Source organism: Hibiscus syriacus, unplaced genomic scaffold (assembly GCF_006381635.1).
Source record: "Hibiscus syriacus cultivar Baekdansim isolate YM2019G1 unplaced genomic scaffold, ASM638163v2 tig00111311_pilon, whole genome shotgun sequence".
Lineage (NCBI taxonomy): Eukaryota > Viridiplantae > Streptophyta > Magnoliopsida > Malvales > Malvaceae > Hibiscus > Hibiscus syriacus.
In genome coordinates, this window is record NW_024063054.1 from 624673 (window position 1) to 696761 (window position 72089).

Sequence of the window (72089 nt, forward strand, 5' to 3'; positions counted from 1 at the left end):
AATTACCTCTTTTGTTTCATTAAAAAAATAACTTTTAGAAAAGAATTTATAAAAATAATATTTTTAAAAACTGAATATTTTATAATGTTTGGATGGTTGTAAAATATTTCCTGTTAATAAATTTCCTTTTAAAATATTTTCAAAAGTTGCTTTTAGTGAAATAAATACACATTAATAATTTTTATTTAGTTAATTTTATTATTACAAAATAGTATTTAACAAAGTTTTTTTAATATATACTATAACATCTTATTTTTTATAACGAGCGGCGATGAGCACCACTAGTAAAATTCTAAAGGACTCAATGTATAATTATAAATTAGTTAAAAATTTAAAAGTAAATTATTTAAAATAAAAGGTAAAGTATACCGATGATCACCTAACTATTGCCCATTTTTATTTTGACCATCATTTTTGAAATTTTGTCAATCATGTCACTCAATTACTATTTAAATGCATTTAATAAAATCACTGTTGCCAACTCTAAATCTTCAAGTCAAAAATTATTGCTGCCAACTCTAAATCGTGAGTATGATAGTTACACTCATGCGGTCGCAGCTGACGGGATGCATAAGCCACCACCTTACTTCTTGCATTAAAAAACAACCAAGTCCTGAATGTGAAGCATCACTATACACTGTAAAATCCTTCCCGGACTCTGGTTGAATCAACACCGGTGCTTGAGTCAAAACCGCCTTTAATTTCTCAAAGCTCTCCTATTGTGCCTCACCCCAGTCAAACGGCACATTCTTCCTTAACAACTTTGTCAAAGGAGAAGTAATGATCGAGAAGCCCTCAACAAAACGTCGATAATAACCAGCCAAGCCCAAGAAACTGCGGATCTCAGATACGTTCTTAGGTCGTTTCCAATTTATAATAGCCTCTATCTTGCTGGGATCGACCTGAACACCTCGCGCAGAAATAATATGCCCCAGAAACGACACTTCTTGAAGCCAAAACTCACACTTGCTTAGTTTGGCATATAGACGATGCTCTCTCAAGGTCCGCAGAATGATCTTCAAATGCTCATCATGCTCTGCCTCAGTACGAGAATAGATCAGAATATCGTCAATGAATACCACCACAAATTGATCCAAATATGGTCGGAACACCCGATTCATCAAATCCATGAAAGCTGCAGGAGCGTTCGTCAAACCAAAAGGCATCACTAAAAATTCATAATGACCATATATAGTGCGAATGGCCATTTTTGCAACATCAAATCCTTTAACTTTCAATTGATAATACCCCGAACGAAGATCAATCTTAGAGAATACAGTAGCTCCTCGCAATTGATCAAATAAGTCATCAATCCTGGGTGGTGGGTATTTATTCTTGACCGTCATCTTGTTCAATTTCCGATAGTCAATACATAATCTTAGCGACCCATCCTTCTTTTTCACGAACAGAACTGGAGCTCCCTATGGTGAAGTACTATGTCGGATAAATCCTCGATCGAATAATTCTTGCAATTGGACTTTCAACTCCTTAAGTTCCTTTGGAGCCATACGATAAGGTGCCATAGAAATAGGTGACATAGAAATAGGTGAAGATCCCGGATAAGTCTCAATCTCGAACTCTACATCTCTATCAGGAGGTAACCCATGCAACTCCTCCGGAAAAACATCAGGAAACTCGCTAACTGTACGAATCTCCTTGATCATGGACAATGCACCTTTGGTGTTCAAAATACAAGCAATGAAGGTATCATATCCCTTCCGGATCATACGATCAATTTCCATCGCTGAAACTATATTGGAGAGATAGCCACGCCGTTCACCAATTAACACAACAGTCCGACCATCTGAAGTCTTCAGAGTAGCCCGCTTGTATTCGCAATCCAGCTTTACCTTGTGTTTATTCAACCAATCCATTCCAAGAATTAGATCGAACTCCTCTAAAGGAAGCTCCATAAGATCAGCGAGATAAATTTCTCCCTGAACCTCGAGAGGACAACGCCGAAATACTTTATTCACTAATACCGCTTGCCCTACTGGACTTGTAAATGTAACAGTATTTTCAGTGCTCTCGATCGGAATCTGAAAGTTTCGAGATATTGAGCTCGAAACATAGGAGTGAGTTGAGCCATTGTCCAATAATACAAATTATGGAGTAGAATAAATAGTAAATGTACCTGCAATAACCTCAGGCTCATCTCTGTCATCACGACGTCTAGTGGCATAAACCAAAGCTGGCTGTCTAGCCTCAGAAGCTGTTGGCCCTCTATTTTGCTGAGGTCAGGATCTACTGTCTGTCCTGGACGCTGATCCTCGAGTCTTTCCTTAACTACGATCTCTAATTGGGGTCTGTACTGTAGTCTGCGAATGCACAGGAGTTTGGGTAGTGGTCTGCTCAAACGAAGCTAGCTGAGGACAATCCCTCCGATAATGACCACTAGATCCACACTGATAGCAAAGACCCATCTTCTTACGACACTGTCCTGAGTGCTGTTTACCACAATACTCACAAAGGGGCCCATTATAATACGATGAGGAACCGCCTCGACTGCCAACTAACGGTGAGGATATTGTAGGCCTGAAACATGTATTGCTTCTCTGAGGGGCTGAAGTACAATTCCTCTTCCCGGACTGTGCTGATGACTCCATCGGGCCTGAAAATTTCTTAGATCGTTCCTGGTCAACACGTTCTCTACCAGAAGCTAAAACCTCCACCTCTTCAGCATCTTTGGCTCAACCACCAGCACATCAAATATTTCATCCTGATGGGTTAACTCTTGCCTACGCAGCTCGTATCTGAGTCCAAGGGCAAATTTACGACATCGATCTCTCTCAGTAAGTACAATACTGAATCCATACTTCAGCAACTTCAAGAACTCGATCTCATACTCAGAAACAGTCATGTCTCACTGAACCAAGTCTTGAAACTGTTGTCGTCTCTGAGCTAAGTAGTACTCTCCCAGAAAACGACTCCGAAAGCGATCCTTAAAGAAATTCCAGGTCAAACAATCGGTAGGAACACTACTGGTCACTGACTCCCACCAAGTATAGGCATTACCATCTAATATTGCTACAACACCCAGATATCTCTTAGTTGAGTCCAAACCCAACTGATCCATGCGTCTCTCTGTATCCTGGAGCCAATCCTCAGCTTCAGTAGGAGCTCCACCAATCTGTCCCCCAAAAGTTCTAACTCCATTGGCAATCAACGTCTGTGAAATAGGAACCTCAGTAGCTCTGACTGCTCCCTGTATTAACTGCAGAAATTGTCTACCAAAATTCACATCCAAAGCAACTCCGGTAGACTCTGACTCAATATCGGTCGCTCCTATGATCGGTGTAGTCATGCCAATATCAGCGGCAGGAGGCAGATTCGTTGGGGTCGTAGGAGTAGGATCACCTATCGGAGGTGGGGGATCTACTCGTATCTCATCAATCAGATCTGCAAATCTAGCCACTCGACCTCGTCCACGGCTAGTTCGACGACCACGTCTAGCACTCATTTTGGTGGATCTTGAGATTATTACAGAAGATAAACTTAAGGTTAGACAAGCACTTGGAGTCTCGAACATAGTTAAAATCTTAATAACTTTGTGACATGGCCTTAGTAACTCGTTTTGTAAAATATTTCAAAATCGTATTTTCAATGTGGACTCATACACAGTCCGATGGTTAAAAACCTGGCTCTGATACCAATAAATGTAACCCCCTAGACCCGGCCTATGCGTTTCGACTAAGTCTAGTGGATCACATTATGATTATTAAAGACATTTTTCGAAACCGTTATTCCATCAATATAAAATCACATTATAAATAACATGAAATTATAAACAAATTATACTATCAAAATCCAACTCGTAAATATAGTACCAATAAGTAATAAATTAATTTAAAACATGTCTTCAAATTCAAAATCACAATAAACCGAACAGTAATAGCAAAATAGTCATCATTATAAAATCCGATATTTTAAAATAAGGTCCATGTCACCAAAATAAAGTCAACTTGCAAAATAAAAACATTACAATCTGATTTACTTCAGGAGATATGTTGATCCTCCAAGTGCTCGAACCGAGATATCTAACCAACAGTATCTGTAAGGGGGAAAACATTTTCGAAAGGTGAGCTAGGCTCAGTGTGTCCCAACATTTCTATAAAATCACAATAGGTACAAATCATAGTCCAGTAAATCTCACAAATTCGTGAAAGAGTTCAACTTTTGAAAATCATAGTTTAAACCCTTTTCTGGTACACCATCAGTAGTTCCCAAAATTATTTTCCATATAACTTACTTTATGCACATAGCAAAAAGAAAGCCGACTTAAGGATAGGCTATGAAGCTTGTATCCTTAAGCCCAAGTCAATAAGTCCATATAGCTTACCTTAAGCACACAGCAAAGGAAAGCCGACCTAATGAAACATCTTGGGCCCCTCAAGAGTCACATTAGGCCCATTTAGCTTGATCAGAGCTATTCCATCGTAATTCAATTCCAAAATTCAATTGCACCGTGACATAAATTCAATAAATCCAAAAACATGGTAATCATATACCATTTCAAAACAAAAATTAGATAGCAGCCATATTCCATAAATTGTCACATTAAATTGGTGCATCCATAAAACAATAACCAATGAATTCGGTGTACCACATATTAAAACCAATAAAACAGTTCAGTAATAAGTAGGGAACACACATCGATAATAGGTTCAATAATAGATCTACTGATTGCTGGTTTCACCACGCTCTGCTATAGTTTTCGAACCTATTTTATAGTAACACTATATTACTTATGGGTAACATAAATAAATCTCTAAAATCATAAAATTTACGGGTCTTACGGGTGAATACTGACACACGTGTTTTAACTGATCTAGAAGAGTTAGGTCGAGCTGTCGAACGATCCGGATAGTCTCTTGTACCTTCAAACAATAATAATTTATCAGCCCCAAATCTTACTTAATTGTTCAAAGCAAAAATTCTTAAGTATATAAGCATTTTCAAGGTTTGACTATCAATTTGGGTATTTCGAGTCTGAATTTGGCCAAACGAATTACGGAATCGGAATCAGAACGTCGAAAAACATAAAGTATGACTTTCCGAAAATTCATATTCTTGGTCAAAGTCAAAGTCAACCACTTTGACCATCGATTTGGAGGCCTTTGGGTTCGAATTTGACAAAACGGACCACGGAAATAGATTCGGCACGTCGAAAACTATCAGGATAGGTATACTCGAAAAAGATTAATGATCGTTTAATAGCCGGTCAAAGCCGGTCAAAGTTTTGGTCAAAGGAGGTCAAAAAACTGTTGAACATTTTACATAAATAGTACCTTTTTTTTAAATAATTACCAAAATAGCACCCATTTTGAATTAATTACTAGAATAGCACCAAAACCAAATTATTTACCAGAATAGCACCAAAACCGAATTATTTACCAGAATAGCACCGGTCAACGGTCAATGGGTCGGGTCAACGGGTTAGGTCGGGTCAACGGGTCGGGTCGTGACCGGTTGAACCGGTCACTCACTCGCCCTACGGCGGCGCGTGAGGTGTCCTCCGGGGCTCTAAATATTACGGAAAAATTTCTAAAAATTAATTTGAGCGTTTTCGAGATACTTACAAAGCTCGGTTCAAATTTTTGAACGGCGGAGAGCTCGAATTCATCAAATCGGGAAGTTTGACCGGTTCACCTCCCCACGTGCCACCGCCGCTAGAGAAAAAGGAGAACACTGGTGGACTCGGAACGGCACAAGGAACACGATGGTGCGGGAGGTGTCGTAAACGGAGCAACGATCAGCGGTGAATTTAAGATTTTCTCAGCGATAGAGCTAACAAAAACGTCGCTACTTTGACTGTAAATTCCCGACGTTTGGCCGCGTTTCGCTTCAATTAATTTGAAGAGTTTGTTCCTCGCTCGATGATGAACACAACGGTGGTTTCAAAACAACGATTGGAATTCGGACGGCGTCGGGATCGAGTTTGGAAGTTGTGTGCTTGAGGAAGAATTTGTGAAATTGATTTATGTTTTTCAAAACAGAAATCACGCATAAATAACAAATGTCTGCCGACACTCCAAGGATAAATTCAGGGCTTGGTCCCTGAATTTTCTTTAACTCTAAAACAAGCTCCCAGTTTTAAAATCTTTCAATTTAGTCCCAATTTTCGCCAATTTTCACAATTAAACCCTCCAATTTCAATTAAATATTATTTTGAAAACCGGGTTGTTACAGTTTCGAGTTAATTTACATCACCTGTTCATTTTAAATTAGTCTTTAAATTTTTAAATGTTTTTAATTTCATCTCCAAACTATGAATGACATTCTAAACTAATCCCTAAACTTTTACATCTTCCAATTTTATCCCCAAATTCATCCAAATATATAATCTATTTCAACCATAGTTTAACCTAAATTTTATTATTTTAAGCATATGATAATATAACTTAGTCTAACAATTTTATTAACAAGAGATGTGATTAGTATATGTATATAACTTAGAATTAAATTGAAATGTCCAAAAAGTCTGAGGATCAATTTAGAATGAAGGTCATAGTTTGGGGACGAAAATGAAATGTTAAAAGTTTGAGGACTAATTTAGAATGATAGTCATAGTTTATAGATGAAATTGAAATGTTTAGAAGTTTTGGGACTAATTTAAAATGAGTATCATAGATTAGGGACATATGATGTAATTACCTCTTTTGTTTAATTAAAAAAATAACTTTTAGAAAAGAATTTATAAAAATAATATTTTTAAAAACTAAATATTTTATAATGTTTGGATGGTTGTAAAATATTTCCTGTTAATAAATTTCCTTTTAAAATATTTTCAAAAGTTGCTTTTAGTGAAATAAATACACATTAATAATTTTTATTTAGTTAATTTTATTATTACAAAATAGTATTTAACAAAGTTTTTTTAATATATACTATAACATCTTATTTTTTATAACGAGCGGCGATGAGCACCACTAGTAAAATTCTAAAGGACTCAATGTATAATTATAAATTAGTTAAAAATTTAAAAGTAAATTATTTAAAATAAAAGGTAAAGTATACCGATGACCACCTAACTATTGCCCATTTTTATTTTGACCATCATTTTTGAAATTTTGTCAATCATGTCACTCAATTACTATTTAAATGCATTTAATAAAATCACTGTTGCCAACTCTAAATCTTCAAGTCAAAAATTATTGCTGCCAACTCTAAATCGTGAGTAGGATAGTTACACTCATGCGGTCGCAGCTGACGGGATGCATAAGCCACCACCTTACTTCCTGTATTAAAAAACAACCAAGTCCTGAATGTGAAGCATCACTATACACTGTAAAATCCTTCCCGGACTCTGGTTGAATCAACACCGGTGCTTGAGTCAAAACCGCCTTTAATTTCTCAAAGCTCTCCTGTTGTGCCTCGCCCCAGTCAAACGGCACATTCTTCCTTAACAACTTTGTCAAAGGAGAAGCAATGATCGAGAAGCCCTCAACAAAACGTCGATAATAACCAGCCAAGCCCAAGAAACTGCGGATCTCAGATACGTTCTTAGGTCGTTTCCAATTTATAATAGCCTCTATCTTGCTGGGATCGACCTGAACACCTCGCGCAGAAATAATATGCCCTAGAAACGAAACTTCTTGAAGCCAAAACTCACACTTGCTTAGTTTGGCATATAGACGATGCTCTCTCAAGGTCCGCAGAATGATCTTCAAATGCTCATCATGCTCTGCCTCAGTACGAGAATAGATCAGAATATCGTCAATGAATACCACCACAAATTGATCCAAATATGGTCGGAACACTCGATTCATCAAATCCATGAAAGCTGCAGGAGCGTTCGTCAAACCAAAAGGCATCACTAAAAATTCATAATGACCATATATAGTGCGAATGACCGTTTTTGCAACATCAAATCCTTTAACTTTCAATTGATAATACCCCGAACGAAGATCAATCTTAGAGAATACAATAGCTCCTCGCAATTGATCAAATAAGTCATCAATCCTGGGTAGTGGGTATTTATTCTTGACCGTCATCTTGTTCAATTTCCGATAGTCAATACATAATCTTAGCGACCCATCCTTCTTTTTCACGAACAGAACTGGAGCTCCCTATGGTGAAGTACTATGTCGGATAAATCCTCGATCGAATAATTCTTGCAATTGGACTTTCAACTCCTTAAGTTCCTTTGGAGCCATACGCTAAGGTGCCATAGAAATAGGTGAAGATCCCGGATAAGTCTCAATCTCGAATTCTACCTCTCTATCAGGAGGTAACCCATGCAACTCCTCCGGAAAAACATCAGGAAACTCGCTAACTGTACGAATCTCCTCGATCGTGGACAATGCACTTTTGGTGTTCAAAATACAAGCAATGAAGGTCTCATATCCCTTCTAGATCATACGATCAATTTCCATCGCTGAAACTATATTGGAGAGATAGCCACGCCGTTCACCAATTTCACAACAGTCCGACCATCTGAAGTCTTCAGAGTAGCCCGCTTGTATTCGCAATCCAGCTTTACCTTGTGTTTATTCAACCAATCCATTCCAAGAATTAGATCGAACTCCTCTAAAGGAAGCTCCATAAGATCAGCGAGATAAATTTCTCCCTGAACCTCAAGAGGACAACGCCAGAATACTTTATTCACTAATACCGCTTACCCTACTGGACTTGTAACTGTAACAGTATTTTAGTGTTCTCTATCGGAATCTGAAGGTTTCGAGATACTGAGCTCGATACATAGAAGTGAGTTGAGCCATTGTCCAATAATGCAAAGTATGGAGTAGAATAAATAGTAAATGTACCTGCAATAACCTCAGGCTTATCTCTATCATCACGACGTCTAGTGGCATAAACCAAAGCTGGCTGTCTAGCCTCAGAAGCTGTTGGCCCTCTATTTTGCTAAGGTCGGGCTCTACTGTCTGTCCTGGACGCTGATCCTCGAGTCTTTCCTTGACTACGATCTCTAATTGGGGTCTATACTGTAGTCTGCGAATGCACAGGAGTCTGCTCAAACGAAGCTAGCTGAGGACAATCCCTCCGATAATGACCACTAGATCCACACTGATAGCAAAGACCCATCTTCTTACGACACTGTCCTGAGTGCTGTTTACCACAATACTCACAAAGAGGCCCATTATAATACGATGAGGAACCGCCTCGACTGCCAACTAACGGTGAGGATACTGTAGGCCTGAAACGTGTATTGCTTCTTTGAGGGGCTGAAGTACGAGTCCTCTTCCCGGACTGTGCTGATGACTCCATCGGGCCTGAAAATTTCTTAGATCGTTCCTGATCAACACGTTCTCTACCAGAAGCTAAAACCTCCACCTCTTCAGCATCTTTGGCTCTGCCCACCAGCACATCAAATATTTCATCCTCATGGGTTACAACTTGCCTACGCAGCTCGTATCTGAGTCCAAGGGCAAATTTACGACATCGATCTCTCTCAGTAGGTACCATACTGAATCCATACTTCAGCAACTTCAAGAACTCGATCTCATACTAAGAAACGATCATGTCTCCCTGAACTAAGTCTTGAAACTGTTGTCATCTCTGAGCTAAGTAGCGCTCTCCCAGAAAACGACTCCGAAAGCGATCCTTAAAGAAATTCCAGGTCAAACGATCGGTAGAAACACTACTGGTCACTGACTCCCACCAAGTGTAGGCATTACCATCTAACATTGCTACAGCACCCAGATATCTCTTAGTTGAGTCCAAACCCAACTGATCCATGCATCTCTCTGTATCCTGGAGCCAATCCTCAGCTTCAGTAGGAGCTCCACCAATCTGTCCCCCAAAAGTTCTAACTCCATTGGCAATCAACGTCTGTGAAATAGGAACCTCAGATACAACACCAGTAGCTCTGACTGCTCCCTGTATTAACTGCAGAAATTGTCTACCAAAATTCTCATCCAAAGCAACTCCGGTAGACTCTGACTCAATATCGGTCGCTCCTATGATCGGTGTAGTCATGCCAATATCAGCGGCAGGAGGTAGATTCGTTGGGGTCGTAGGAGCAGGATCACCTATCGGAGGTGGGGGATCTACTCGTATCTCATCAATCGGATCTGCAAATCTAGCCACTCGACCTCGTCCACGGCTAGTTCGACGACCACGTCTAGAACTCATTTTGGTGGATCTCGAGATTACTACAGAAGATAAACTTAAGGTTAGATAAGCACTTGGAGTCTCGAATATAGTTAAAATCTTAATAACTTTGTGACATGGCCTTAGTAACTCGTTTTGTAAAATATTTCAAAACCGTATTTTCAATGTGGACTCATACACAGTCCGAGGGTTAAAAACCTGGCTCTGATACCAATAAATGTAACCCCCTAGACTCGGCCTATGCGTTTCGACTAAGTCTAGTGGATCACATTATGATTATTAAAGACATTTTCCGAAACCGTTATTCCATCAATATAAAATCACATTATAAATAACATGAAATTATAAACAAATTATACTATCAAAATCCAACTCTTAAATATAGTACCAATAAGTAATAAATTAATTTAAAACATGTCTTCAAATTCAAAATCACAATAAACCGAACAGTAATAGCAAAAGAGTCATCATTATAAAATCTGATATTTTAAAATAAGGTCCATGTCACCAAAATAAAGTCAACTTGCAAAATAAAAATATTACAATCTGATTTACTTCAGGAGATATGTTGATCCTCCAAGTGCTCGAACCGAGATATCTAACCAACAGTATCTGTAAGGGGGAAAACATTTTCGAAAGGTGAGCTAGGCTCAGTGTGTCCCAATATTTCTATAAAATCACAATAGGTACAAATCATAGTCCAGTAAATCTCACAAATTCGTGAAAGAGTTCAACTTTTGAAAATCATAGTTTAAACCCTTTTCTGGTACACCATCAGTAGTTCCCAAAATTATTTTCCATATAGCTTACTTTATGCACATAGCAAAAAGAAAGCCGACTTAAGGATAGGCTATGAAGCTTGTATCCTTAAGCCCAAGTCAATAAGTCCATATAGCTTACCCTAAGCACACAGCAAAGGAAAGCCGACCTAATGAAACATCTTGGGGCCCTCAAGAGTCACATTAGGCCTATTTAGCTTGATCAGAGCTATTCCATCGTAATTCAATTTCAAAATTCAATTGCACCGTGACATAAATTCCATAAATCCAAAAACATGGCAATCATATACCATTTCAAAACAAAAATTAGATAGCAGCCATATTCCATAAATTGTCACATTAAATTGGTGCATCCATAAAACAATAACCAATGAATTCGGTGTACCACATATTAAAACCAATAAAACAGTTCAGTAATAAGTAGGAAACACACCTCGATAATAGGTTCAATAATAGATCTACTGATTGCTGGTTTCATCACGCTCTGCTATAGTTTTCGAACCTATTTTATAGTAACACTATATTACTTATGGGTAACATAAATAAACCTCTAAAATCATAAAATTTACGGGTCTTACGGGTGAATACTGGCACACGTGGTTTAACTGATCTAGAAGAGCTAGGTCGAGCTGTCGAACGATCCAGATAGTCTCTTGTACCTTCAAATAATAATAATTTATCAGCCCCAAATCTTACTTAATTGTTCAAAGCAAAAATTCTTAAGTATATAAGCATTTTCAGGGTTTGACTATCAATTTGGGTATTTCGAGTCTGAATTTAGCCAAACGGATTGCGGAATCAGAATCAGGACGTCGAAAAATAATAAAGTATGACTTTCCGAAAATTCAAATTCTTGGTCAAAGTCAAAGTCAACCACTTTGACCATCGATTTGAAGACCTTCGGGTTCGAATTTGATGAAACAGACCACGAAAATGGATTCGGCACGTCGAAAACTATCAGGATAGGTATACTCAAAAAAGATTAACGATCGTTTAATAGCCGGTCAAAGCCGGTCAAAGTTCTGGTCAAAGGAGGTCAACAAACTATTGAACATTTTACACAAATAGTACCCTTTTTTAAAATAATTACCAAAATAGCACCCATTTCGAATTAATTACCAGAATAGTACCAAAACCGAATTATTTACCAGAATAACACAAAACTGAATTATTTACCAGAATAGCACCAGTCAACGGTCAACGATCGGGTCGGGTCAACGGGTCAGGTCGGGTCAACGGGTCGGGTCGTGACCGGTCAAACCGATCAAACCCTTAAGAAAACCGGTTGAACCGGTCACTCACTCGCCCTACGGCGGCGCGTGTGGCGCGTGAGGTGTCCTCCGGGGCTCTAAATATTACGGAAAAATTTCTAAAAATTATTTTGAGCGTTTTCGAGATACTTACAAAGCTCGGTTCAAATTTTTGAACGGCGAAGAGCTCGAATTCATCAAATCGGGAAGTTTGACCGGTTCACCTCCCCACGCGCCGCCGCCTCCAGAGAAAAAGAAGAACACTGATGGACTCAGAACGACACAAGGAACACGATGGTGCGGGAGGTGTCGTAAACGGAGCAACGATCAGCGGTGAATTTAAGATTTTCTCAGCGATAGAGCTAACAAAAACGTCGCTTCTTTGACTGTAAATTCCCGACGTTTGGCCGCGTTTCGCTTCAATTAATTTGAAGAGTTTGTTCCTCGCTCGATGATGAACACAACGGTGGTTTCAAAACAACGATTGGAATTCGGACGGCGTCGGGATCGAGTTTGGAAGTTGTGTGCTTGAGGAAGAATTTGTGAAATTGATTTCTGTTTTTCAAAACAGAAATCACGCATAAATAACAAATGTCTGCCGACACTCCAAGGATAAATTTAGGGCTTGGTCCCTGAATTTTCTTTAACTCTAAAACAAGCTCCCAGTTTTAAAATCTTTCAATTTAGTCCCAATTTTCACAAATTTTCACAATTAAACCCTCCAATTTCAATTAAATATTATTTTGAAAATCGGGTTGTTACAGTTTCGAGTTAATTTACATCACCTGTCCATTTTAAATTAGTCTTTAAATTTTTAAATATTTTTAATTTCATCTTCAAACTATGAATGCCATTCTAAACTGATCCCTAAACTTTTACATCTTCCAATTTTATCCCCAAATTCATCCAAATATATAATCTATTTCAACCATAGTTTAACCTAAATTTTATTATTTTAAGCATATAATAATATAACTTAGTCTAACAATTTTATTAACAAGAGATGTGATTAGTATATGTATATAACTTAGAATTAAATTGAAATGTCCAAAAAGTCTGAGGATCAATTTAGAATGAAGGTCATAGTTTGGGGACGAAAATGAAATGTTAAAAGTTTGAGGACTAATTTAGAATGATAGTCATAGTTTAGAGATGAAATTGAAATGTTTAGAAGTTTTGGGACTAATTTAAAATGAGTATCATAGATTAGGGACATATGATGTAATTACCTCTTTTGTTTCATTAAAAAATAACTTTTAGAAAAGAATTTATAAAAATAATATTTTTAAAAACTGAATATTTTATAATGTTTGGATGGTTGTAAAATATTTCCTGTTAATAAATTTCCTTTTAAAATATTTTCAAAAGTTGCTTTTAGTGAAATAAATACACATTAATAATTTTTATTTAGTTAATTTTATTATTACAAAATAGTATTTAACAAAGTTTTTTTAATATATACTATAACATCTTATTTTTTATAACGAGCGGCGATGAGCACCACTAGTAAAATTCTAAAGGACTCAATGTATACTTATAAATTAGTTAAAAATTTAAAAGTAAATTATTTAAAATAAAAGGTAAAGTATACCGATGACCACCTAACTATTGCCCCTTTTTATTTTGACCATCATTTTTGAAATTTTGTCAATCATGTCACTCAATTACTATTTAAATGCATTTAATAAAATCACTTGCCGATATTTGACGAAAAAGTTGATGTGACAGTTAAAATATTTGGTATAGTTACACATTTAATCACAATAACTTATATATTCTATCAATTTAGTCATAATTTTAATAAATTAAAATAAGTTTAACCCTCATATATGCCAAAATAGTTAATTGGAGAATAATCCAATTTAATGCCAACCAGAACTATTTTTCTTTTCTCTTTATTGGCTTTTATTATTTCTAATAATAAAGTAAAATAAATGTGCCAATGTTTTATGATGATACGTGTGCAATAATTTCCTCATGTTCTTCTTTTTTTAGCTTAAAATACTATATTTTATATTGATACACGCAAGACAATTAGTTTGACAAATTCATGTGTTTAAATTATATCTTTCAATGATTTTAGGAGTTTGAATTAGATGTTTTATTTTATTTTGAAATTACTTTTAGACCGTTTGTTTAAAAATATCTATTTTTTATTACTTAGCTATCCAAGTATTTAATTTTTAGATGTGTTTTTGAAATCAAAGCTTTTGATATTTAATTTTTTAAATTTCTCAAAAATGAAATCAAATTTTTTGTAAGTTTTCCTTTCCTTTCTTTATTGTTTGTTTTCTTACAAATTGAAAGAATAAGATGAATAAAGATTACTTTGGCACCATCTGGTTTGAGGGTTAAGTTTATTTTAATTTATTAAAATTAGGACCAAATTGATAGAATATATAAGTAACATGGACTAAATGTGTAAAAATATCAAATATTTTAACTGCCACATCAGCTTTTCCGTTAAATATTAACGACAAGTGGCATAATTGAATGTAATTAAATAGTTGAGTGACCTGATTGACAAAGTTTTAAAAATGATGGTCAAAATAAAAAAGTGACAAAAGTTAGGTGGTTATTGGTATAGTTTACCTTTTATTTTACAAAATTTACCTTTAAATTTTCAACTAATTTATAATTACACATTCCCTTTAGAACATAAATTTTTTATAAATTAAATTAATGGTGCTCATTATTAGTGGTGCTCATCGGTACTCGTCGATCATTATAGAATTTTCCAATTCAATATATAAAAAGATTGTATTATTATATTATAATTACATAATTTTTCATTAGTTATCTTCATCATAATTTTTATTAACATTTTTAGGAAAATTCTACAACGTTCAATGAGCACCGCTAACGATGAGCACCGCTGAACACCATTAATTTAATTTATAAAAATTTAAAATTCTAAAGGACTCAATGTATAATTATAAATTAGTTAAAAATCTAAAGACATGTTATTTAAAATAAAATATTAATTACATTATTTTTCATATTTTTTAACAATAATTGGATCAAATATCAATAACTAAATTAAAAAATCGAAATATTTTTCCTTGACATTGAAGCCCTCGTTGATGTTAGCCTCTTCTGTCGGTGAGATAATCGTTGATGTTCGTCCCTTCTTACGTGGCCATCATTCAAATCCGGCCGCCGTTCCCTGATGTTCCTCGCCTTTCGCGCAACCAATCTGGTAAGGTAAGCTTTCTTTATTTTTATTTTGTTTCAAGCTTGGGCGATCGTCCAAGCCATCATCGACGGGTGCTATCTCATCGACAGTCACCGCTTTCATTGGTAGTGGCTGCGACGACCACCATCGATTTTCAACTTCCCCAAATCTCCTAATTAATATTTTATTTTAAATAATTTACCTTTAAATTTTATTTAGTTATAATTATACGTTGAGTCCTTTAAAATTTTAATTTTTTATAAATTAAATTAATGGTGCTTAGCAATGCTCATCGTTAGTGGTACTCAGCGGTGTTCATCGAGCATGGAAGACTCATCCATATTTTTAACATCAACATCATCTTATATTTTAACTTTTATTGTAAAATAAGTTTTTCAATTATATCAATTTTTTGTTTTAGGTATCTAATATTTTCTTTTATTAAATTACGTGTCTAATGTTTTATTCTGTTTTCATTTATAGGTCATCCGTTAAGAAGATTCATCATCCTCTATTGAAGTGTTTTGGGATTAAATTTTTTGAGTTGAGGTTTTGATTTCACTTTTGAATAGATAATTTTTCATAAAAGAAAAGTTTGAATTTTTTTTTTAGGATTTAGGGTTTTTGATTTTTTACAAAAATTTTGAGAGTAAAAATTCAAAGATCAAATTTGATGTACCAAGAATAAATGCGTTTTCAAAGTTGAAGCGTTTGACCCTTAGTGTTTTTTTGGATGATTTCTCAAAAATAAAATAAATTTTCATAATTTTCCTTTCTTTTCTATTTGTATTCCTCGAAAATCGAAGGAAGAAAAGGCGAGGATAATTGGAGATAGCACGTCAAGCATTTGACAAAAAAATCTTAAAAAATAATATAATTTAAACATTTGTTTTATAATAAAATCTTTATTTTAACCTGTGTTATTGTAATACCAAAATTTTAAATTTAGATTTTGATCTGGAATTTTGACAAGTATCATTTACTGTCAAATGATTATCCTATATCTCAAAAAGAAATAATTAAATAGCGTAATATAGAGAAGAAGTAAATCCACATGGACTTTGAAGATTCTGATGTTGAATGGTTTTGATTCTGGTTTAGGCGAAAAAGCAAAAAAAACAATGACGAGATTTAATTGAAAGAATAAAATGAAAGTAAATGTAAAAAATAAAATAACTTTCGAAAAAAGTAAATCTAGAATTTTGACGAAAGTAAAATTAAGAAGAAATTCAATTTTGGTAAAACAACCTGAGGCCTCACTTTGCCTCAATTACAACTGATCATCGAATAAGATTTTACTCCGGATTAAATGTTGGTTACAATCTACAAGGCCCAACCCTTGTAACTTATTTCTCTCTTCGGTAAATCGACAATCCAAAATCTATCTTGGAATTTCAGTCCTTAATTGGACTAACTACGACTATCGTCACTAGTACCAATTCAAGTTTAAGTTTTAGAAAAATCCGACCCAGACTATGTTGTCTCAATGATAATCGAATACGATCTCAATTTCTCTTAGCGAACAACAACCATGTATATTCTCAGGAAGTCAAACTTGGTACCAACCAATTCTTCCTCCCAACTTTAAATTGAAACAACAATCAAATCAACGAGCTCTTCTTGAATGTGAAAGTGTAAAGATTTTTTAAAGGAAAGACCAACTGTCAATCTAGGTTTGCAGAAAATTGGGAATTTAACCCGAAGGTATTAGATGTTTTTCAATTCTCACGATCAGAATTGAGTCATCGCTTTAGCCTTTGGCTTATGGAAAATTAGCTAAGCATGATAGAAATCATACTTAACAATTTTTAAAGAAATAAATAAAAGCTTAAAAGTAAAAGTAAAAACAAAAACAAAAAAGAAGAAAACTTTATAAAAAGTAAAAAAAAAAACAAAGAACAAAGCTAATCTGAGATGTGTTTCAAATTTTACCCCGAGAGAGTATTTATAGTTTTCTAAAACACTAAAAATGAAGTAAAAATAACTAAATATAAATCCTAAAAATATTCAAATAAAATACTAAAAACAAGTGATAATTCCAAATTCAAATTTAAACTGAATCTAAGTCATTCGCTCGTCCTTTTAGAATGTTGACTGAAACTTCTAGAAGCTACCACGTCACACATCATCATGCCCAAAGTCATTCTCACTAATCCAGCATTGACTCCAGAAAATAAAAAAATGCAGAACTTTGCTTGTTTAGCATTATTTATGGAAATTAAAGTCCTGCATAGAAAACAAATTAAAATGCCCCAAATTAGCAATATCAAATAGATAACAATGAGTAATTTACAATAAAATAGTAACAAAATAAATCACTCATCAAGTTTGTATAAAAAGCTATGAATGATAAAGTTCGATAAAATATTCGGATAACTGGATTGAATCGAAAATTTAGGAAAATTTGAAGGATGACATTTAAAGGTTAATAATGTCATTTTCATATTTTTAATCAGTATAATTTAACATGGATCATTGCATTTAAGTTAATTTTCCATGTTAAATCAAGACTATTGAATTAAAGTGACTAGATTGTGATTTTTGGAAAATGTACAAGGGCAAAGACTAATAAAATATTATTTTATATTTACATGATGAGGTAATGAATGATGTCATGGTAATAGTAAAGTGGAAATTATCATGTTTAATTAATGGTAAATTGGTAATTTCTAGTTAAATGAATTTTTAATTCATTTAATTAGCTTTATAAGATAAATATTAAGAGATTTTTTTTAAAGAAAAATCAAGAAACTCTCTTCTTTTTCTTCTTCCTCTCTAACCGTGGACTCTATAGCAAGGTGAACAAATTTTGGACTCCATAGCAAGGTGAACAAATATTTCTTTTTCATTTTGTTAAGTTTTTGGATTAAGACATGAAATAGAAAATTAACCTATATTAAATTCTCTACAAGTTGATGTAAATATTTCATGTTTTCATGCTTGGAGTGGTGATTTCATGAAAATGGTGGTTGAAAGTGAAGTGCAAATTTGACAATTTAAGGATGGATTTTGATGTTAGTGATGTAGTTGATTCATTTCCAAGTATGTGTGATGATTAAAATCAATTGGAAATGTTTAAAGATGAATTTGGTTAAGGTTAAGGTTAATGGAAAATATTGAATTTTGATTGTTTTTGATATGGAATTGATTGAGATTGCATGAAAATGATGATAAGAACTTGAATTCATGCATATGTGTTCATTTGATAAGATAATAAAATTAGTGAATAAGCGAATGATGTAAATTAGTGAAATCTGTCTAAATTGGTGATCTATACAGTAAGTTTATAAAATCACCATAGATTATACAAGAACGATTAGAAGATGATTTTTATATCGTTGGATTCATATACTAGTCTAGTTTTGTTTAAAAGAAACAGCTACGGATTTGGAAGTGTATACAAAAAGATATAAAGTTTTAATCGATGAAAGGTCAAAAAACAAGACATCAGATTATGCTAAAAACATATTTCGTAAGTTGGATTAGAAAATTTGCCATAAATTGTACAAGTTGAATTAGAAAGAGAGCATTATATGGTTAGATTTGTATTCAAGTTTAGTTTCCTAGGGTACAAAATAATAGTTTTTAAATGTGTATATTAATACAGAATAATATTTCTTTGAGGGTAGTACAAACGGTTAGAACATGAAATTGTGGTAAATCATACATTTTATGATACTCTTATGTTATATATTACTTTAAATGTTTGAAATGAGCCAATTTCATTACACTGTCATGATAGATATGATATTTATTACAAGATGATTATGATATGTATATGTGAAGGAAAAGCATTGATGATGTTCATGATATATTCATGTTATGTGGAAATGAAATGTTTCGTGTATTAACTGCCTAATGCACTTTTCTATATTATTGGATATGTTAGTATTTACATAAACTCTTGATAAGTGAATGATATATGATTTTTTTAAAAAACCCTTTATGTGTGTATTGAAAATTGTTGGTACAATGGTATGTCATGAGGTGAAGTGTTTATTGATCAATCCTATATTAGTGCATTTATACACTCCTATATTAGTGTGTTTATACACTCCTGTATTAGTGCAATTGTGCACTCCCGTATTAGTATCAATGTGCACTCCTGAATCAGTGCATTTGTGCACTCTTGAATCAGTACATTTGTGCACTCATATATTAGTACCATTACGTTCTCCTGTATTTAGTACATTCGTGTACTCCTGGCATAATTTGTGCAATTATGGGGTTCATGATATTTTAATGTTATGAATTAGTATCTCAATTATTAGTATAGTGATATTTTGTTTTACAGTACCTATACTATTGTTTATCATTTTCGAGTGTAATTACACAAATCATTTTTAGTGCAATTATACGAGACACTTTTAAGCGAATATTACGCACACTCCACGAGACTCACATACCTTGCATTCTCAATTAGTATTCATTAAGTTATGGTTTGAATATATATGAAAAATACAAGTTATGTAAGTTGAAAATAGAAAAGTACATAATATATGATTGAATGACTACAAGTGTTTTAGTGATTACTTGATTTGGCATTATATGCCTTAAATATGACTATGTTTTACTTTAATTATTTGTAATGTCCCACTAAGTGTACTAAGTGTATACTTAGCGTGTGATGATTTTCACGTGTAGTTAAAAGAGAACAAGAGGAGTATGGAGCTGAGCTTGACATCAATCATTGAAGACTACTTACTGATAATAGTAATGACATTCTACTATATTTTGATTTTCTAGCTGGCATGTATACGAATAAGAAATATTTATAAATTATTAATATGTTAACTTGATCATGTTTTTCAATTGGAATAGAACAATTCCGATATGATTTTAAAGAAGTAAAATTTTACCAAATTTCAAATAGAAATATTTTAAACAGTTAATGTGACATCTTTAACTCGTATTTGGGAATGTATATGAGTTAAGAGTGTTACATATATTTTTAAAGTCTAATTGATATTATAATTAGATTCACATAATTTATTAAAAAGTAATATACGATTCTTCACATTCGAAAGGAATAAAGATTGAACATTAACTTGACACAATTTTTTTTATTTAATTTCAACTTGTCCATTGATATCAAATGACCATCCTTGAAAGAGTATAAAAAATTTTATGCTGTCCTTTGCAATGGAGAATAAATGCCTATATTCAGGATAACTATTAAGAGTTAATTTCAATCGATATTTTTAAAATATAGTTTTTATTTTAATTTTTTTTTCAAAATTTAAAAGTTTTAATTTTATCTCAAATTATGATTATCATTTTAAATTATTCTTCATATTTTTCAACATTCTAAATTTATTCTCAAGGTATGACTCATTTTAAATTAATATTAAAACTTTTGAACATATTAATTTTATTCCTAAACTATAATCCTCATTATAAATTAATCACTAAACTATTAAACAATCTAATTTCATTTCAATCTATCTATATATACTGATCACGTCCTATATATCCTTCCAACTCTTAAAAATAGTATGTGCTTAGGAAAATGAAGCTCGAGGATAGTAGAGAAAAGTGAAGGGCTCCATCCTCTCTTCATGTTAATATCAAAAGATTCAGAAACAGTAGGAGACCACAGAGACTGACTATTAAAGGAGTGATGATGACTGATGAGTTACAATATATATATATATATATATATGGATTCCAAATCCTAATTTCCACCACCACTGATTCTGTTTGGTTGACACCACCATTCATATGCTTGTCTCCATAAACAATGGAGGAATCTACTCAACACAGCGTATTCCCTCTTGTCTGCTGTACATAGAGAATAATGCAATAACTGTAACATTTATAGCCTGTAAATAGTCTGTTCAATATTATTCCATTTATCATGCCAAGTTTATCTCACCCAGATTCTCTTTTTTTATATATAAATAAAATCAGTTCATATCGTGTAATTTTTTTAAATTATTGTTTGAATAAAAGTAGTCAATTAAAATTAACTATAAGAAATGAAAAGATATTTACAAAAAACAATAAGATTATTGAGATAATAGATATTAGTTAGTTAGTTAGGAGTTAGTTGATGGTTTGTTAACAACAGTTATTTTACAATTCTTGTATATATACATGTAACCCTTGTATTATAAATTAAGGTGTGAATAAATGAAATAAGCGAGGCATTATTCTTTTAACATGGTATCAGTTTTCAGGCCGTTCTCCTTTGGGTTTTCTGTTTGGCCCATTTCTTGCTAAGCCTTGTGGCTTGTTTTCATTTCTGAAGTAGTTTCTCTCTTCTCTTCTTCCCCAAATTAGTTCTCGCTAGGGTTTTATTCGATAATCTATACTGTTGCAATGCCTCCAATGAGCGAATCAACTTTGGTTGATTTTAATTATCCTATTTTTTTGCATCCGTCAGATACTCCAGGTACTCCTTTGATTTCTCATCAATTAGTTGGGTTGGAGAATTACAGTGTTTGAAGCAGGTCGATGAGAATTGCACTCTTGGCCAAAAACAAACTTGGTTTTGTTGATGGTGCATGTCAAAAGGAGAATTATGATATTGATTTGCATCCTCAGTGGGAGAGGTGTAATGCCATCGTTATGTATTGGATCCTCAACGCCGTGAGTAAGGAGCTTTCGGCTGGCATTGTTTTTTCTTCGAATGCTGCTTCGGTATGGAATGATTTAAAGGAGTTTTTTGATAAGGTTAATGGCTCTAGAATTTTCTTCCTCCATCGAGAAATTGCTACTATTTCTCAAGGTGATTCGAGTGTTTCTACTTACTTTACCAAGTTGAAACTATTGTGGGATGAGTATGTTATACACTTGTGTCGTTTTCTTCTTGTGAGTGTGTAAGTTCGCAGCAGAATTCTAGGCATCTTGCCCAACAACAGCTTCTTCAGTTCTTGATGGGTTTGAACGAAACTTATTCATCAGTTCGAATTCAAATCTTGTTAATGCAGCCTCTTCCTTTGGTAAACCAGGCGTATTCTATGATAGCTCGAGAGGAATCCCAGTGAATTCAACTTTCTGCTATGTCTTCCACTCTTGATTCTAATGTTTTCTATTCCAAGAGTTCTGGTATTTCTGGTCGTCGTCAGTTTCAAGGTGTTTGCGATTACTGCAAAATCAAGGGTCATAAGCGTGATAGTTGCTATCGACTTATCGGGTTTCCACCCGATTTTAAATTTTCTAAATGCAAGAGTGCTTAAGCTGCAATGGCTGTTTCTGAACCTGTTGCTGCTTCTGAATCTGTTATTGCTTCTGATCGATTGGGTTCTTCTGCTTCCATGGCGCATACTTTCACTCAGGAGCAATACAATCAGATTCTTAGTCTTCTGCTTCTACTGTTGATTCCACTGTGAATCTTGCAGGTATAGTTGATAGTTGTTTACCTGTTTCTCATAAATCACTTAACTTTATTTTAGACATAGGTGCTACAGACCATGTAATATCTCATTTTCAGTGCTTCCTATTTCCTGTCTTGTGTTCTTCGCGGTCTATCCAATTACCCAATGGTAAAACTGTCCCGATTACACATATTGGTTCTTGTTTTTTAGATTCAACCAAAAGTCTTTCTAATGTCTTATATGTACCCAATTTCACTCACAACTTGCTTTCTATTTCGAAACTTACCTGTGACCTTCACTGTTTTGTTAGCTTTTATCCTGATTTTTGCATCATGCAAGATCTCTCAAGTGGAAGGATAAAGAGGATTGGTAAAGAGTATAGAGGACTTTATTTTTTTTCTGTCATCAGCTTTACCCTCTGGTTTGTCATCTACACATAATTTTTAATATGTTGTCTTCTGAAATTTCCTCTAGCATATCATATGCTTTAAATTTGTTTGATTGTGGTCATTTGTCTTCAGAATGTATAACTACTGTTTGTTGTAATAATACAAGTATTTGGCATTCCCGTTTGGGACATTCTGTTGTTTCAACCATGAGCAAGTTACCTTTCTTGCATTATGCTAAATTAGATTCTAAATTGATCCATTATTGTCCAATGTGTCCTTTAGCCAAGCAAAATAGGCTCCCATTTCCTGTCAGTCTTACTTATTCGCAAGCTCCTTTTAATCTCATTCATATAGACTTATGGGGTCCTTATCGAGTTGCTACACATAGTGGTCATACGTATTTTTTAGCTATCATTGATGACTTTACTCGTATGACCTGGGTGCACTTGTTGAAATTGAAGAGTGATATTGTTTTGTCCCTTAAAAAGTTCATTACCATTGTTAGAACTCAGTTTTCAGCCACTATTTAAATTATTCGCAGTGACAATGGCACTGAATTTTTCAATTATGAGTGTTTTGAGTTTTTTTTCTTCACTTGGAATTCTTCATCAAAGTTCATGTGTTCAGACTCCCCAACAAAATGGAGTTGTTGAATGAAAACATAGACATATTCTCGAAGTAGCTAGGGCACTTCGTTTTCATTCAAAAGTTCCTCTTAGATTTTGGGGAGAATGTGTTACTACAACTTTTTATATCATAAATCGTTTACCTTCTTCTGTCTTACATTTCAAAACTCCTTTTGAAACCCTTCATCATAAAGTTCCTAATCTCTCTTATTTAAGGGTATTTGGTTGTTTATGTTATGCTACCAAACTTAACTTTCTTGAAAAAGTTTCTCCTAAGCCCATTCCTTGTGTTTTCATGGGTCACTCTTCAACTCAAAAGGGGTATATTTTGTCCAACCTTTAGTCCAAGCAATTTTTTTGTAAGTCGGGATGTTGTGTTTCATGAACTTATTTTTCCTTTTCATTTTCCTATTTTAGAGTATTCTCATTTTTTCCCTTCCCATTCTCATATTCTTGATTTCAATTTTTTAATTGTTGATTCTTTAGTACCAGCTCCCGCATCTCATGTTGACAATTTTCCAACTTTTTCACAAGAAATTCATGTTGTGTCACCTATTCCTTTTATTACTTCAGACGTTCCTTCTATTTCTCCATCTGATATTTCAACAAGTGTATCAAATCCTCCTCCTTTAGTTCATGATTCACTCGTGTCTTCAAGCCTCCGAATTGGTTACATGATTATGTCTGTACTTGTCAATCCACTTCACCTTCTGCTACTTATCCTATTTCTCAATATATTTCTTATTCTCATTTACCTTCTCATACTCAACATTTTTTCCTTCTACTTCTCATCTTGTTAAACCAACCATTTATCAAGAAGCTTGTCAAAATCCACAATGGCAGCAAGCCATGAGAGAAGAGATTCAGACACTAGAATTAAATAATACTTGGGCAGTTGTACCTTTGCCCTCTGGTAAAGTTCCTATTGGCTACAAGTGGGTTTATCGAATCAAATATCATGCTTCGGGTGAGGTTGAAAGGTTCAAGGCTTGGTTGGTGGCCAAAGGGTATAATCAAAAGGAGGGTGTTGACTATGTGGAGACTTTTTCCCTTGTTGCCAAACTCAATATTGTACGGTTGATTTTGGCTCTTGCTTCTATCTTTGACTGGCCTTTGTATAAAATGGATGTCCATAATGCCTTCTTGCAAGGAGACTTAGTTGAGGAGGTTTACATGAAGTTATCTGAAGGCTTTTCCAACCAGTGGGAGTACATGGTTTGTCGGCTGCAAAAGTCTCTTTACGGACTTAAGCAAGCTTCTAGACAATGGAACAAGAAGCCGTCTGAAGCACTTATATCAGCAGTATTTCAGAAAAGTAAGTATGATTACTCGATGTTCACAAGGCAAGTAGAAAACAAGTTGGTTATTGTGCTTGTAGATGTAGACGCATTGCTGATTATTGGCAGTGGTACTGATATGATAGAAAAGCTAAAATTTACACTGAATTCTAAATTCAAGGTGAAAGATTTGTATGAGTTGAGATATTTTCTTGGTCTTGAAACTTTGAGACAAGAGAAAGGAATTATCTTAAGCCAGCATAAGTATGCTTTAGAGTTAATAGAAGATATTGGGGCAGGGGGAGCAAGGCCTGCTTTGACACCTTTGAAGCAGAACAATAATTTTTTACTGCTGCAGATACTAAATGTTTGAAGCATGATGAAGAAGGTATGATTGACAAGACACAATTTCAAAGCTTATAGGAAGGCTCATATATTTAACCCACACCAGGCCTGATATAACCTATTTAGTGTAACACCTAAGCCAATTTATACATCAGCCTGGAAAGGTGCATATGAAAGTAGCTTTGAGGGTTGTTCGATATATTAAATAGAATCCAGGGCAGGGAATTTTGTTATATGCTTCAAGTACATGTGAGTTAGTTGCTTTTTGTAACTCTGATTGGGCAACTTGCCCGATATCACGAAAGTTAGTAACGAGATATTACATAAAACTGGGGAACTCCTTGATCTCTTGGAAATCAAAGAAACATAATACAGTGGCTCGTTCTTCAGCTGAAGCTGAGTACAAAAGTATGGCCATGACTATAGCAGAGTTGGTATGGTTAAGTGGACTGTTGAATGAACTTTGAATGAGACAAGATCGACCTGCTAATCTATTCTGTGACAGTAAGACAACATTACATATCACTTCTAATCCTGTTTTTTATGAAAGAACGAAACATATCGAAATCGATTGCCACTTTATTAGAGACAAGATTCAATAGGGTTTATCACAGCTGAACATATACCTTCAAATAAGCAACCTGCAGATGTCTTGACTAAAGCACTTGGTACTCTGCAGCATGAGTATTTGACAACCAAGTTGGGGGTTGCAGATATCTTTCACCCACCAACTTGAGGGAGAGTGTTGAGATAATAGATATTAGTTAGTTAGTTAGGAGTTAGTTGATGGTTTGTTAACAACAATTAGTAGCAGTTATTTTACAATTCTTGTATATATACATGTAACCCTTGTATTATAAATTAAGGTGTGAAAAAATGAAATAAGCGAGGCATTATTCTTTTAACAAAGATAATTTCAATGATCTATTTTCACTCATCAAACAATACTAAAAAAATGTAAAACTAAAAAATTTAGACTAAGTAGAAGTAGATCCTAACACGTGTATATACACACATATACACATATAAATTCATTATCTAGGATAAAAGTTAACAGAATTAAAAAGGAATGATAGTAAAGTCAATGGTAAAAGTAAAAATTATTACTTTTTAAAATTTAGGATTTGAGTAATTGTTTTTGTAATATATATATATATATATATATATATATATATATATTATCATCAATAATTAATTTTTTGAATAAATGTTATTTTATAATCACTCTAGACTATTAAAAAAATTAAAGATTGCATTCTTTTTTTTGTACAAAAGAAGTTTAGATAAGGGGTGACTCCTCTAGTCCAGGCATGGGCACATCTAAGACACAATTGAATTTATATAGGACTTTCCAAATTGCTCACCAAGAGTGACGATAGTGGAATTCAAACTTGGTCTTACAAACTTAAATTTTTGAATCCTAATTACTAGTGTCAATACTCGTCGGTAAGTTGATGCCTTTTTCACTTTTCGTAGGATTGCATATAAATTGAAAGATGGGGAATTTTAGACTTTATCACACATTTTGAGACATCTCCAATATTAGTAGGCGTGGACCATTAAATTAAAGATACTTTCCATTTAAGTTGACTTCATTAATTTAAGAATAGAAAAACATAATACAAGCTAATTGAAAGCTACACGTGCAAGACACATAGAAAGCTACACATACACATTGCCGCTCCTCGGAGTGTGCACTTTGACCCAATTTTATTCATATTTTTTTCAGTGTGCTTAATTTGAGATAGACTGATAGGGCCTGACCAAAGGTATAAGCCCTCCACTTAGATGGAGGGACATGACTTCATTGGTGGAACCCACCAGTTTTCCGCCGATGAAGACGGCCGGAACCGGAGCGTTACACCCCAACCTCATGACCGCCCTCTCCATTTCCCTGCCTTCGGGGTCTTGGTCAAGCTCGTGGACCGTCGGGGTTACCCCGATCTCTTGGAATAGAATCTTGAGAGCATAACACAGACAACATGAACTCTTGCTGAATATCAATAAACCATTCTCCGAGACCAACCTCCTCACCTTATCCATGTTGAAAATTCCTGATTCACAATGTTAATTTGCTTAAAGAAAATGTTTCTAGTTGAAGTCCCCTGGTTACCTGATGATTTCCGGTTATCGATTTCGGAGTGCAGCGAATCCAATGGTGGTGGGAGGCGGAGTGGGGGATGAGAGAAAAGGGTTCAAAGCATGAGGTTGCTGGAAAATTAAGCTCCCATGCTAGAGTATTTATAGGGACAGGTCTCCTTTTTTCAACAAAAGAAAACGCGCTTTACCTGGATGCTAAAACCAATTAGATTACTTTATAGGATGGGGATTACTTATTTTCATGGGGCTCAATGCAAACACTTCTGGGTAAATATTTTTAATTAGACCTTCAAAATTTTTTTTCCATATTTTTTTAAAAATTTCATTAGAACTCCAAATTTTCAAAATTTATCATTAAATCTTATAATTTTTTTGAAAATTTTATTTGACCTTTTAAAAGTTTTAATGACTAAAACTATCTTGTCAACAATCGAATATATTGCAAAATATTATTTAAAATTTTAAGACGGAATTAGATTAAAACGAAAGTATCAAATAAACTTAAGAGTAAAGTATAGTAATGGTCACCAAACTTTTCTAAAGCTTGCATTTAGGTCTCCTAACTTTTTAAAACTTGCAATACAGTCCTCCAACATTTAATCCGTTTGCAATATGATCCTGACGTAACTGGCCGTTTGACGCCGTTACACTTCCGTTAGTCCGTTTGCAATATGGTCACTGAATTTTTTAGGCACTTGTATTTAGGTCCCCCAACTTTTAAAACTTGCAACACAGTCTTCAATTTCATTTTAAACCCCAAATTCCAAAATAATTCAATTATATTTTAAACCCCAAATTCTAAAATACTTTAATTTAGAGTTTAGAATATAATTAAAGTAATTTTGGAAATTGGGGTTTAGAATGTAATTGAAGTATTTTGGAATTTTGAACATGGATTTGATATTTGATAGTGTTTACTTCAATATAAATTTGAGGTTTGTTGCATGCACATCCAACGACTGCCACATTTTGAACATGAAAAGTGCACCTATCACGTTTATTACATAAACCGTTGAAGTAAAAGTAACAAGGTCAATTTGTCTTGTTCGTAGCTGTCGCACTTTGGTATGACAATCCAATAGGTTTGGATGGAACTTGAGCATGCACATCCAACAGCTGTGAAAATAGTAAAGAGTTTTAGTTCATAGGACTACAACATACAACTAAACAATAACTAAAATAAACCAAGAATATCAATTAATAACTCATTCAAAATAAGGACTTCATAAGTAAAGGGAAAGAGGTTTCGTCATAGTCACTCCAAAAGCTAAGACGTCAAATGGGTTGTTTAAGATAAACATTTGATGCCAAATACGACATTACCAGTTGCAAATTATTTAATGGCCTACCCTTTTAACATATAATTGTTTATAATGCTCCAGGTTTAATGTTCCTCAATAACCAAACATGGTGAGAATCTAAAGCATATAGAAGAACTAAAATCATAGGACCTCATAATTCTTGTAAATTCATGGCATGTCAGCAATAAAAGACATTGTAAAACATAGAAGATAGTGCAACAAACATATATATGCCAGAAATAAAAGTGCAAATGTGCAATGACCGAGCAACATATCAAGTAGTTGTTCCAAATATACTATCCTGTTATGATGCCTTTCGAGTTGCGTGCATGCAAAATTGTCTTTTAAAGCTATAATTCAATACAGATTCAACTGTAAAATTTTTGAAACATATAAAAAATCCAATTCGTTCATGATATATTAGTCCCATAATCAACATGAACTTATTAAAAAGAATATGAGCTCACAAGACACCGAAAACCACATGTCGGATCAATACAATTCCCAGTAAGCTAGTACCAGTAGTCTCTCGGATTGAGCCTGACGATTTCACTATATTGATACTCACAGCCAATTCCCTGATTTAAAGAAAAATCAAACAAGAAGATAAAAAAATTAGCCTAAGACCCTCTTTTACTTCTATTCAGATGGACTAAATATCATTCATAAGGAGTACTAAAAGTTATGATTAAGAAGAAAGAAAGAAAATTTGATGGTTTTGGTTCAAAACTAACACTGAATATCCAGATCCTTGACATACAGTTCCAAAAACATAAAAAATTCAACAAAAAAACACACAATGCTGAAAATAGGAAAGTGCAAAAGAGGAAAAGCTTATTTTTGGATAGCCCAAAAAGAGAAAATAAATATCTTCTTGCAAGTGATGGGAGAGATTAAGAAATAAACACAATCGGTGTTGTGTTCCAGCAATTCTTCCTCCATTTTTTCTTTGTAAATAAAAAGTTGAAAGACAAAACACTGCTTGGGTTTACAATTTTATATGGCGAAAAATTGAAGAACAAAAACCAAACGAGAGTGCATGTGAGCAAAAGAGACTGAGAGGTAAAGGCGATGTTTGGGATTTCATTATATTTGATCATCTGTTGGAAAATCTTTAACCACAAGGATTAAATGAAGAAATTATTATATGTCATTTATACAAAATAATTCCAGCTTTGTTGGTGACTTTCAACAATGATACATAGTTCATCTTAGTAGTATTTGTCAACTCTGCATTTCTAACCCTATTTTTTTCTCACAAATATTTCATCGAACATCTATACTTCACCCCAGATGACCTGTATCTAACATTACACCTGGAATCGTTGATGGTCCCGATATTCCCTTGTTCAGATCTTCTCTCAATGGACCCTTATTCAAGTCAACACCTCCACAGAATTCAAAGTTAGATTAGAATTTCCCATGCATCCCCGATTGAAAGTTACACTGGAAATGAGAAAAGAGAAGCGAAAAAGGAAAATCGAGACCGAAAAGGAATTTGGGTTTTAGAATGAAATTGAGGATTGTGTTGCAAGTTTTAAAAGTTGGGGGACCTAAATGCAAGTTCCTGAAAAATTCAGCGACCATATTGCAAACGGACTAACGATAGTGTAACGGCGTCAAACGACCAATTACGTCGGGGACCATATTGCAAACAAACTAAATGTTGGAGGACTGTATTGCAAGTTTTAAAAGTTGGGGGACCTAAATCAAGCTTTAGAAAACTTCATTGACCATTACTATACTTTACCCTAAACTTAAAACGGAACGGTTGCATATATGAATAAAAGTCTATTCGAGTAGATTACATAAAAAATAATTCCACCACTTTCTAATTATTTCCTAATACTTTGTAATGATTTCAATCAATATGCAACAAAAATAGAAAAATTGTGAGGCTAGCTGGTCAATTTAAACCACATTCTCACAATTATCTCCCTTTTGAATCCCTTGTGCAGAAAGAGATCGCGAATGTGATGGCCTTTCGGTTCACTTTCCCTTCATGCATTATATATATAGCACCATCACATGTGCAAGTATGACAACAACTCTACCTTCATCGATGTCGGAAAGGATTCTCCGTTCTCATTGCTATCACTTACTGCAAAAGAATACAACTAATCGGCTTTAATAGTAATAATGATTCTTCATTACCAGAAACAACAGTCAAACGCATTTCTTCTTCGTGGAAACTTTATTCCCTTCTATTCTATTCTCGAGTGTGATCGGTCATAAGTTTTATTTAAGGCCATGCATTTCTGTTTGTTTCCGATAGAAAAGAATCCTACAAAGTCAACTGCTTCATCACGTATCATCGGTCTCTGTTTAATTCCATGGAAATTGAATAAGCATTCAGGCAGCAGTGAATATTAAAATGAAACATTAACTCTTTTAATTATTAGGTTTAGGTTATTCTCGATAAGTTAATGTTATTTCATACAGTATATTGAAGGAACTTAAGAAACAAAAAGAAGCAAAGCCAATGGTGTAGGCAATAAAGTTGTTTCCTTTTTATTTATATTTTACATGGTTATTGCTAGAACCAGATGGCCTTTGCATCTATGAGCATTTGTTTGAGTGATCCATCTACATGAAGCGATATGACATCTTTCGCTGAACCTACGAATCTTCCACCGATGAACACGGCTGGGACCGAGGGATCGCATCCAAGCCCTCGTAGAGCACGGTCCATTTCTCGCCCACTAGGATCGTGGTCGAGCTCATGGATAGCCGGGCTAGCACCGAGCTCGTAAAATAGTGTCTTGATGCTGTAACACATGTAACACGAGCTCTTTGTGAATATCACAGCTGCCTTCTTGGAGGCCAAATCTCTTACCCTGTCCATTACCTCAAGCTGAATATTAAGAAAATGAAACAGGGAAACAAGTGAGCAGGCTTATGTGTGTGTGCGCTGAGGCTTAGCACTGGTGGAGTTTGAGATTGCATCATCTCTTATTTATAAGGCTTGGGGAGGGAGTTTTGGATACTGCATTAATTATTTAATGAAAGTATATATATAAAAAAGTAGCATAAAAAGGAAAGAAGTTCCTTAAGATATTTGAACAATGTCAAATATATAATTAATAAGTTAACCTTTAAACAATGTCAAGTATAATATTTTTCTCTCTTTTCCCTTAACCATAGTTAGTCTCTTTTTTTCTTCATCTTTGTGATTGGCGGTGACATCAGTCTTGGTGCTAATCGTCGATCGTTGATTTTCATTATTTTTCCTTTGCTTTACTATAGTGTATTTTTGTTATTTTTTATAATAACTTTGTCTTTATGATACATCTTCTTATGCCTTTATGGCACGTTTTCGGTCGTTTGGTCATTATTTTTATTTATTTTTTTAGGGTTGGATTTAACATCGCCACGACTGATCAAGATGACTCTTTATTTATTATCATGCTGATCTTCCATGCTTTGGACCCTCGGATTGGATTTGGATGCACAATTTGTATTCGTTGATAGTATTTTCACGTCGCTCAATTTTGATTTACGACTTGTCGGTGGTCTTTTAGTATCTTCATCCCCTTTTGTGGTTTATTTGCCAATATGATTAGATTTGTTCGTATCTACCTTTTATACTAGTTTATTTGATTAGATTTTTTAACATTTTTCTTGTATTGAGTTTAAGCGGCTAGTTTTCTGGTGTTTAGAAAAACATCTTTATTATGTGTTTAGTTTATAACTGCTATTGTAAACTTTTATTATAATTTAGATATTTTTTATTTTTAATAAAAATAATGGTTTCTGTAATATATATATATATATATATATTAGATTGATTGTTTTTCTCAGTGTAGTCAATTCTTTTTTTTTTTTGAAGGAATAAAATCTTATATTCCAATAGCATCATCAATTACAAGTTGTTTAATACATACAGGTTCATCCAGGAAGAACCAAACTGGATTGTCATTCGATAAGGCCCATTGAGCTAAGGAGTGGGCAACTCTATTAGCTTCCCTACAAACATAATGAACTTTAAAGAAAGGGTGGTCAGCTAAACTCAATCTTGTCTCATTGAGCAACAATCTAACTATAGAGATGTCTTGGGTCTTGTTAGAGTTCGTATTAGACAACCTGTACACAATCGAGATGGCATCACATTCAATAATAACATTGTGCCACCCAATCTCCTGCGCAAAGTGAATACCTTGAGTGAAAGCAGCTGCTTCAGTGGACTTTGACGTAAACAGAGGATTAATTTTCTTTGCCACTCCCCAAGGACCATTCCATGCATATCCCGAGCCACAATGCCCACTGCCGCAACTCGAGAATCCTTACAAAACGCTCCATCAACATTAATTTTAACCTCATCCTTATTCGGTTTACTCCATTTACAAGGTATACGGGAATAATGATAAACACTAAAACAACTCAGGGGATTCGTAGCCTGCTTAAACTCCCCAATCAAGTTTGAAGAGTTAATAATGATATCTCTATCCGATTGAAATTCCCCATTATGTACCAAATTGTTACGCCGGTTCCAAATATTCCAAAGTAAGGCAAGAAACAGATCAAAACCTTCGCTATTCAACTTGGATTGAACACTCGACAACTAAAGGAGACAAGAATTTCCATTCCAATAGACAAGATCTTGGGGAAGACCCGACATCGCAAGGACCGACTTCGAATTAGGGCAGTCTTTAATTGCATGCAACACGATTCTAGCTCTCTATTACAAAGTGGACAGATGCCTTCTCCGAGGTTAGCTTGCTTAATTTTTGACCTCGAAGGAATAGCTTCATGAAAAAGGCGCCAACCGAAAATTTTGATTTTTGGGAGAACATTCGCCTTAGCCACTGCATTCCAAATAACTTCCGCAATCAAAGTCGGACTGTTCTGAATTGTAAGCCAATTGTACCCCGATTTAGTAGAGTACGAACCCGAGCTGTGATGGCTCCACAACATCTTATCACCTTGGACTGGAGTAATCAAAATATTGAGGACCTGAGATGCATCCTCTGTTAGAAGCACTCTGTTAACTTTTTGAACATCCCACCTCGCACAACCAGGAATCATAAAATCCGCCACTCTAACTGGCTGGTCAATTCGATCCATGTATCGTTCCCTCCATTGAACAACACTAGAGTCTCCCCACTTATCCTCAAACATTCGAGCCTTACTATAAATGCCCACCCTCCAGAAAAAACCATCCAGAAGGGCCTCTTTGGCCTTCATGAGACTTGCCCAAGCGTAAGAATGCCTATCCCCAAGTTTTGCCTCAATAAACGATGAGTTTGGAAAGTATTTAGCTTTAAGGACCTTAAACGCCAAAGAGTTCTCATCTTGAATAAGTCTCCAAACTTGATTACCAACGAGCACAATATTAAACAATCTAAGATCTCTGAATCCCATACCTCCAAACTTTTTGGAGCGATAAACCTTGTACCATGCAACCATCGCCCATCCTCTGGAATTCTGTTTCCTAGACCACCAATAAGACCTTGCTTGAGACTTAATATCTTCAATAACACCATCGGGAAGTAGATAATATGACATTGTATAAGCTGAAAGGGCCTGAACCACCAACTTTATGAATACTTATCTTCCTCTAAAAGAGAGGAGTCGCTTAGTCCATCCCTGGATCCTCTTCTCCGTCTTATCTTTGATAAAGTTGAACGTCGCTCGTTTTCATTTCCCAACTGCAAGAGGTAAACCAAGATAGTTCCCCGGGTCCAATGCCTCAACGACTCCTAACTCGTTTAAAAAACTCAGCCTATCAGCTGAATGAGTATTAGGGCTGAAATAAATACTTGACTTCTCAAAATTCACCTTCTGACCCGAGGCCTTCTCATATTGATTCAAAATGCTCTTATCCCTGCGCAACTCCACATTTGAATTCTTCACAAACAATAGACTATCATCGGCATACAACAAATGCATAATCCTCAGCCCTCTCAAACTTGCTCTAATTCCCTTAATCTCATTCCTCCTTTGAGCCTTTAGGAACAATGCGAAAAGTCCCTAAGCACAAAATAGAAACAAATATGGAAATAAAGGATCTCCTTGATGGAGACCCCTTTGAGGAATGAAAGAGTCAGATAGTACACCTTTAATACGCACTTGGAAAGAAACCGTGGAAATACACTTTCAAATAAGATTAACAAAGGAATCATTAAAACCCATTCGAAGCATAACATCCAAAAGGAAACCCCACTCAACTCTATCATAAGCTTTCTCCATATCTAACTTAATATCAGCTCCCTTATTGGGACCATTTTTAGAACCTTTAAGATAATGAATAAGCTCGTGAGCTACTAAAAAATTATCTAAGATACGTCTACCAGGGACAAAGGCACATTGGTTTTTGGTAATACAATCATGCATCAATGGCTTTAAACGATTAACGATAGCTTTGGACACAACCTTGTAGATGACCGAACAAAGCATCTCATTATCACTAGGCGAAATACATCAAGTAATGGCTTGAAGTATCTCCTCGTCAGGTGCCGCTTCGGAAGATCGAAAGAGAGAAGAGAAGTAACTAGTGGAAACATAAAAAATGTCCTCTAATTGGTCACACCAAACCCCCTCACTTTCCAGCCCCTCAACCCAATTCCTTTTTTGATGTCCATTTGCGCGTGCATGGAAGAAGGTTGAATTTCAATCCCCGTCCTTCAACCAAGCTACTCGAGATCTCTAGAGCCAATACGCCTCATCCTTATCCATAATATCATTCAGCTCCACTAACGCTTTCCTACGCTAATCACAGTTCTCATCCGAAATTGAACCCGAGTCAAGATGAAGGATGCGGCTTCTAATTCGCCTCTCATCCCACTTAGCTTGCCTTCTTCTCGCCTGTTGCCAATTACCAAGCTTATCCTCTATTTTTATCACTTTATTCGAGAAGGAATCCTCATTGTTCTCCCAAGTTTGTTGGACTATATGCCGGCATTGATCTTCGTTGGCCCAACAAGCATCAAATTTGAAATAGTCTCTTCTGGGAGAACTAATATGGATATCACTCTTCAAGCTAAGAGAAATCGCAGAATGGTCTGAATTAGTAGTCGAGATCGTTTCCACTGAACAATTCGGGAACAAGAGCCTCTAATCTTTCTTCGCCACAAACCTGTCAAGTCTTTCACACATAAAAGACTTCGTCTGAGTTCCACTAGCCTAAGAAAACCAACCGATCCTAGGCCGAATATCCCACAAATCCACCCCTCGAAGACATCTCTGGAAATCCTCCATATGCACCCTCAGCTTTTTTCGACCTCCTGTTTTCTCGTTAGAATGAAGAATTTCATTAAAATCTCCTCCCATACACCATGGGAACGAGGAGAAAGAAGCCATATGAGCAATCAAATCCCATTTATGCTTCTTGTCCGACCATACACTTCGACCATAAAATCCAGTAAATCTGAATATTTGCTATTTCCAAAGAACCTCCACATCAATATGAAGATTCAAAAAGCTCTGAAGAGTAACATTAATACCCTCCTTCCAAAGCATCATTAACCCTACGCAATCCTCTGCTCTTTCAACTGAAAAACATCCAACCATCTTTATAGCAAGTCTTATAAACTCTGTCTTATTTTTCCGTAACTTTGTTTTAGAGACAAAACCAACACTGGGTCTTTTTCGGAGATAACCCTCATAAGCTCTCGAACTTTTGTAGGGTTCCCAAGCCCTCAACAGTTCCAGCATAATATCATCACGGCGACTGGCGGGGCTAAACCTCAACCACCGCCGTTATCAGAACATCTCTCAATTGTTCCTCCAGGATCTCACTTGGGTCCTCCTACTCACTAGTACTAATCTTAGAGTTCAAAGTAGAATCAGCAATATGCACCACCTGTCGGTTCACACGTTTAACCTTCCTCTTCCCTTTACTCGGTTCCCCACTCTTCCTCTTCCCCTAACTAGAAGAACTGACCTCGGCCCTCACACTAGGATCAAGATTAGGCTGTTGTTCCTCCTCCCTTGAGAGTTCATGAATCAGGAAGACATTCAAAAAGGAACGCGGAAGAGAGCTATCGGGGCCAGTTGGGTCAGTTGAGTCCAAATCATCCTCTTGATTCGAGTTAGAGGAGTACAATAAGTCTCTTCCCGGGATCCATGATCCACCTTGGGGAACCCTTCCTGTCCGTTCTGAGAGGGGGTTGTTAGCCGAACTTGTCAAAGTTCGAGCATTTTTCTTATCTTCAACATAAACAATCCCTTCCCTTCTTCTACTACTCCCCTCTTCAGTCCGTTTGTTAGTTGGCACCCGGAGCCACTCCCCGAACTGGAGAGGCTGTTGCAGTTGTTCCGAGAACCCCGGGCATTCGGTCAGCACATGCCCAATGATTCCACATCGATGAAAAAACGACGGAAGCCTTTCGTACTTTAACAAACACTTCCTTGGTTGCCCATTCGCAAGTTGCCCCATCTTGGCACATCTCCTCAAAGGCTTGGTACAATCGATCTCCACTCTAACCCGTAGATAGTCTCCCATTCTTCATTCTCCAGATCTTGTGTCAGTAGCAATGGTTTTTCCTATTATGTTTCCGATCTTTTCCACAGTCTCTATCCTCATAAGCCCCAAGGGTAGCTCATAAATTCTCACCCAGACTGCAAGAGGCCGGAAATCAAATTCTTCAAGACTCAAAGTAGGATCAAAATGTGTTAACGCCAGCAGAGTTCCTTCAAAACTCCATGGGGTACGCTTAAGAATTGCTTGCTTATCAGAAAGTGACTTAAACTTGAACAATAACATATTGTCTCTTAGAATGCTAGAATCCAAGATCCTACTGTGACCCAAATAGAACGAAAAACACGGAGAACTGCATCACAGTCAACTCGCTTAAATCCAATTATCTTCGCCACGATCCCCTTATCCATCTCAAAAAGATCATCTTCAGCTATCACCCTCGGAGGAGAGATGTCCTCCGACTCCTCCTCTGAAAACTTCAAATGCTTCATAAGATCCGCAACCTCTTCTGACATTGTGAAAACAAATAGGTCGATTGGAAGAAATTGAACACAGACTCCTTTGCACCCTTCTTTGACCCCCCCACTCTTCTAAAAACGTCAATAATTCTGAATGCCAATGATGGGGACCAGAATAAACTACTTTTCTCTTTGAATATGAGATATCGATATCATTTGCGCATTGTTTAATCAGCATGACAATAACGCTGATAGTACTGAAAAGAGTCTAATTCTTAGCAAAGTAGTCTTGCTTTCATGCATTATGGCATTTTAAATTTAAATGATGAAATTAGTAGCAAGAGCAAGACAGATTCTAAAACTGTCTTCTAATTTTGAGTTTCATATTTATGTATGTCTATTTTAATATCAAATCTTATACATTAAATTATAAACTTATAAAATATTAAGTCCTAAATAGAATCTCTAAACCCTTAAAATAGACAAACTTGAAGTGTCATGTATATATATATATAATGGATATCATGTTAAAATTATTTTATACGACATGCTTATTTTAATTATACATCTTAAAATCTAAAATCTTAATTTCTAAATCCCAAAAATCTAAAATAATATATCTTAAATAAAATTCCTAAACTTTAAAATACACGTTCTTATATAATCTTAAAGTGCAAACAAATTATAAATTAGATAATTTTTTTATTGTGTATGAGAGAGAAAAAAAACCAAATTTCAAGATGGCAACGAATTTAAGGAAAAGTAAATGTCATGAAGAAAGTTACGAATATCCATGCTTTCATCTCAAAAGAGATGACTCATAGCGATATATATCCTATATATGGGGAGGATTCTTTATATTAATGTAAAATTAAGTGAGTTTTGTACATTTTAATAATTTTTTAATTAATGTTTTAATACTTTAATTGTTAAATCTTAGATTATATTTAGACATATTAAGTTCTGAGTAAATTAAAAATATATAACAACTTATTTTATGTAAAAAAAAATTAGCCATTAAATATATATTAATAAACATATAATTTCATATCGATAGCTAGAGATATAATATTGATTCAAATATTTAAATACATAATTAGTAAAATGATAGAAATAAATTCAACTATTGAATTATTAAAATATCAGTCATAAAAAATATAGAGGTGTACAAAATTTACTTAATTTTACCAAATAGATAAAATACGTAAAATATCAAATTAAATATTAAAATCAAACTCAAATATTAAAAATATATATATTTACCCATAACAAATTTTGTGAAATTCCTTTCTTCTATTTCATTTTATCATCTCCAAGAATGCCTTATTGCTACTATATGTATACATATATTAAAAGCAATGGATTAGGCTTGTGTTGTGAGTTAGGGGTGAGTAAAACTCGACTCGACTCAATTCGATTAAAAAAAATTCGATTCGAATTGACTTCAAGTTACAATTTTATAAATTCGGCTCGAAAAAATTTCAAGTTCAAATCGAGTTGTAAAATGCAACTCGAATAACTCAAAATTTATAGTAATTAGTGTGTTTATTTTCAAGTTTGAGTCAAGTCCTTGGACTTTGTATGATATATGTATATCACATATGAAAAAAATATGAAGAAATATATTTGCATTATATATATGGTTATAGAAAGCCACTTAAATTGGAATCAAATAATATTATAATATTATAAATATTTACAATTAAATTTAAACAGAAACTTAAAAAATCAACTCGACTCGAAAAAATTTCAAATCAAGTATGATTTATAAAATAGAACTCGAATAACTAGAAACTTTTTGTCTCAACTCGACTAGATCAAACGCTCACCCCTATTATGAGTAGGGAGGGGAGAATAATTTGAGGCTTATCCATACCCTAAAAATTGGAGGGATAAATAGAATTGACCTTGCAGATATGGCAAAGGCCAAATTTGAGCTACACTTGGAATGAAAAAGACTAAATAGAAGAGAATATAAGACAGGCTAGCTACCTGCTTGGCCTCTCCATAGCCACCCGAATCTCCATTTTGGCATTGCATCTTCTTCCACCTTTGTTCTATGTCATCTCTTTAGCTTTTTAACATGCAAGAATCCATCCTTGACTTTTAGACTCAGCACGTGACACAGTCTCCTCGCCCACATCAACCTCCGATTCTTTGCGATGAATGGTGGACGGTGGCGGTTTCAGAAATATTTTTCAAGGTGAGTGCACTATATATTAATTATATAAAAATTTTATACAGGGTGGACACAACTATTAAAATAAGTAATTATTTGAAGAAAATTCGAATTTTAGCAGCGATGACGGATTTCGTTTGCTCTTAGGGTGGGCACATAACCGCTTTAAAATTAAATATTTATTTTATTGATTGTGTCTATCTAAAATTTTATTTCAGATCACACCAATGGAAAAATTGGACCAATAATCCAAACGGATTATTTATTTGGCCCAACAGGCCAACCCAAAATTTATTTTGAGAAATATTGCATTTGCTACAGTGCAGGGTAAACTTGTCACGCTTATATGGTGAGTTTACCCAGATATTATTTTTTAATGGACTCAGGTCTATGGACCCCGTGAGGCCTAATTATTTAATATATTTCTTGAAACTCGTCATGCTTACATGGTGAGTTCCATTAATATATATATATGTAACTTAAAATAATATAAAATAATTATATATATATTAAAAAAATTCACGAGACTCGTCTTACCCACATGTTGAGTTCCATTTGGATTTAAAAAACTAACCATTAATTGAAAGTTGGGCTATTGACCGAATTTTTTTAAATCCAACTAGAAATCACCATGTGGGTATAATGAGTCTTGTGATTTTAAAAAATAATTTGTTTAAAATAAATATTAAAATTTGAAAAATTTAATAATTTATTTATTTTGTAAATACTTTATTACAAACTAATAACAATAAAATTTATTTATATTTTTTCAATTATTGACAAAGTCGAAGACTGGTTGAATGATAATGATGTGAGGCTCGTCAATTTCTTTACGGTCATCCGCCTACACATTCGTCTTCAACATGTTCTTCAATGTTGGCTTCTTGTTGAATTGAGGAAGTGACATCAGTCCACCATTTTGATTTTCTCCTTCGGGTGATAATGATGGAGTATTTAAAGTATTTGACATCATCATTAACATCATTGACTCAAAATGCACACCAAAACACTAAATGATTGAGCATATAGAAACGAATCTCATGGACCAGCTTCTTCTCTTGAAGGTAGTTGAAAGGGTGGCACTGCATTCCATTTCGGCCGACTCTCTATTGAGGCATAATATAGAGGATATGCACCATAACTTGCTTGAGATGCAAAATAATCGACAAAAGAACCATAAGAAGAAGATGTTATTGATGATGGTGATTTCATGGTATGTTTTGCCTTCATTTCTTCCTATTCGACCCTCTTTCAATGCTTTGATAAATATGATTTCCTATTTGCTTCATAATTTTGGATGTAGAGAGATATTGAGAAATCAATATCCGGTACAAGGTCAGAACGAATAGGCACATATAAATGTCTCTCATTCTATTGTTGTATGTATGCAACATGCTTCCTCGGTCAATTTTCTTTATGCTTCCATGCATATCAATTTTTTGTAATTCATCCATTTCAAATATTTGTGTTGGAATGGGCTGATGGAAGCCAAACTATCGCAACACTCTATCCATGACATGGATCTCAACAATGGCAAAATGTAGGATCGGCGTTACGACACACCACGTCTCTGTTTCTTAAAAAAAGAATGGTCGTAGACACCACTGGATATCTGACTCATAATACGAAATCCAATTAAATTGTAAACAAACTACATCAATATAAATATAAATAAATTCTCTTCATTTAAAACTTATAAAAAAATTTAGAATATTTACCACATGTCTATCAACGATATCGATCCTCATTCGTACATCAATTTTTGTTGCACCTGATAACTTTTTATTGATAATCTTATGTTGTCATCTAAACAACATAATAAATAAAAAATAAAAAATAAAAATAAAGTATTTATTCAAAAAATTTAAACATATTAATTAATAATATAAATTTACTCAAATATAAATTTACTCAAATATAAATTTAAGAAATTACCTTACAACGAGAGGAAAATCAAATGGAGTTGTTGTAATTGGTGTAAAAAACAAAAAGTGGTATCATGTCCACAATTCTAATAAGACTAGACAACCACTACAACCACTTTTTAATGTTTTTCCACGTTTGTAACCTTGCAAAGTTCACGATATAAAAATGATAAAATCGTAGAACCTCAACTTTATTGACGATACTCACCAAGATTTCTCATTAGCGGAAGATATTGAGTGTGCACCAAATTACCGGATTTATCCAGTACAATATCCTTCCAATAATTTGGAGAAGATAGGCTTAGGCTGCATGTAACGCCCTAAATCTCGGGTTAGAAGTATTGAGCTAACCCGAGATGAGCCTTGGTTTAATTCCTTAGTTGTAGGAAGCCTTGACCCAAATTTAAAAGGATTTGGGCTTGAGGTAAGCCCAATAGAGAATAAAAAAGTTGTTTTTAATATGCAGTCAAAATTGGAAGAACAAAGGGAGCAATTATACCCCTATTCAGAAATAAAGCTGAAATCCTTTAATTGAAGCTGATTTCACGTTTGTTTTCCCTTCCTCATTTTCTTAACTCCCATTTATCATTTTCTTCTTCCAAGGCTTCACCTTCATTCTTAGAAAACTTGAGCAAAGGTTTGAGCTTTAGTTTATCTATAGTTTATCCCTTTAAACCAAGGTAAGAACCACATTCCACTCTTCCCAATCTTTATTACAAGCCCACTCTTGCAAGGTTTGGTAATGGAAGCCAAAAACCGGTTTTGAAGGGATTTAAGGAATTTAGAGATTCTAGCTCGATTTCAGTGTTTCCTAAATATATAAAGTGTTTTTAAAACCTTCTTAGCCTTCACTTTCAGCTAGTAATCTTTGTTTTGAATCTTGTTTAGTGAGGGAGATTGCAGAAAGTTCTAAAGCTAAAGGGAATAAGAAACTCACCCTTAGTTGAGCATTGGGTGTTTTCAGCAGTTTAGCATAAAAGATAACTCTATTTTGACTCATTATACCATGTTTAATTCATTTAGATGAAATATAGTAGGTTGCATGAGCTTGAAGCACACCCATGGTAGATTTCATGTTTTAGAGTTATAAGTATGTTTAAAGCCATATTTATGCTTCTTTGTATCTTCATAAAACATTAATAATGTTTGGGGACCTCATTAAGGTCTTTGGGATATAATAATATGAGTTTTTACACTTATTTTATGCTCTATGCAGGTTGAGTTTCGATACTAGAGGGATATTATTGAAACCTGTTCTTCTTTTCAGGCAAACTCGTGAGTTTCTAGGCAAGAGTATCAATACTCTTTCAAGAGTATCGATACTTTGGGTCATAGTTTCAAAACTCCTAGAAATTATCGAAACTAGGCAGTTCAGAATGTTTAAAGTATCGAACTTGTAGAAAGTATCAAAATGTTTGCATGAGTATCGATACTCATGGGCTAGTATCGATACTTTCAATCTGTTTTAGACAAAAAAGCCAGTTTTAAAGGGAATTAGACTCGAGGTACCCCAGTAATAATTAATATTAGAACAATAAAAACAAAATATAGCTAGGTTTACATAAAACTAGCCTCGTTTGATGCTCGGGAAACAATTAGGACACCTGAGTTACTTTTAGTAGAAATACAAGAGTCAGTGGATCCAAATCAGTGCCATGACACTTTAGCAGTTCACTGGGCATCAGATGCCCCAAGACTCAATGGAGTAAGTCGATGGGTGCATATTTCCGATGTATAATTTTAGATCTCACCCAGTAGTACTTGATGGTGCTTCGATAGTGCTAGAGGGGTACGTGAGTTTTGAGATGCAGAATCACTCAGCCACACCATGATGTGTTGAGTTAATTGATCGACGAAATAGACCAAAAGGGCGGTGAATTGGTAATAAAAATTTTGGTGGAAGCTTTTGCAGAAAATTGAAAATATTTGCACAACGATTTAGAGTGGTTTGACTTTATCAACCAAAGTCTTCGTCCACTACCTTAGCTATCCACACTAAGGATTTTCCAAAAAATTCACTAATTTGTTCTTTCTTTTGAGGACAAAGAGTAAGTTTACAACGCCCACAAGAATTATACCCCAAATTCTTGAGCACACTCTTTTTTCAAAGAGAAATACACAAATTTGCAAACTTACAAGGAAAACCGCACAAGGTAGATTGTTTGCACAATTCTAGAACAAAAAAGAACACTTAAGGATAAATACAATAGAGCACAAATGGTGTTTTTGAAAGCACAATGAATATTGAATGAAAAATAGGCTTGAAGTGCTCAAACAATGAGTTTGATGCTTTCTCTTTGATTCTCTATTGATTCTTGTTGATTGTTGTTTCTTGTTTTTGATTAATGGCTTCTAAGCTTGTTTAATACTCTTTCAATTGATTCTGAATGTTGGGGATGATTAGTGGAGTCAATAGAGCCGTTTAAGTGTGAAAACAATTAATAAAACAGTTGGGAGCATCTGGTGCATTGATGCATAGGGCTTGTGCATCGGTACACTATGTGTAAAATTCAAATATTTCGACCATTGGACCCTTAGTGCATCGGTGCACTAAGAGTGCATTGATGCATAAAATGCATTCGATGTTTTAAAAAAGCCTGAGTGCATCCATGCATCAATGCATTAAATTCATTCGATGTTTTCATAAAACCCTGAGTGCATCGATGCATTGTATGTGCATCGATGCATAAAATACATTCGATGTTTAATTTATTCAATGGTGCATCGATGCATGGATTAGTGCATCGATACATGGATTGGTGCATCGATACACTCTTTTGAAAAATTGATTTTGGGCTCGTTTTTGGTTCGAAATACTTGTGAAAATTGTTTAAAAAATAGTTTAAGATTAAAACACAATTTTACACATTAGTAAGGATTGAATTTGAGCTTTGAAAAACTTGGAGTAATATTTTGATATTCGAGTAATTAAATCGAATATACTTAGAAAATCATTTGTAAAATCTTAAAACTCATTTAAACTTAGTTTGTTATATCAAAACCTCAAAATATTTTCAACAATCTCTCCCTTTTTGATATAACAAAACATTTGTGTAATTTTAAGATTTTCTTTGAAAATAAATTTTGAAATCAAGTTTTGAAATTACTCCCCTTTACTCTAACACTTATCCCCTTTAACACTTTTACACTTACTTCTCCCTCTTTTTGTTAAATCAAAAAGACTTTAAAACATTTTAAACAAGGTTTTGAAAAGCTTAGCCAATTGATTATAAATAAATATAGCTTAAGCTGCTAAGATCAAAGATCAAGACAAAGATTAGCCATTAGTATCATAATTCAATATTCATAAACATGTAATGATTAATTGGTCATATATGTCTAATGATGCAAAAATAAGTATTAATAAAAAGAAAATTCAAACCAAACATATATATATATTAAGATCTAATATCCAAAGAAACCAAAATATAAATCCAAACAAATTTTAAACATCCAACAATCCAAAAGCATTCAAAATGTTTTAACAAGTAAAGTTCTAAGTTGATCCAAAACAAAAACAAAGCAAGGTCTACTTGTCCATAGAAGGATCGGGAGGAGGAGAAAATCGTGCTTGCATCTCAAGAGTAAGAGCATCCATACGTGCAAGCATCTCCCTTTGAAACTCCATTTGTTGAGCTTCCAAAGTGTCTAAGCGATGATTCATCGCTTCGTTGTTTGCAGTTAAATGGGATTTGATGGAAGAAAACTGTAGATCAAATGTCTCAAAAATGAACATAAATATGGAGGCACTTGATCCTCTTGTTGTCCTGGTTTCGGTGCATTGTCGGGATCGTCAATATCTTGAAATAGCCCTTGAAGCTCGGGATCATCGTCTGCAGCCGGTGCCGGAGGAGGAGCACGAGAAGAGCTAGGAGCAGCTCGTGAAGAACTAGCTCCCGGAGTTTGCTTATTGGGTCGAAAGACCCATAGACCAGTTTCCTCATCCTTTTTCCAATCAGCTTTCTTCAACGAGGTGAGATTGATTTGGTTTTGGAGAGGGATGAGATTATCGAGAGAGACTCTAAGGCCAAGTTTGATAAAAATATTACTAAGTAGACACCCATAAACTAAAGTTTCAACATTTTTAGAAGGGACAACATTTATGGTATCTACTAATTCACTAAAAATAATATGTGGCAAATTTATTTTTCTATTATGCTGGATGCAATGCATCCACCATAAATCCCTGACACGAAGAGTGGAGTACCTACCTCTGGATGGTCGAAACCACCAAGAGATCATTAAATGTAGAAAATGACCGTGATGAGTACGTAAGGTATTGACACTAGCATTAGGAATATAGGGATATGCCACAGTTTCTTTCTCATTGTATAAACCATTGTCATTTAATCCAAATTGCGTAGCTATGGTTTCGGGGTCAATATGAATATATTGTCCTAAAAGATAGGATCTAATTCCTATAGTCCCACATTGACTCTGGTTTTGAATACATACCGCATTAGAGTAGAAAATGCGGACCAGCTGATAATAGACAATAGGTTTAAGATGAAATAGTTTATTAAACTTCCAGGACTTGAGAGTCCGTAGGTATTGAAAGTTGATATCTACCATGGATTGAACAGAAGGAATACGTTCTTCTTGGATTTTGTAAGATTGAAAGGAATTCATATACCTATGGTAGAGTTAAATGTGTGGATGTTAAATTATACATGTCAATGATTGATTTTTTGCTTTATCTAACTGTAAGTAGAACGGACATTATGTTTAGTGTTTGCTTATGTGCTAGATTTCAATTATGCCCTAAGGAATCACATTTACTAGCTGTTAAGAGAATCTTTAGATACCTTAAGGACACTCCTAGTTTAGGACTTTAGTATCATAGAGACTCTAGCTTTAGCTTGCATGCCTTCTCTGATGTGGACACTCCTAGTTTAGGACGTTAGTTTCAATGCCCTTTGTTCCCTTGGGAATCTATACTTGTCTAATTTTAAATCGTTTTCCTTTCTTTAAAGGACAAGTATGTTCCTTATGACCATGATAATGACAATGTGTGCATATTGTCATTATTGAACTAGATGAATTATTTAAAATGATCTCTTTTTCTTTTGTTAAGCATTCAAGCTTAACTTTCAAATTGAAAATTTCTTTTTCCATACTTTCAAATTTTATTTTTGAAAGTTCTAAATCATTCTTCAATATTTCATTTTGATTTTCAAAATCCATTTTAGTTTCTAGAAGTTAATTCAAAAATTTATTTTTCAAATTTTTCATAATTCATTTTTGAAAGCTCTAACTCCTTTCTTAACATTTCATTTTGATTTTCTAAATCTGTTTTAACTTTCAAAAGAAGTTCATTTTTAGCTATAAATTTAAAAAATCAATTTATTGTATTTGGAGTTCATTGTCTCAAACTTCGAAAATAATTCATCATAAGCATCTTGTAACTCATTAAAAGATTTTGAATTTAATATACTTTAGTTATAAGATACCTTTGGCTCCGTGAGAGCTAATAGAGACATCACCTTTATTGGTTCTTCTTCTTCCTTGTCTATATAGATCTCCTCAAGCTTATCTCACATCTCCTTGGCATTTGAACAAGAAGAAACTCCTTTATAAATATTAGGATCAATTGCACAACATAACATGTGCATAGCCTTTGTGTTTTGTTGAGCTTCCTTCCGTTCTTGATTGCTCCACTTCTTTGCCTTTTTAGTAGGAGAGAAATATCCTTTCTTGATTATCATCCAAGCTTCCATATCAAATTCTTGGATAAATATCATGATAAACCTCTTCCAAAGGCGATAATTTGTTCCATTGAAGTGTGGAGGCACGTCAATTGGTCTGAATTCTTCCATGGAGAATGAGCCGGAAGTCGATGCCATCTTTATCGATTTAACTCTTCCCGGATCTACTCAAGAGGTGATTAAACCTTCAAATGAGTCAAGCTCTGATACCAATTATGGAGTTAATCGATCGAAGAAATAGGCCAAAAGGGGAGGTGAATTGGAAATAATAATTTCGGTGGAAGCTTTTGAAGAAAATTGAAACTATTTGCACAGCGATTTAGAGTGGTTCGACTTTATCAACCAAAGTCTACGTCCACTACCTTAGCTATCCACACTAAGGATTTTCCAACAAATTCACTAATTTGTTATTTCTTTTGAGGACAAAGAGTAACCTTACAACTCCCTCAAGAATTAACCCCAAATTCTTGAGCACACTCTTTTTCAAAGAGAAATACACAAATTTGCAAACTTACAATGAAAACCTCACAAGGTAGATTGTTTACACAATTCTAGAACAAAGAAAGAACACTCAAGGATAAATACAATAGAGCATAACTGGTTTTCTTGAAAGCACAATGAATATTGAATGAAAAATAGGCTTGAAGTGCTCAAACAATGAGTTTGATGCTTTCTCTTTGATTCTCTATTGATTCTTATTGATTCTTGTTTATTGTTTTTGATCAATGGCTTCTAAGCTTGTTTAAATACTCCTTCAATTGATTCTGAATGTTGCGGATGATTAGTGGAGTCAATAGAGCCGTTTAAGTATGAAAACAATTAATAAAACAGTTGGGAGCGTCTGGTGCATCGATGCATAGGGCTTGTGCATCGGTACACTATGTGGAAAATTAAAATATTTTAACCGTTGGACCCTTAGTGCATCGGTTCACTAAGAGTGCATCGATGCATAAAATGCATTCGATGTTTTAAAATAGCCTGAGTGTATCCATGCATTAAATACATTTGATGTTTTCATAAAACCCTGAGTGCATCGATGCATGGTATGTGTATCGATGCATAAAATGCATTCTATGTTCAATTTATTCAATGGTGCATTGATGCATAGATTGGTGCATTGGTACACTCTTTTGAAAAATTGATTTTAGGCTCATTTTTTGTTCGAAATACTTTGTGAAAATTGTTTAAAAAATATTTTAAGATTAAAACACAATTTTACACATTAGTAAGGATTGAATTTGAGCTTTGAAAAACTTGGAGTAATATTTTGATATTCGAGTAATTAAATTGAATATACTTAGAAAATCTTTTGTAAAATCTTAAAATTCAATTAAACTTAGTTTGTTATATCAAAACCTCAAAATATTTTCAATATGATGTATGACACATATTAACAGCCTACTAGTTTTATACTCAGACCTGTGCCACTTGCAATTTCATTTAGTGAATGCATATAGTATAGTACAATTTTTCATGAGACATTGAGCTTGTAAGCTCAATGTTCATAATGTGTTTCCGTGCGCAGGTTCTTAAGGGCAGATTGTGGGGAGCTATCGTCATCAGATATTCCAGTGCAGTAGATCATATTTCCAGAGACCTTTTAGAGTACGACTTAAGTCATCTTTAGAGGATATGTACTATTATAGACCTTGTTATGTATTTAGTCGTAACTCTTTTTTGAAACTCAATATTTGTTTTAATTTGTGGAAGCATCTTGGGAGCTCCCGATAAATTGTAAAACCAAATTTTATTATGATTTTAGATTATATCATGGATTATTAACTATAAGAAATTCATATAGAGTTTTAAAAGAAAAATTTTGGGTCACTATTGCGGTAGTCCCGTGTAACATTACAATCTATGGATCTTCGAGTCAAACTAGATTAGGGTATTATATTTAGTGGTATCAGAGTGTTAGGTATATTTTTTAGGACCCATGGGTTAGATTCAATTAGTGTCTATGTATGTACATTGCCTCTAGAGAGTTCAGAGTTCTTAAATAATTGGAATTACGATAATAACCCCCGTTCTTTTTTAATTTCATATAGACCCTATGATAAATGACCCAGATTATAGCTAGGATGGCAGAGACGAGAGTCATGCCTCACCATCACCCAATATCAATGAGGGTTTTGTCATGGATACCTACGACCGTCAGGATCCAATTGATGTGGGGTAGAGGAGTCTTCAAGGAACTCACATCTATACTCAGACAGATAGCTAGGTCTCTCCCTAGTTCTTCAGCTACATCACCTTCCCCACTAGCACCCCCAGGTCAGCCAATAGTCTTTCCCTAGTAGTACCCCGTAGAGCAGCTTTGTAGATATAAAACCACTTAGTTCTTTGGTTCATAAGATAATGATCTTATCGCAATGGACCAGTGGCTCAGAGAGATACTCCGTACCCGTCAACAACTGTATCTCACCCAAGTGGGTAACTTAGAGTGCATCGTCTCCTTGATTAAGGGTGACACGATATAGTGGTGTGAGACGGTAGAGTTAGTGGCGGAGCCAAAGAGGCTTACTTGGGAGCAGTTACTCTCTCAATTCAGAGAGAAATACATCAGGCAAATTTATGCTGATGGCATGATGGAGCAGCTCCTACACTTTACTCAGGGCGATCGCTCAGTGGTAAAGTACAAGCAAGAGTTTCTTCGGCTTATTAAATATACTACAGAGTTGATCTAAACGGATGAGCTTCGCTGTTATCGGTCCAAAGAGGGCCTTTGTGCCGACATTTTGACCCACTTTACAATAGACTCTCCTAGAATCTTTGCTTAGCTGTCCCACCAGGTGAAGGCAGTTGAGAAAGCCTTATATAGGCAGGCTAAGCAATCCAGTGGGGTTTCAGGACAGATCAGAAGATCCACTAAGCTAGTGAGGCTAACATAAACCCCAACCAAGAAGGTCAGAGACATTCAGGGCTCATCGAGACCCCCAGTAGCACAGTCTCGGAAGACTGGGCAGAGTTTAAGTCGTGGGGGCAGGTCTGACTCGAGGAGGAAACCATTGAACTTAGCTTCTAGGAGTTTTACTAATGAGCCGATTGGAGGGTTCACCTTTTCCCCATGTTCTAGGTGCGGAAAAAAAAACCCAGGGTCATGCCATGTAATACCCCCAACCCGTACCCGATCCGGATACGAGTCTCAAATGTCACATCGACTTTGCAAAACAATATACTTATACAAAATAATAAAACATTTAAACTTATATTAAGAAATCCAATAATTTACACAAGTTCATACAAAAACTTACAACATAATCAGAGTATATACAACTTAAACTTTTGATTATATGCTAACATTGATTTTTTTATAACAAAATAACCTAATGTTTAAGTTGCTTCTGATCTGATATCTGCAAAAGTGGTGTTATCCCGGCTGTCTATCCTTGCTTGTCTAACTTCTTGGATCCTACGTGTGAAACACTCACACGCTAAGTCATGACTTAGTGAGACTTAAAATATATAATGATACTATAATGAAATGTAATAACATGAAATCATATCTTCATTCAATGCAAACTACTTAATCATTCATTTCACACATAGTAATTTATCACAGTATTTAATGTTATTTCATGTTATATCTTTCATTAGCCAATGATACAATACCGAGAACATAAGGTATGTTAGTGCATTGAGGTTGTGCACAAATGCTGTCACCACAACTCGTATAAAATGCACCGAAGTGCCACGTAGAAATGCACCGAAGTGCCAAGTAGAAATATACCGAAGTGCCATATAAAATGTCCATAAGGACCATATAAAAATCTCCTTAAGAACCATATACATATTCCAAATGACCAAATATGTGTCTCAAATGACCGCATATATGCTCCAAAAGATTACATATATGTCCCGAAGGACCACATAGACTCTCGACTCTTGGCATGCCAATTATACCTATAGATCTCATCTACACAACATGGGTTTTTCACAATTCACATAGTTTATATCTCATAGACATATAATTTCTTACCTTTTATCACATCGCTTATGTAAACGTCTCATACATATTCACATAGATCATTGTCGTACATTGAATATCATAGGAGTTAATGTAATATATCGTATCATGTAATGCAATCATGTATTACCTGTGTTGGAACTAGACTTATCACAAGTCTAATTTCCATATCATATTATATTCATTATATACATATGCACTCACCTATAGTTCTTTATCTTTCCATCGATCAATCTTACTCGTCACTTGTTCCGAAACTCATTTATGCTCGGTATCTACATAAATATGATTTCAAAAACAATTATCAGAATCCTAAACATTATAACTCGATCTTAATAACTTAAGCTATTTGATGAACATAATTCACATTTTCCTTATTACATAGTATTGGTACCCAAGGCACAGAACCGATACTTCCCTATTAAGTAGTATCGGTACCCAAGGTACATTACCGATACTTCTTTTACAATGGTATCGATACCATACTTGAGTATCGATACCCAAATTCGATTCGATGTTTCAATTCCAAAAATGGTATCGATACCTGCCTTCTGGTATCCATACCCATGGTATCGATACTACCCCTTGCAGTATCGATACCTCATGAAGATGTTGTCTAAAATTATCTTATGGTATCGGTACTATTCATGCAGTACCAATACCTACACAACATAATAACCTATAATAACTTTGTAGAATCGGTACTTGTTCATTGAGTACCGATACTACCAGCCCAGAACATACTCCCAACAGTCCAAAAATCATCAACACTTCACTTAATTCTTCTATTTTAAACTCTCTTCTTGCCACTAAAATCAACTATAAACACTTTAACTATCTTTAATCATTCTAACCCCTTATTATCTATAATATCTCATTCAAATTCTTGAACCCCATAATCTTGCTAACTTTTCAACATGTTCTAAACTCAATTCTTACACTTATTACTCCTTATTCAAACTTATGACAAGTCAAATTCAGCTTCTAAATTCATTTATATACTCTTATTCAAATTTCCACTTATACACCTCTTACATTTAATCAATCCTAACTTGTAATTCTTTGAGTTTCTATCTCCCTTTTTGTTTCCATAATCTTTCCTAAAGCTTCATCAATCAAAACCACGCCTAAATTTCAAGAATTAACCAAATGAAATCCAACTTACTTTAGCTTATGGAGCTTTACGGCTGGAGAAGAAGAAAGATGAAGAGATATCTGAAACCTTTGTTTCACTGCAAATAGGTGTTCCACATAGTTATAAAATAACCACAACCAATTTTTAATTATTCCCTTGCTCAAATGACCTATTTGCCCCTTTATTCCTCATTCTTTTGCTAAATCATCATACATAAAATATTTCAATTAAATCCTTGAACTTTTCAATTTATCTATTTAAGTCACTAAATTCTAAAATCTCACAATTTGGTCACTAACCTGATGTTTGGGATGTTATATGCCAGCTGGGCTTTGGAGGTTGCCACAGTTGCAGCTCCATGCGTCATTTCGCCAGAGACTGCCTAAGACCTTAGGGTACAATATCAACGGTGACTCAATGATTGTCATCGCCAGTACAGAGAGGCTGATGATCAACTAAGGGTGGTAGTTCTATATCGGGACAATAGAGTCGTGGGACAGCTAGATCAGTGGTCGATGCAGAGCATAGAATGGCCTTCAGATAGTATACGATGCGAGCCAGAGAGGAGTACGATACAGTAAATGTCATATCATGTACCTTTACGGGTTTTTCTTTACCATTTACCGTATTGATAGACCTTGGTTTCACCCATTCCTATATCTACTTAGACTTAGTTCAAGAAATAAAAATTCCAATAGAGAACCTAAAGATTGGTGTTGGAGTCTCTAGCCCACTAGGTTTAGACGTCCTGGTGGATAAAATTTTTCAGACAATGCCTAGTGAGGATTCAGGATCAGATCTTTCCATCAGACTTGATATCGTTACCCATAAGGGTGTTCGTCTTGATCCTAGGGATGAATTGGTTAACCGAGCACGATGTCAGTTTGAGGTGCAAAGCTAGGTTACTTAAGTTGAGAGTCATCGATGAAACTAAGTTGGTGATGACCAGTGAGAGATCTCGTTAGACGAGGATTATATCAGTTATACAAGCCCAAAGGGTGATTGAAAGTGGGTGTGAGACTTTATTGGCTGACTTAGTCGACACCTAAATCTTAGTACCCATACTCGAGAATATCTGAGCAGTACGACACTTTTCTGATGTATTCCCAGAGGAGTTATCAACTTTGCCACCTGAGCATAAATTGGAGTTTGGCATTGAAGTAATGTCAGGTTCAACCCTGGTGTATATTGATCCCTATCGTATGACACCAACTATGCTAAAGGAACTGAAGACACAGATTCAAGAGTTGCTACAGAAAGATTTCATCTGACCGAGCATATATCCTTAGGGAGTGTCAGTCTTGTTTGTTAAGAAGAAATATGGGTCGATGATGTTGTGTATCGACTATAGACAATTGAATAAGCAAACCATCAAGAAATGTTACCCACTCCCTAGAATAGATGACCTCTTCGACCAACTTAGAATAGAGTGCATCTTTTCAAAGATTGATTTGCGATCAGGCTACTATCAGTTGAAATTCAAAGATACAAATGTGACAAAGATAGCTTTCAAAACATGGTACGATCATTATGAGTTCCTAGTTATGCCATTTGGACTCACCAATGCCTTGGAGGCATTCATGGACCTAATAAACCATGTTTTCCACCCATATGTGGACCAATTTGTAGTGGTGTTTATATACGATATCCTGGTGTACTCACGATCAGAGGACGAGTATAACCAGTATCTCTGTATCGTACTTAAAACCCTCAGAGACAGACAGTTGTATATTAAGTTCGGGAAGTGCAAATTTTGGCTATCAGAGGTAACATTCTTGGGGTATTTCATTTCAAATGACGGCATCAGAGTCAACTCTAAAAAAATCAGACTATAGTTTATTGGGAGTCCCCTAAGAATGTGTCTGAGGTGCGTAGTTTTCTTCGGTTATATGGGTACTATCATCTGTTTCTTCAGGGTTTCTCGATGATAGTATCCTTATAATCCAAATTGCTTCAGAATGTAGTTTCCTTTGTTTGGGATGAGAGGTGACAGGAGAGTTTCGATTAGTTAAAGGTCATATTTACCCAAGCCCCAGTGTTGACCCAACCAGAGTCGGGTAAGGACTTTACAGTTTTTATCGATACTTCTTTGGATAGACTTGGATACGTATTGATGCAAGAAGGTAAATTTGTAGCTTATGTGTCTCGTTAGCTTAAGCCTCACGAGCTTAATTACCCTACCCATGACCTTGAGCTAATAGCAGCGGTGTTCACCCTGAAGATTTGGCGTCACTACCTTTTTTTTATGAGAAGTGGCATATATTTATTGATCGTAAGATCCTCAAGTATCTTTTCACTCAGTAAGAGTTGAACCTCAAATAATGTAGATTATTTGATTTTCTTAAAGACTACGACTGTGTAATAGATTATCATCTGGAAAAGGTAAATATGGCTGCAAACACCTTAAGAAGGAAGTCAATGATCGAGTTGTTATCTCTCCTAACACATTTGAGTTTATCCCATAATGATGGTTTTCTAGCTGAGTTACGAGTTGATCTAGCATTGATAGGTGAAGTCAAGAGGCTATAGAGTTCAGATGGCCAGATGAGAAGTTGGATCGAGCAAGTTCGCTAGGGCGAGGCCTCAAGTTTTGAGCTTCGAGATGGAGATGCACTATACTTCAAGGGTTGGTTGTACGTACCCGTAAATGCTTAATCACGTTTCCATGGAGCACACTATATTCCACTCTCTATACACTCAGGTAGTAACAAGATGTACCATAAGCTCCGTAGATTGTTCTATTGGTCGGGCATGAAAATGGAAATATCAGAGTTTATCGCTAGATATCTAGTGTATCAACATGTTAAGGTAGAACACCAGGTTCCCTCAGGTTTTCTTTAGCCCATAAAAATTCCTCATTGGAAATGGAACAGTGTGACCATGGACTTTGTGGCTAGGTTACCAATGACCAGACAGAAACATAATGTAGTTTGGGTCATAGTAAACTGCCTCACTAAATCAGCCCACTTTCTCTCGTTTATGATGGACTATACCTTAGAGATGTTAGCTCAATTGTATATCTGTGAGATAGTGGTGTTGCACAGCGTGCCGACTTTTATAATTTCTAACAGAGACCCTCAATTTACTTCTCTCTTTTGGGAAACTCTTAATGAGTCCCTAGGTACCTAACTACACTTTATCACAACTTTTCATCCTCAGACAGATGACCAATCAGAAAGAGATATCCAGATTCTCGAGGATATGCTCATGTGTACTATCATCGATCTGGAGGGTAGTTAGGAGGACCACTTTCTGTTAGTGAAGTTTACTTACAATAACAGTTTCCAGTAAAGCATTCAGATGGCTCCGTACGAGGCCTTCTATAGGAAGAAGTGTAGAACTATGCATTATTGGATAGAGCTTAATAAGGGTAAAATAGTAGGCCTAGACATGATTCGAGAGACATAATAAAAGTTTCGATAGATTTAGATCCAGTTTAAGGAGGCTTCAGACAGGCAAAGATCTTACGCAGGCTTAAAGCGTAAGGACATTGAGTTCGCAGTAGGGGAGAAGGTGTTCCTCAAGGTTTCCTCATGGAAGAAAGTTCTCTTCTTCAGGCGCAAGGGCACGTTGACCCTTCACTTTATAGGACCTTATGAGGTACTCGATAAAGTCAGACTAGTAGCCTATAGGCTAGCCTTACCACTAGAGTTGGAGAGCATTCATAATGTGTTCCATATATCTATGATAAGAAGATATCGCTTCTATTGTTTGCACGTAATACCTTTGGAACAGATTGAAGTCAGCTCACACATGACCTATTCAGAGAAACAAGTCAAAACTTGGCGAGCAAAGTGAAGGAGTTAAGGAACAAGATGATTCATTTGGTGAAAGTTCTATGGAGGAACCATGGCATTGAGGAAGTGACGTGGGAAACAGAGGAGGACATGAAGCTTCAGTATCCTCACCTCTTCTACTCAAGTAAATTTCAATGACAAAATTTTATTTATGATAGCAGAGTTGTAACGCCCCGAATAATGAGTTATAAGTATTGGGCTAACCTGAGATGATCTTTGGTTTAATTCCTTAGCTTGTAGGAAGTCTTGACCCAAATTAAAGAGAATTTGGGCTTAAGGTAAGCCCAATAGTGAATAAAAAGGGTGTTTTTAATATGCAGTCAGAATTTGAGGAACCAAGGAAGCAGTTATACCCTTGTTCAAAAATAAAAATGAAATCCTTTAATTAAAGTTGATTTCACGCCTGTTTTCCCTTCCTCATTTTCTCCTCTCCTTTGCCATTTTCTTCTTCCAAGGCTTCACCTTCATTCTTAGAAAACTTGAGAAAAGGTGGGAGCTTTAGTTTATCTACAGTTTATCCCTTTAAACCAAGGTAAGAACCATATTCTACTCTTCCCAAGCTTTATTACAAACCCACTCTTGTAAGGTTTGGTGATGGATGCCAAAACAGATTTTGAAGGGGTTTAAGGAATTTAGATAATCCAACTTTTTTCAGTGTTTCCTAGCTAAAGAAAGTGTTTTAAACCTTTCTTAGCCTTCACTTTCAGCTAAGAAAAAGGGAAGGAGAAACTCACCCTTAGTTGAGCATCGGGTGTTTTCAGCAGTTTAACATCAAAGGTAACTCACTATACCATGTGTAAGTCATTTAGATGAAACATAGTAGATTGCATGAGCTTGAAGCACTCTCATTGTAGATTTTATATTTTAGAGTTATAAATATGTTTAAAGCCATATTTATGCTCCTTTGTATCTTCATAAAACATTAATAATGTTTGGTGACCTCACTAAGGTGTTTGGGATAGAAGAATATGAGTTTTTGTACTTATTTTATGCTCTCTTTAGGTTGAGTTTCGATACTAGAGGGATAGTATTAAAACTTGTTTTTTTTCTCCTGTAAATTCGAAGTTTATGGGCAAGAGTATCGATACGTTGGATCATAGTTTCGAAACTCACATAAAGTATCGAAACTAGACGGCACATATTGTTTAAAAGTATCGATACTTGCAGAAAGTATCGAAACTTTTGTAGGAGTATCGATACTTTCAGTCTGTTTTGAAAACAATGCCAGTTTTTAAGGGAATTAGAGTCGAGGTACCCTAACAATTCAATATATCCTTAAATAAGACTTCAAGCGAGAACAATAATTAATATTAGAGCAGCAGAAATAAAATATAGCTAGGTTTACATAAAACTAGCCTCGTTTGATTCTCAAGAAACAATCAGGACACCTAAGTTCCTTTTAACAGAAATACGACAGACAGTGGATCCAAGTCAATGACACGACACTTCAGCTGTCGATTGGGCACCATATGCCCCAAGACTAAACAGAGTAAGTCGGTGGGTGCACGTTTCCGATGCAGAATTTTGGATCTCAACTAAGAGTACCCGATGATGCTTCGACAGTGCTACAAGGGTGCGTGAGCTCTGAGATGCAGAATCCATCAGCCGTACCTTGATTTCTGGCACAGATTAACAGCTCAGTAGTTGTATACTCAGACATGTGCCACTTGCCATTTCATTTATTGAATACATATAGTATATTACAGTTTTTCGTGAGGCACTAAGCTCATAAGCTTAGTATTCAGAATGTGTTTTGTACACAGGTTTATAGGGGCAAATTGTGGGGAGGCATCGTCATCAGATATTCCAATACAGTAGATCAGATTTCCTGAGACCTTTCAGAGTATGTCTTGAGTCATCTTTAGAGGGCATGTACTGTTATAGACCTTGTTATGTATTCAGTCATAACTCTTTTTGAAACTCATTATTTGTATTATTTTGCGGATGCATATTGGGAGCTCCTCATAAATTGTAAAACCATATTTTATTATGTTTTTATATTATATCATGGATGATTAATTTTCAGAAATTCACAAACAATTCTAAAAGAAAAAATTTTGGGTTACTGTTAAGTAGCCCTTCCCTGTGTAACATTGTCATCCATGGATCTTCGGGTTGAACTGGATTAGGGTGTTACACTGCATACATGTCCTATTCCTTGGTAGAACAATTATCAACTTGAAATCACTCTCCGGCCACACCATCCAAATTTGAAACCCATCCATGAAATTTGGTGGTGGCAAGTTTCCCAATAATTCCTCACAAATCGCATCTCGGTTATAATTGCTTTATTTCACAAACATCGTACCAATTATCGAAACACCGAGTTGGTAAGCCTCATCTTCTAAAGTAATCATCGTTTTATCACTCAAAAAATGAAACGTATGAGTTTCGGGTCCGTTGTAGATACAATCCTGAAAACCCCGAAGAAATGTGGTAGGATACAATCTGGACCGTTGTAGATAAATAACAGTTCGTTTATGTGACGGTAAAATTTTCATTCCTCGATGACGAATGCCCTATTTTTCTTGTTACAGTTTAAAATTCAAACAATTAATAATATTTTCAAAACATCAACATTAATTATAATTTGAACTTTAAAAAATATAAGAAATAAATCTTACTGGAGTTAGTTCAAGCGATGAAATATGAACATGATCAAGACGTAACATTTATTCTCAGGTAGACATTTTGCCATAAAATTGTCAAGAAACATAATTTTTTTCCTCTCAATAAACTATTTTTCTTCTCAATAAATCACAATGCAAACCCTAAACCCCTATTTATACTTCCCATTCCAATGGCCATAAAAGGCTAGACCATGGAACTCATCATGCTCACATGGTGAGTTCTATGGCCTAGTCGTTTATTGTTGTTGGAATATGCACATTGCCTAACGTATACTTAACGACTAGTTTTATTAAATCCAAATCGTTATTTGGGCATGACGAGTTTGCCTTGCATGAGAGCAAATGTCGTATTTCTAAAAATAAATTTTGGGTTGGCTTATTGTGCCAAATAAATAACTCGCTTGAATTATTGACCCATTTTTACCTCAATGACACCATATAAAAATTTTACATTATTAATATATGTGTTCTCACAATAAAAAATATTTCTGGATCCGCCACCACTTGCAATACAAATCCATCCACCTATTCTAATGGATATTCATCATCAACATTCTTCTTTTAAGAAAAAAACTAAAACTTCAACATCATGTACTTATATAGATCATGATTATTCTATAACCAAATCCTATGAGATTCAAATGATAAAAACTTATAATTACACATTAATCTCAACCTATATTCATACACAAATTTATTCATGAAGTTTTAGTTTAACCATCAACTATATTTCAAATTCAAGTCTCACCTTTTAAATTATATGTAAATTCTATATGAATGGATATTAATTTGAAATTGAGTGGTTCAAAGATATTTTACAATTTTGGACGAGTATATTTTTTATGAAACTAAGTGAAAAAATAAATAGATCATGATAATACTTTTATTTTGATAAAAGAAATTTCACCCAAAAATATAGTTTATAACGAAGACATGAGGAGGAGGGTGGTAAAATTAGTTAAATAAATTTTCTATTATATGTTATTTTAGTTGAAGAGTTTTTCTATTTAACGGAGATAATAGTTTTTTTATAATTGTGGAGTAAAGTATTTGTTTAAATACTTTTAATCAATTGACAATAAACATTTATATTTTTATTAGTACTCGAATCCATAATCTCAATAAATAATAACAAATTTATTAACCACTAAAATGATTTAGTTTGTACAACAAAATTCAAAATAATTACGAAATTATGGTTGTCTTTTCAATTTACTCATTTTCGAGTTTTTGCGCAAAAGCAGGCTACGTTCTACTCTTTCGTTTCTTGGGCATAAATGGTAGAAAGAAAGAAAGAAAGAAAGAAAGAAAGAAAGAAACTAGCTTTGGATTGGCCCAAAGGCCAGAAAACAGATTACCTGACACTCGGTGCTGGAATGGCCACTTTAGCTAATAATTGAACAGAACTAATATTAACCAATTTACTTGAACTTTTAAAATGTATTACTACTATCAAGTATTTATGAAAATAATTAATTAAATCAAATTATTTTTTTAATATTCTGGGTGATTAAGATAATATCTATTTAAAAAAATTTCTTAACCATTAATAATACCCACATACCCTACAAACGTAATTATTCAAACGTGAAGTAACTAATGTTCAATTTTTTTTACCCTCGTATTCAAATAACTTTGGTACAAATTTAGACAATAATTTTAACAAGAATATTAATACCATTACAATTACTACACAAACAAAAACATGATAAAAATATAATTCAAAAGACATTTTTACCTTCCCTGCGAATTTTGGTGATATGCACCAAGTATAAGCTTCATTTTAATAACTTAGTTTCGTCAACAACGGTATTTATCTTCTTATTACACTCCTACTACCAGGAAACCAAATGTTATCGAAAATTTTCCACTTTGCTTCCAAAAACAAAAGCATTGTAGGCAAAGCGTGCAACTTGTGATCAACATCTTTAAACTTTTTTACAGATGCACCACCAAAGTTGACATTCCCCAACGACTATCAGTTTCGTTATCATATATGCACTTCTTGTTCTCCTTGTCACTCTCGATCTTCTTTTATGCAAAACAAAGAAGTTTCAAGTTTGAATATATGTATACTCGTATAGATGTGTACAGGGACATACGCATGATTTTCTGTTAGGAGAATTTATAAAATTTTAGGGATATCGATAGGTTATCATGTATCCCTCTCGATTCATAACTGGATAATTATTGATATCCCTAAAAAATTTTAGGGTGAGCACACATAAATATTTTTGACGGTGAACACACCTACATTAATAACACAAAATTTTCGAAATAGTATTACTACAAATTTTTTAGGGTGAATATTTGAATACATTAACCTAATAAGATAAAAGATACTTTTCCTTTTCTGATAAGTTTCCCTAATGACCGTAACATGTTACTAATCCTAATCACGTTCTGAAATAGTATTACTACTAAACTTTTAGCCGGATTTGTGTCTATGGATGCAATAGTCTGGTATTTTGGGTGCGCATATGGCTGTTTTATATATATAACATCGATCTGGTGACAATGTAGGAACTAGGATAGTAGTTGTAACCCCCTCAGACTGATACGGATAGCCCGATACGATCTGGGGTGTCACATTAGGGTCACCGGAGCGACCCACTGTAAAAATAGCGGAAAATTTAAAACTTTTATTAAAATATGTAACTTATAAAATGATTTATCAGTATGCAGAAATAAAACAAATTTTCAGACTCGTATATAAATTAAAATACAATTACATGCCCCCTAATCACATGTATCATACTCTGAAAACAACGCCGGAAGAACTCCCTTACTGATGTCGATAGTTGCACTGGTACAATTCTTTTAACCTGCAATGTTGAGTAATAGAGTGAGCTTCGGAAAGCTCAGTAATACAGAACTACCAGATGATGCTATATGACATGCAGATAAATGAGAAGCCATAATTTCCTTATTGAATCATACGTATGCCAGTGGGCGGAATAATCTAGGGTTCCCTTAGAAGTTCATCGAGTAGAAGCCATGAATCTCAGTTCATAAGAAACCTTTCATACTATCACGTTTTCATGAGGTTGAATAGGATGCCTAGTGTGTTCCATCAGTACGATAAAACCATAATAGGTACACTAATCAAATGATAGTTCAGTAAAATCCCATAAACCACACTGTAGTGGAGCTTTTTAAACTCGTATTTTAAAACCATCTTACAAAGAGTTAACCTAAGGGAATATCAGCTTGAGAGCCTACCCAAGATAGATTTTGGGGCCGTGGGGCCTACCTAAGAACACATCTTAGGGCTGTAGGGCCTACCTGAGAATGATCTCAGGGCCTACCCGAGAATGATCTCAGGGCCGCAGAGCCTACCTAAGAGTCACATTAGCTCGATAAAAATTTTCCAGCTTGATCAGAGCTGTACTTTACAAATCTGTATCTCCAAGATACATTTTATACAATGATACAAATCCATAAGCCATCACCGTTAAGTCGGTGCATCCATAAAATAGTAACCATAGATTTCAGTGTACCACATGTTAAAACAATAAAACAATTTTTCAAAATATAAGGAACACACTAGAGAATCCAATTGTTTTTCAGATGCATTTTGTAGTTATCAATATGGATAACATGAACTTGTGCAATTTGATCGGATTCCAATAATAAGATCTTATTGAAGAGAATCGATTTCTAACCGATCTAATCAGACATTTCAGATTGATACTTTTAGAATTCTACTAAGTTTCTATATGCATCAGGAAAACGTTCAGGAACCTTTATACAGAATAATTCTAAATTTAGATTTACTGCGAGTGATTCCATTACCCAAATAATCAGGGGTATTCATGAATATACTTTGAATTCATAGGATTTCAGCCCAATTGAACCAAATGAGGTATTCAGAATCTTTTCCTTCTGCGTTACTTGCGTCTTCTAACATGACCGAAGTGATTTTAGATGAAAATATAGAATCGAAGATTCAAGTCATTTACAATCTATGACTATCGATCATATTATCAAACAACTCGAGTTACACAACTCCCAAACTGATACATGTCAACAAGTCAATTCATTATCCTTCCAGTGTATTCACTCTTTAATACCATAATGCAGATCCATAGATCATCCTCATAATCATCACTGAATAAATCTTCCAACGGTCTTTATTTCATTTCCACGTTTCAACAATATCAAGAAATATGGACGTACTTGATCCATGGCCATAACCCATAAGGCCAATTCATCATGTAAGTTCAACAGTGTTTCCAAACTCATCCAATCACCTATTTAATCCTCAGTCATTGATGTTACTTAGTTCGTTTAGTAAGCAAGTCTATCCCGATTAATTTAAAGTTTTCCAGAATAATTCAGACGTTTCTGAATTTCAAATACACGTTGTACTTCATTTCAGTTCAATTTATTCATGTAATAAAGTCATTCTGGTATTCGTGGTTAATTTGACTCATGAATACCCACTTATTAGTACTGTATGAGCTCTAGAGTTGAGCTGAGCCAAGTACTTCCAGAATTATTATCGATCCAAATTTGAGAAGATGAACAAACATTCAAGTGGTACTTATATCATTCAGGTAATGATATAGCACTAACGTTGACCCACTTAAGCTGCGTTCCATAACTTTTAAGAGTAGAACAACATCCATGTTTATTTGGATTCCTTAATTAATCCAAGACATTTACTTATTCTAGGCCAATAGGGTATTTTGGTCATTTTGGTGCTCAACGATTTTCTATTCATTTCAAAGCTTGAGTATATCCATTCATTCCTGAGCTTGGTGACATTCTTGAGTCATTTCCATTCCAAGGGTATTTTGGTCATTTTATAAATCTAGAATATTTCAATCATTTCCTTCCGTTCGGTCTTATTATTTAATTCAAACTTATCATGTATTCCAGTCCTTTCGAACAATTCTGATAAAAGAGCACCCTCCAATAAATTATTCTTTAGGTATTTACTCATAACTCGGATATTTTCGGGTTAAGTGCCTTCTCGGATTTTACAAACGAAAAATCTTAAATTTTTTTTACAAAGACATGATCTTAATAATTAAATTCGTACTTAATCGAGTTAAGTACAAATCCTCAATGTACTTTCTCCTTTAAGGTCAACTCGGACTATTTTACCTCTCAAGGGCATTTTCATAATTTCTTACCTAGATAATTTCGATATTAACTCTTAACGAAAATAATATAATATAGAGATCCTATGATTAATTGCTTCCTCAAACATTCTTTGATCTTGAAATGATTCCTTAAAAGACGTCTAGTTCTAGCATAAACCTTCTTGGGGTTAAAAATCGGTTATCCATAATTTCCAAGTAAAACTAACATTTCTTATGCACATCAATAGTTTTAGCAGATCAGTAATTCTTTTCAGATTTATTAATCCACCTCCAGGGACAATTCTTGTCATTTTCCAACATAAGGGTAATTTCGTAATTTTACCTAATCGAAATATTCTCATAATTTATCATCTAAGTACCTTTAATGAGATAAATTATAATCTACATATCTATGGCTGATTCTTTTATCACTTAATTCCATAACTTGTAATTTAATTCCAACTGTCCTTCAATTTCTTATAATAGTCATATGAGCCATATTCAGTTACCTACTTTCTACCGTATTCGTATCTAGTGTAGATCTTCATTAATTACACATATGAGACCAAACATTTCCATTCATGCATTTACCAATACCAACATGTTCTATAAAGCATAAAGAGGTAGTAAAGTATTACCTCGATTTTCATGCAATACTGATCGACCAATAAATTCCATTTGAACCTCCCTCGATCTTGAATTCAACTTCCAATAATTCCTCAGATATATATCAACATAAATTATATAAAAAACAGAGCTTAATTACGATAAACGGATCGAATCGGGTGATAAATCAGTGAAAAATTTCTTTCCAGTTTCGAATTTGGTGAAACGGACTTCGGATTCGGATTCAGAACGTCGAAAGCATAAAATATGACTTTTCAGAAATTTGGAATTTTCGGTCAAAATCAAAGTCAACGGGTTTGACTGCCAATTTCGAGGCCTTCGGGTCTGAATTTCGAAAAAAGATTTCGGAATCGAATTTGGAACGTCGAAAAAAGTCAGGGTAGGTATACTCGGCCAAAGTCAAAGGTCGTTTAATGCCCGGTCAAAGCCTGTCAAAGTTTTGGTCAACAGTAGTCAATACCGGTCAATGGATCGGGTCGGGTCAACGAGTTGGGTAAACGGGTCGGGTCGGGTTATGACCGGTCAAACCGGTCAACTCTGCTCCAAAACCGGTCAAACCGGTCATTTGGACCATCCCCACTTGCAGTGACGACGCGTGGGGTGCGTGGGGCCCCTTCCGGCTGCCTAAAAATCATGGAAAATTCTTAAAAATTATTTTGAGCGATTTCGAGATACTTACAAAGCTTGGTTCACAATTTTGAACGGCGGAGAGATCGATTTCAACGAATCAGAAACTTTGACCGCTTCACCTCCTCACGCACCGCCGTCGACGTAGACCAAGGATGACACCGACAGACTCGGAACGATGCAAGGAACACGATGGTGCGGGAGGTGTCGTAAACGAATGATCGGATCATCGTGAATCGACGAAAAACCAATTGAAATTGAGTTATTACCGAATATACTTCCTACTGAAATTAACGACGAACGGCGATGATTCACGACAAAAGCTTTTAGGGTTTTGTTCCTCGCTCGACAATGAACACGATGGTGATTTCGGCTCGTCGATCGGAGGTCGGACGGCGAGTATATCGGAGTTGAAAGGAGGGTTGTTGGAGAGGGAAAACTATGAATTTTCTGCTTAATGATACGGGAAATGGGGGTTTATATTATCTCTAAAAGAAAAATGGGTAAACCATAAGTTTAGTCACTGAACTTCATGCACTTCTTAAAATGGTCTGCTAACTTTATGATTTTACAATTTAATCCCCAATTTCTTCAAAAAATACCAATTAAATTATCCACTTATAATTTTTTAAATCTAGCCCCTAAATTGGGGTGTTACAGTAGTGCAATCATTTTAAAGGTATAATGACAGAAAATGATCCTAACGTTTGATTAAATTGTCACTTTGGCCCATATTATTTTTAGAACATTTTGACTCTAATGTTTCTTTTGGGAGGCCACTCCGTTGACGAAAATTGTTAGTCTTAAATTGTCAATGCTCAAAAATAGAGGGGAGTTTACCTTGAATGAAACGTTTGGAGTCAAAATATTCTAAAAAACGAATAAAGACTAAAGAGTCTATTTAGTCAAATATTAGGCGCTTTTTATTCTAAAATGAAACGTTTGAGACAAACATGCTCAAAAATTGAGAGAAAAATTATTATTTAACTAAATGTTAGGAATATTTTTTTCATTATGTATTTTTTAAATGTGTTTATTGTCACATGTTGTATATTAGCATATTGCTGTGCATGCAACTTGCTATTTACTCAATCAAGGGAGATACAAATGTCTTTATCAAACATATATAGTGAAAATTGTACTATTACGGAATTCTTTGTTTTATTCCTTTTTCTATATCTAATCTCTTCATGGATGCTATCCAAGGTGGTAAGGTTCCTCGTTAGGCTCCAGCAGATTAGTAAACATTCAAAGTCCCCCTCCAAGAAGCTCCATAGACACACTCACAATTCAAACTACTTTTCTCTGCTGCATCAAACAATGGAAGTGGTTACAAGGATGGTTGCCGAAAGACCGGTGGTGATCTTCAGCCGGACCACATGTTGCATGAGCCATACCATCAAGACTCTGATAAAGTGGGTTCCGGCCAAATCCGACAGTTTACGAGCTCGACGAACTCCAAGACGGGCAACAAGTTGAAAGGGAGCTGCAGCAGATGGGATGCAAGCCCAGTGTACCGGCTGTTTTCATAGGTCCTAATCAAATCATGACACTCCAAGTGAAGAACCAGCTTGTCCCATTGCTCATAAGGGCAGGGGCCATATGATTTGACGCAGGCATGCCTCAACTTTCTATAAACAATAATAAAATGAGACAGCTTTGTCTGTTTTTTGTGGTATATACAATGCTATTTTTGCAGATCATATCCTTGTACACCGCTTTTGGTTCTGGCCAGGGTCATATATAGTCATAGTATATATTTTCCTTGTACTAAAACTTGGGAGGAACTTGTTTCTTAACTTGGTCATGTAATATTATCCCTTGTCTATGCTAAATAAAGGTATATCTGCTATTATATGCTGATATAAGCTCTTCAATTCTATGCAATGGTGAGAAAGCAAATACATTGGAGGCTCAATTGCCACTGGATCGATCTCGAAGCCGGGTATGGCCTAAAAGAACTGATCAGGGCATTCCATTAGCAGAGCATTTTGAAGGGTTCTTCCCATTTTGTCTGAAACTGCTAATTAACATTTAGTTGTGTTCTGTCAGACTTTGTTTTTCCCCCTCGAAGTAGGGCGGTCCGTCCCTGTAATATTTATTTTTCTCCATATCTCCAAGCAGAAGCCCGAGCCAATTATGCTATAAAACCACAATCATTCTTAGCATATGAAAATTATGATTAGAATTTGATGCTGGTTTATCCTTAAAATGTTGACAGGCACAAAGATGAAATAGAGAACCGAAATCAAATGCTTCTAAATTAAATCGTATCTTTAAATGCACATCTGTTGGTGGAGAGTATTCTCCAGCAATCACAAACCAAATAAAAGATAGCGTTCCTCATGGACAATTTGATTGCCTCAGGTTGCACCTATGGGATGAGGAATTTAATATGGAATATTGGAAACGAATCACCTCATCTCATAAAAGATGAATACAACATTCAATGTCTTCAAACATACCCTATCCATGTGTCCCAAGATTAATGCGATGGAAACAAAGAAGAATAATTTATCTCAAGCTTCAATCTGTGAAAGATGAGCCATTTGTCATCTTGTTTTGAGCAATTATACATGTGAAGAAAGTTAATGACATTGTGAATTTTTTTTTTATACATTTTATGCATCATTTTTATGGCTACCATGATACTGAGTAATGCCAACGCCTATGGGACAAGAATCGAGATTCCGAATTCTCTTTACCCCCTACAGGCTTCGGGTTGTTGATCCTGAACGAGGAGTGGAGCTTTCTTAGTTTCTTAGTGTGTGGTTTGAGTAGCTTGTTCGAGGGATGGGATCTCACAAATTCCCTTTTCATGGACACGTGATCTTTTTCCAGGTCTGTTAGCCGCACTCTCGCATCCTCGCGACTTCGAGTTTCAGCTCTCGTTTCTCTCTTCTCACCGACGCGTAGTTGGCTTTCTGTGAGATGGCTCCACTTCCTACACCACTGCACGAACATTGAGGGAATGATTGACCATTGGTTGTGGCCTCTGATCATTGCTCGAAATATAACACTTGGACTGGCATTTGCGCCGGCAACCTTTCGTTCTGCGCCACATGGACACAGGCTTCTTGGGATAGTTTCTGGCTTAGTCTATAGCGTTCGAAATCCTCTATGTTTGGGTGAACCTGTTAAATGGCAGCAGAAAACGATTCTAAAAGGCTGCAAATGAAATTATGGAACGCCTAAAGATAACTTATCTATGGAACTACCCTCACTTTGAGCCTGCAAACGATTATAAGAGCATTCATTGATACAAATTTATGAATTAGTTATTATATTATTATGATTTATCTATTAATATTTATTTATTCTATAATTTATTGTAAATTATTGACGATACTTAATTAAAGACTGACGTATTTATGACTTATTAATAATGTAACCTTCGAGACTTGATCATAATATCTAGACTGGGATTACAAAAACAAAACATGACCATAATCCCCTTGGCCTTGCCACCCTTACACAATGCGTACGAGTATCTCCAATTTAATTTTCACTGTGATTTTAATTATAACTCTAAAATTTCTTTTTTTTAAAAAAGTTAAACTTTTAAAAGAGGATTTTATATATATTCAATCATATCTAACCCAAAATAATTGCACGAATCAAATGATTGAATTGCACGAATTCTCTCGTCCTTATAATTTCTTATTTAGGAAAAGCAAAGTCACAACAGACATGACGCTTTTTGGTGTAAGATCCTCAAGTAAAAGTATATGTATCAAACTAGCTTTTTAGAAATACATTCTCGTGTAAACAACTCCTCAATTTGAAGAGGGATCCTCAGCACCAAAGGGGTTATGAAACGGGGATGCAAATGGAAATTCTGGTCGGGAGATCAAACTAGGTTTTGGCATGACGCTCTCTCTTATGGAAACTCTAGAAGAACCGACAGAGAACACAAACTAGGTCTGAAAAGTGGCCACGGCAGAAAGAATACGCTTCTTTATATGGCTCTGCATGCTAGATAAACTGAATACGAACGAGATTCGGGCTAGAAAAAAACATTACACAGGACCCATGTTGTAGAACCTGCCAGGAGGGGACTGAATCTATTGATCACGTCCTTAGAGAGTGTCGAATAGAAAAACTTGTTTGGAAGGGAATGACTCAAAGAACTGGGATCCATACCATGTTCCTTACAAAACGAAAATCACACTTAAACAATTAGGAGAACTTTCTTTAGTATTTGGTTCAACCACACTTAAAATAACCTAAAAGTTTAAAATTATCTTCAATTGCAATATCAATCTTCAAAACTCAGTGTTTTTGTTCCTATCTTGCAGTATTGCACAAGAGTAAAGTACTTACTAGTGTGATATATTCTCTCTTTAGCATTCAATTTATGGTTCGTGAGTTACTAATTATCTAAAATATATAGTGAAACATAAAAAAAATAACATAATATCTTTTTAACAAAAGTGAAGGCAACTTATCGTCTAATGTGACTTGTTGATAGAAAAAATGGATTGCTCTGGGCGCGCACGTTAGCAGGTTTTCTATGGGTGTACGTTAGTAGGACTAACGGAACTGAGACCTCCGGTGTGTCTCCGGCGTTCTGTCTTGTTTCCTCTTCAGATTTCGCTCATTGTGTTGCTTCTTTTCCATTTAAATGGACTGGAGGAAGCTTTTTGGCTGTCAAGCGGGGCAAGAGTTACAATTCTTTCCCCCAAAATCTTGCGACTCAAATCCAATTGTACAATCTCCTCCATAAGTTTTTGAAGGCGGAATTGTTGAATGGAGATCTTCACTTGTGGGTCAATCCTTGGGGTTGATCCCAATTTTGCAACAATGCAATTGATGGTCGAAAATCTGTGGAATAACCCTATAAAGGGGGATCAAGTTAAGGTAAGTTTCACAGGCAATAATCTTTACTTATTCTCTTTCAATTCTGATTCTGTGAGAGTTGGGTGCTGGAAAATGGTCCTTGGCACGTCCTAAATAAGCCTATAATCCTAAGGAAATGGGAACCAAACTAAAAAAGACTTCACTTTGATCTTTCCTGAATTCTATTATGGGTTCATCTCTACAATGTCCCTCTTGAATAGTTTTTTAGAGAGGGCCTTAGTTACATAGCTAGTTCCATATGAATCCCACTAACTATGGATTCTATCACTGCCTCAAAATCTAGACTATAGTTTGCTAAAATTTGTGTTAAGGTAGAAGTGAAAGAAGAAATTCCTAAATCTATTGAAGTGATTCTTGTAAATGGCCAAACAACCACTGTCTTTGTTGAAGTTCTGTCAACACACATTTTCGTCCTACTAGGATTCAAACTCCTAAAAATAGGATAAAATTTTGCTAGGATTCAAACTCCTAAAAATAGGATAGAGTTCTACTAAGATTTAAATTCCTAAAGATAGGATCCACAAGCACTATAAATAGCCATTGTAACTCACCATTGTAACAGACGATTTACACATAAAACACAAGGAAAGCACGGAAAATACAAAGGCAAAGCTATTGTAAACGATTCGAAAAGGAAATAAAATGTAGCATCTTTTTTACATTGGTTCGTTCATTTCTCGCATGTGCACGTTATTTTTCTTGAGATTTGGTTCGAATAACTCAAAACGTGGGTTGCGCATATAATCAAAAAGGGGTGGGGTTTCGAAGTTTCGAACCTAGATCTACCCCGAAGCGTGTTCATTTTTTTAAATATTTAATTCACCCCCCTAAATCATTTTTTTCCTACTTTATTCTTGTTATATAAGCATGTTACTTTCTATTAATTTTATTATATATGTATATATGTTTTTTTTAGTGTTATTATATATATATATATTTATATATTTCCTATTTTACATGTATAAATACGTGTATTACTTTTGATTTTCTTTTATTATTATTATTTTACTTATATATATATATGCTTTTACTTTTTTTATATATTTTACTCATTTATTTATCTATTTTCTTTTTATCTTTATCCTATATTTTATGTTTTTATATTCTTTTACTTGTTTTATTTATTTATTTGCATTATCATTTTATTTTTATTTAATTGTTTGCTATGTATATATTAGTGTTATTGTATTTTTTATTTTATATATTCTATTCATTTTATATTTACTTTATTTCTTTCTTAATCTCCTTATTTTATTTGTTTTATTTTATTTATCATTTATTCATCTCTTCTAACTCATATTTTGACTTTTAAAAGGTATATTTGTAAATTCGTCAAAGGTAAGTAATTTTGGATCATTATTTTATCTTTTAATTTAAACTTATAATTTTCTTAATCAAAGACAACTGGAAATTACGTAGTACCGAAAGGGCAGTTCAAGGGTGCTAATCCTTCCTTGACTGTAACCGACTCCCGAACCCGACACATCTTTGGAAAGACGCACATCAGGTAAGAAATAAGGTATCCGATCAACCTATTTATTCTTAAATAAATGATCGATGGCGACTCCAATCCATATTTTTTAAGTTGAAGCCCAATTCTGGGGCCCAACCGAAAGACGGTTACGACAGCTTGGCGACTCCACTGGGGACACAGGTAAGTGAGTCAGGCTAAGGTAATTTCCAGTTATCTTTTTAATGAAAAGGGTAAGTTTAAATTTTAAGGTAACATTTCGATCCTTATTACTTACTTTTGATTATATTTTCGAGTAAATAGTTGTATTGACCGTTTTTTTAATGATTTCAGCCCTTAAATATTTTTCATCCAAAGGCTCTATACCCGAGCTCCGAACCCGTTTTAAGTGGGGGTGAAAGCGACGCCTTCGTGTGAATTTATTCATCGTATGGGCCTAGCAAGTAACCTTCGGGATTCATATACCTTATGCCTTCGTGTGAATTTATTCTCCGTATGGGCATAAGGGAATGTTTCCTCTCGAGTTTAACTTAGTCCACAGAAGCCTGTGATGGGTTTAGGACTAAA

The 72089-nt window shown here is 34.8% G+C and overlaps 2 protein-coding genes and 1 pseudogene across 2 annotated transcripts; 1 reads left to right on the forward strand and 2 right to left on the reverse strand.

The window, feature by feature from the left end:
• Positions 1–26909: 26909 nt before the first annotated feature.
• LOC120158308 (monothiol glutaredoxin-S9-like) lies at positions 26910–27391 on the reverse strand. Its single transcript, XM_039169183.1, has one exon. The coding sequence runs from the start codon at positions 27272–27274 to the stop codon at positions 26966–26968; it is 309 nt and encodes a 102-aa protein (XP_039025114.1). The 5' UTR covers positions 27275–27391; the 3' UTR covers positions 26910–26965.
• Positions 27392–31153: 3762 nt separating this feature from the next.
• On the reverse strand, positions 31154–41298 carry LOC120158341 (glutaredoxin-C11-like). The gene is made up of 3 exons (XM_039169207.1): positions 41294–41298; positions 40722–40725; positions 31154–31480 (listed from the first exon to the last, which is right to left on the reverse strand). The coding sequence occupies exon 3, from the start codon at positions 31475–31477 to the stop codon at positions 31169–31171; it is 309 nt and encodes a 102-aa protein (XP_039025138.1). The 5' UTR covers positions 31478–31480; positions 40722–40725; positions 41294–41298; the 3' UTR covers positions 31154–31168.
• A 25133-nt stretch (positions 41299–66431) lies between these two features.
• LOC120158370 lies at positions 66432–66832 on the forward strand (annotated as a pseudogene).
• Positions 66833–72089: the final 5257 nt, after the last annotated feature.

What these genes read in the sequence shown, in the direction of transcription:
- LOC120158308 (XM_039169183.1), bottom strand. Translation starts at nt 27,274, where the DNA reads ATGGATAAGGTGAGGAGGTTGGTCTCGGAGAATGGTTTATTGATATTC.
- LOC120158341 (XM_039169207.1), bottom strand. Translation starts at nt 31,477, where the DNA reads ATGGACAGGGTAAGAGATTTGGCCTCCAAGAAGGCAGCTGTGATATTC.